Here is a 72,089-nt window from a genome sequence, read left to right as displayed (position 1 = left end):
TTTATTTCTGACACCCCGTAGCAGTTTTTTTTTTAATTTTTAACCCCCCCCCCCCCCCCCCACCCCCCCCCCCCTGACCAGTACCATTTTTTGTAGCTACGTTTATATATTACTTCAAAGGGAGTGAAATATTTTGTTGCGTCATGGGGGAAATATTTTAAAAGTAAAAGTTCATATTTCAAAATGGGAAAAAGTCCCAGGTCCCTTTTAAGCTTTTCCTTTTATCAATGATTGTAAGATTTCAGAATTGAACCGGTCAGTCGCTGTTTTAACGAATTGTTTTTCTGGAGCAAAATTATTTTTAAAAATGGCGTAGAAATTAATTTAAACTTATTCCAACCATTTACAACAATGACGCCGATGATAACTTGAATCCAGTCAGCATTTAATAAACACTGTTGAAAGGCTTCTCTATTAATTCTTTAATGAAGAAAGTTTCACTGTATTGTGTTTACCAAAAAATTTTTTAGAAACTTTTGTAGTAAAGAAAATCATCTGATGATCACTGATACACATGTCAACAACGTCATTCTGTGAAATTCTTTCAGTGTCTTACACAAATATGAAATCAATTGTTGAGCACACTGACGTTGAAATTCTAGTAAACCCATTTATCAACTGGGATAAATTGAATATTTCTATAAATGCATTGATTTTTTAAGAGCACAATATTCTAAGCTGGACTCAATTGTATTAAATTCTCCAAGTAAAATATGTTCAAACTCATTAAAGTGACTAGAAGAAGAATACACTGTTTCTAGAAATTTATAGAAATTTAACTGTTTCGAAGGTCTGTATACAACATCACAAATAATCGGTTTTGTCTTCGGCAGTAAAATTTCTACCCATGTCACCCCCAGCTCATCACGACTGAGATCTTCCTGTCCATTAAAGACATTGTCATTACGAATATATATGCATACACCTCCTCCTTGTCGATTCTGGTCTTTACGTCGAATGATACAATTATCAATATGCAATTCAGAATCAAATATTGTATAATCATGTTTCAGTTAAACAGATACAGGATGCACTGGTTCTTCTACATAATAAATGAATTTCTTTAAGTTTTGGAAGAAGATTTCTAATATACAGATACATAAAGTATAGACTTCTGTTCTTAAAACATTTTTATTTTTCATTATATTCTGACGAAGAATTCTGCCCTGTAGGACCTGGACATGTATATATGTCACCACACAATAATAAGCATACTGGTACAACGTTACTAGTACTACTGCTTTTCATTAACGTGCATAACAGCACTATCATCAAAGTTTGTGCGGGCTTCATTCTTGATGTTTAAAAAGTTAAAAGTCTAAAAACAGTTGTTAAAATCGTAAAATTATCTATTTTCTTCTAATTTTCTCCCGGAGATCAACATGCCTGTCTAGGTCTGACACCACCAAAAATGTTGAAAAAAGACTGGTGCCTTTAATACGTGCGCTCTAGGTATTGAAGTTCTACTATACATGCTATAACGAAAAACTAATAAAGTAACGGGATGCATTTGAATAGAATGGTTACTTTAATGAAAGTGTTAATTGTATTGAAGCTATATGCTTTTGATGTGATTAAAGACAAACAGAGAATATAATGAAATCCATTTTAAATGAATAGCTACAACAATGCACATGATGGAGGTATTGAAGGTATTAATGTATGTGTCACTAAGACAAATAAATAAATAAAGAGAGGTTATTTAAAAGGTTGGTTACTTTAATGCACGTTTTCGAAGCCTTGAAGTTTTATTATATATGTAATTATGGCAAACAAATGAAATAAGAAGAAGCAATTTTAAATAATGATTCCTTTACTGCTTGTGAGCGGTATTGAAGATATGCTATATATATAATGAAGAAAAAGAGGACAATAACAAGAAGTATTCAAAAGAACAGTTACTGTAATGCTCGTACTTATTTAGGTATTTAAGTCATACTTTATATATAATTATTAAAAGCAGACACGATAATGAGATGCAATTTAAAAGGTATGATTAAATTAATGCACGTGCTCGAAATATTGAAGTATGTTTTATGTTTTACTCAGATAAATTGATTATATAAATAGTGGAATTTTATATAAATAGTTCAAGTTATGCACATGCTTGAGGTATTGAAAATTAAACGAGGCATTTTAAAAGAATGGTTCCTCAAATGCACGTGCTCGAAGTTTGGGGTAGGTATACTAAATATGTAATAAATGCAATCCGATTAAATGATGTGAAAATTTTAAAAGAATGGTTCCCTTTATGCACGTGGTCGAGGTATGGAAGGTATATTGTACATGTTAAGACAAACGGAAAAAATAATTAGAGGTACTTTAAAAGAATGTTTACTTTTATACACGTGCTCGAGGTATTGAATGTATTCAATACATGTGATTAAGACAAACAGAGAAGATAATGAGAGGCATTTTAATAGAATGTTTACAGTGTAGCATGTGCTCCAGATAGATATTGAAGGTATAATATATATGTAATATGGATAAGCACATACATTAATAAAATGTATTTTAAGAGAACTGTTACTTTAATGCAGTTTTTCTAGGTATTGAAGTTATACTTTTATTATCAATACGGTTCTGTAAAATTACATGTATCAACCGGTTGCGCTTCTAGCAGATTCTGAGACCACTGGGCTTCATACGAAGGCAATTCTACTTTTTGTAAAACCTCGAATTGTCATGTGTTTTGTGCAGTTGACAACCTAGAATCAGGAAATATCAAATATCGTCGCTGCAGTGTCAACCGATTGCGCTTCCACCAGTATTTCGAATCCACTTGGCTATCAAATGACAACAAGTTTACTTTTCGTGAAAATAGTGTTAATATATAGAAAAGAAAATAGCAGATATTCTGAGAAATATGCGTGCTCACTATTCGACAGTGTAGCTCACAAAGCACCTTACTCGTGGGGCATCTTGAAAAGCTTTTGTTTTGTTACCTATTTATCTGAAAAATTGGCCAAACTTCAGCAGCAAGTTGTATGTCTGCTGTTTTTAAACGGCTTAGGTCTGGCAACAAGAGATCATCAAGGGGCATTTTTGCGGGTTATTCTCCTGCTGTGAGAAATACGTGGCCAAGATTTGTAAGAAAAGAGATATTACTATCGCTTCATGACTCAAATACTGGTACTCTCTTGGGAGTGGACAGGTGTAAGTCAGAGCTGAGATAGAAATTTACGAAGTACCAAACTCAGATACTACTGTCTTAAGTTACATTGTATAATACCTAGAAACCTTTCGTAATTAAATACTGGTTTTATATTATTGTAAAGATTTAACACAGAACTATTTTGCTTATCAGCATACCTAATCTTTGAATGAAACTTCCACTTTTAAATACCATAATAAACATTTCACTAGAAATACTTTGCGGATAATCCAAGACATAATTGAATCCATAATCAAATAAAAAGTTTTTAACATTTGTCATCCAATTACGTTTTCCATTCATACGATCAATGTATGCCTTTTTATACACTAGTTAAAATAATGTTTTCAGAATTCATTTTGAATTTTTGAATCAATACTTAATAATATTAACATATCTCGAAATGTACAAAATGTATCGAGTATGTTCCCCATAAACAGCTGCATTGGAAGTATTCATTCTGCTGTTAAATATTGTCTTACAAAATTTAAGATGAATTCTTTCTATTTCTTTAGATATACTACAACCCCAAATTTCTGATGCATAATTTAAAATAGACACTACAAAGGAATCAAACAGCTGACAAAGTAATTTTGATTTGAGTTTAAACTTAGAACAATTACAAAATAAAATATTTAATACTTTCAAGGCTTGTCAACTAAATATTCTTGTTTTAATGCAAACCGTTCCAAGATAATTGAAATCAATTACAATTTCAAGTTTGCTACCATTACAAAAATTCCTCAGTATTTAATAATCCACTCATTTTTGAAACACCATTATTTTAGTCCTTTCTACATTATCTTTTAGACACCATTCTTTACAATATACACTCAACAATTTTAACATTTCATTAATTTCTTTCACTGAAAATCCAAGAATAACCATATCATTTCAAAACGTATATAACAATATCGTTAATTTTAAGACCATAGTTTGTATCTTGTTGCAAAAAATGTTTTAAGTCATCAATGAAAAGGGAGAATAAAACAGATGAAATTACCTCCCCTTGACTCAGCCCTACAGCACATTCGAAAAAATCAGAACAACTATTACATGGCTTTACAAATGATTTAACTTTTCAGTACATAATAATCTGGAGTAATTTACCTCTTAAACCACATCTATACAATTTTAACCATAGAGCGTTTCTATAAATAGAATCAAAAGCCCTTTTCAGGTCAACAAAACACAATATAGACGCTTGTTTTCGTGTATATATTTTGAACTAATGTTAACAAAGTAACCAATGCGTCAATGGTAGTTTTTTCTTCTCTAAAACCAAACATAGCGTCTGACAATATGTTTTGTTCTTCAAAATTATCCATAATTCTTTATTTAAAACAGCTGTAAATAATGTTGACATACAGCTCACCTTTTATATGTATCGGCATAATAAAAACTTGACTCCACTGTTCTGGAAAATATCCATTATCAAGGATATAATTAAATATATAACAAAGGTGTCAGGCTGAAATATCAACTGATTCTATAAAATACTCATTTAAAAAAAAATCGTTTCCCGATGAATTATTTGTTTTACGGCATTCAAAATGTTATCAACAGTGATAGGTCGGTCTAAAATTCCATTGGCATTTTGAAACGAATTAAAATCATTATTGGATTCAAAATCCTCAGCTTCCTGGTTTACCATGGTAACAATATCTTTTACTAACTCGTAAAAATATTTGAAAATTCAATTTATATATTATTTGTGGTTTCATTCTGATCTTTAAAATATTTCCAGAACTCTCTAGGGTTTCGCTATGCGCGACAGAGTTTTCAATTGAAAACGTTTTCATTTTTTTCTTAAACATACTCTTATATTGACATGTTAACAAAAATAGCTCTTCTCTGTTAACTTCAGTTTTACTTCTATTAAAACATGTAGTGCATCAATATAACGTTGTCTTGTTTGAGTGCACTCATAATCTGACCATGCCTAATTTTTATTTAATAACCGCTTATCTGGAAAGACCATGCAGCATTCTTTTCAACAAATTTACAAAACAATGGATTTGCGACGCGCTGTATTATGGTCGTAAAATCTAGTTTTAAGCTATCAATCTATGTCTAGTCATTTCTCTGTACTTGAATGTCCTTTGGTGATATTATTGCAATATGAGTTAAAATAAACATGACATGACAATGGTCACTCCACTCTGTTAGTTCGTGCATGTTGAAATCACCCAGGCTTGAAAAAGAAAATTCTTTTGTTAATAAATAGTCTATTACAGAGCACCCTGTTCTTGAAAAAACGTGAATGCACCGTTATCATGATCCTTTTTTTTAATTTAGCTGGCCGACAAAGGTAAATTAATCAAAATATCCACTTGGTGGGTTAAAAAAAAATTAACACAACATAATCTATTTTTATTTTTAACAAGGAGCTGTGTTCAATAAACGCTTGATACCCCCGGTGGCATCCTTGTCGATACAAAGCAACCTAAGTCCAAAACGAGGTCAAGTTCAAGGTCAAGGTCAAACTGAGGTCAGGTGATGTCTGAATATGAGGAACGGTCACAGGTTACATCTGCATTAGTGTCAAGTCATTCTAGTAAGGGGTATTGATGCTAGACGAAACGGTCCCATTTGGTTAACTTCGTACGGATGGACGGACGGATGAACAAACGGACGGACGAACGAACGGACGGACATGACATTCACTGTATGCTTCCCGCATCAGTAGATGCCGGGGGCATAAAATCTTGAATTTCGAATTTCCGATCTTGTACGATTTTTATCTTTGAATCTTGAGCAGATCGCAGTTTCAGTATTATACTGAAATTCAGCTTTTCAAAATTTGAAGTACGATTTTCGAGATGGCTCGACACTAATTGCTTGCTCGATATTTGACTTTTTCATTTCAATATCAATCTTGGAACAGGCTGTTCATTCAATACGAGATCGAAATTTGGCTTTTGGAATATTATAAATTTCGATCATTGAGCTGGCCCGAAATTAAAAGCTATTTTGCAATTTGACGTTTTTCGATCTTCAGGTGTAGCTTAAGATCAAAATTCGATAAGTTATGAAGCTGAATTTCGATCTTCGAGCTGGCATAAAATTCTAAGCTAGTTGGACACCGCTCACGACATAATAATAAATGTGCAGTTATTTGATTACATAAAAACTACTTAAAATCTTTATTTCATAATCATGAACATCAAACAAAGTATTATAAAAGCGAGTTTCCATCTGATTGTAAGAAAGCAGAAATTACTTTTGGAAAGTCATTGTTTGGTTTTATAATAATGTGTTTGTTGAGAATACCGTTATAAATGGTACTCTGATTAAACCACCAACAGCCATTTAGGTTTCTATTTTCTAATCTGTCTTTGCAATCACTGTAAATTTGACTTAACAATATCCCTAAATCCATATGATCAAAAGTATTAATGTAACGGTACATTGGCGAAGAAGGGTTAGACATCGGCCTGAAATACGGAGTAGGCCGAAAACTAGCGAACAGTCTCGACAGCCGATTTACCTGTCAGAATGTATTATCGGCTTTTGTGGTGATTTTCACGATGGGTCTAATTTTCACATATGATAACTTGAGAACGCTTGGGCCTATGATCATATATTTTGGTACACAGGTGTAACATCATAAAATACAGGTCAAGTTTGACTTTGAGGTTAGTAGGTCAAAGGTCAAGGTCACAATAACACGAAACAGTTAAACGGTTTCCGGGTGATAACTTGAGAACGTTTGCGCCTAGGATCATGAAAATTGATAGCGAGGTTGGTTATGACCATCAGGTGACCCCTAATGATTTTGAGGTCAGCAGGTCATAGGTCAAGGTCACAGTGACCAGGAACACTTAAACGGTTTTCGGACAATAACTTCACAACGCTTGGGACTAGGATCACGAAATTTAATAGGGAGGTTGGTCATGACCCGTAATTATTTTGGGTTCCAAAGGTCAAAGGTCATTTAAACCTTTTCCGGACAATAACTCGAGAACGCTTGGGCCGAGGATCATGAAACTTCATATGAGGTTGATCATGACCAGCAGATGACCTCTATTGATTTTGAGGTCAGTAGGTCAAAGGTCAAGCAAGTTCAGCTTTGACATTGGCTTAGTTCTGTGACAAGGCCGCCCGCTTAGCTCAGTAGGTAGAGCGTCGGTCTACGGATCGCGGGGTCGTGAGTTCAGCAATTTTTTTCCTTCTTTATAAAGTACCCCTAAAAGGACTTTCTCCCAATTGAAAAATGCAATCTTTTTTCCCAGTTATCATCCAAAAATTCCCCAAATGACCAAATTAAGTTTGCATTTTGATGATTGCAGAAGGAAAACTTAGTTACGTTGACATTCACCATGATTTAACCATTTAAAAAGTTTGTTTGATGCTATTTACATGCAATTAAAGGAAGAAGCATTCTAAATGATGTTATTAATTAACTATAAAAATTCCCAATCTGAGTAAAAAAACTCGCTATTTTTCCCAATTTATCCGGTACCAGACCTTTTCCCAAAAGGACAAAAAAAATCACTGGAGTTCGATCCTCGGGCGGGGTGTATGTTCTCCGTGACTGTTAAATAAACGACATTGTGTCTGAAATCATTAGTCCTCCACCTCTGATTTATGTGGGAAAGTTGGCAGTTACTTTCGGAGAACAGGTTTATACTGGTACAGAATCCAGGAACACTGGTTAGGTTAACTGCCCGCCGTTACATGACTGAAATACTGTTGAATAAAGGCGTTTAAAACAAAACAAAGTGACAAGGCCATATTGTGGGGATATAATTCGTCACTCCTGTGACAACTCTAGTTCGTATTTATCTGAGAATCCCTTCTTTGCTCGCTTGTGAATACTTGCTGTAATGGGCACAGTTCAGTACGAACATTTTTTTTTTCATAAATATTAAGACATCACCGTTGAGTTCAGAAATATTCAGAAAGATATTCAGAAATTTTCAGAAATATATGAAAACTGAATTAAACTAAAGATAAAATTGACACTGTAATGATACCGAAGACAGTTGTGATGTTTGAAAGTTTTTATTGTGTTTAATAGTTTATAAGAAACCTAATTGCAAAGCAAAACTTGATTAAAATTTCTAACCTGGACATGCGCACTCGAATACTCTACCATAAATGAGGAAAGCATAATATGCTTTTCAAACAGATAATTGTTTCTTGTCCGCTCTAACTCTTTAACTGCTTGAAGGATTTCAAAGAAACTTGGCACAAATGTTCACCACACCGAGACGATGTGCAGAGCGCATGTTTTGGATGTCTCACTTCAAGGTCAAGGTCACAGGATTCAAAGGTCATATCAGTTTGTTTCGTGTCCGCTCTTTAACTCTTGAACTGCTTAAAGGATTTCAAAGAAAATTGGCAAAAATATTTACCTTACCGAAACGACGTGCAGAGCGCACGTTTCGGATGACTCACTTCAAGGTAAAGGTCACACTTAGGGGTCAAAGGTCATATATGACTGCTTTGTGTATATTGCTCTTGCTCTTGTTTTTATTTGGCAGATCCCTTTTTTGTTCACTTACAAAAAAAAAAAAAAAATAACTTTCCTTTTATGTTACTATAAATGGCTTGTTTTGATTTTTTTATTATTGGCCGTAGGGAAAAACCGAGACCACTTTTTTGTGGTACAACATTGATGGTACCTCTGATATTTAGGTGTATTTCGACATACCTTTACCTGGTAAGGCTTTTTATGCCCCCGGCATCTACTGATGCGGGAGGCATATAGTGATTGTCCTGTCCGTCCGTTCTTCTGCTCGTTCGTTCGTCCGTCCGTCCGTACGAGGTTAACCAAATGGGACCGTTTCGTCTAGCATCAATACCCCTTACTAGAATGACTTGATACTAATGCAGATGTAACCTGTGACCATTCCTCATCTTCAGACATCACCTGACCTCAGTTTGACCTTGATCTTGACCTCTTTTTGGACTTAGGTTGCTTTATATGGGCCATCTCTTGGTTAACCAAATGGGACCGTTTCGTCTAGCACCAATACCGCTTACAAGAATGAATTGATACTAATACAGATATAACCTGTGACCATTCCTCATCTTCAGACATCACCTGACCTCAGTTTGACCTTGACCTCATTTTGGACTTAGGTTGCTTTATATGGGCCATCTCTTGGTTAACCAAATGGGACCGTTTCGTCTAGCATCAATACCGCTTACAAGAATGAATTGATACTAATACAGATGTAACCTGTGACCATTCGTCATCTTCAAACATCACCTGACCTCAGTTTGACATTGACCTCGTTTTGGACTTAGGTTGCTTTGTATCGACAAGGATGCCACCGGGGGCATCAAGCGTTTATTGAATGCAGCTTCTTGTTTCTGGATTAGAATTTTATTTTTGAATTTCTTCCCTTTGTTGTTCCTGTCCTTTTGGTTTCAACAGTCAAGTTCTTTAAATTTTGCTCCCATCCTCTGATGTAAACCTTCAGGCGTTTATTGCCCCGCTTGGTTCATATGTGATAAATTACGATTCCGGTACATTTTTAATTACCATTCTATTGTTCTTGGAAACGGTAAACATGTATTAAATATCCATAACCAGGGCCCAGAAATCAACAATATTACTAAAAGCACATACTGAAGATTTTTAAACGATTTTTTATCTCTCGTTATTACAAACATGAAATTACCAAAAATGTTCGTATAACTTTAACATTTGGTAAACAGGAGCACAGTTTCAAGAATAATAACTTTACGTTCGGGTTATTTTGAGTACAGGTCCACACATTTGGAGTACGGATGAGTACGAACGTAGTGTCAAGATTTCAAGCTGTTTATATATATTCGTCCAGAAATTAGATAAGTTTTAAAACATAGCGGCTGATGCTTACCAAAATCATAAATATGATTCCTAAAAGCAAACAATCGCACAAGTTACACGCGATTCTTTAACATTCACGGCTGTCTACAAAACCTGAAACGACGCTGAGTTCTAAAGTGGAGTAAACAAGGGAAGAAGCGACGTTGGTAACTGATACAGAAAAACATTCTGATTTAGATTGCATCTTTTATCTATGCTACAAGAAGATGTTTTTATGAACAAGACGCAGAAACCAGATGTCAATCTGCGCAGAAATACATATACGTCCCTAGGAAAGTTTTAATAAAACGGGTATTAACAGCACGTAAATTGCCCTGTTTGCACACTATACTTCTCTCGTTAATACATGGGCGGATCCAGTGAAAAAAGTAGTTTTTATGCAAGAATGTTTTGAAATACGTTTTGCCATGACATGCACCACACAATATCCATATCCTTAATGACGAAATCGGGACTAATGTTCGAGGAATCGTCAGTCTGTTCGGCGTTATATGGCATACATGTATTTATTTTTTAAAGTCTAGATGCCCTTGACTGAAAATAATACTTCCAAAATTGTATTTTGTTGAATCATTGCTATATATTTTATCAACAATAACCACATTCCGCTTGTTAATATTAAGATCTACACATTTTCTGAATGTAACACGTATTTTGGCGGGAAAGTTGCACGTGCTTTCCATGATGCGGCATAGGTAGACTGCGTATACATGCATAATGAGCGTCCTTGGGCGCTTCGTTCTTCTTGTTTTTCTGTGTTCGGCCCAAGATAGAATCGTCTGAATGACATGTTCTCGATTCAAAATTTCACACCACCTTGAAACCGGGAGGACCGCGAACAATGCGAGAACAACATGGCGGAATGATAAGGTACAACGTCAGTTTCAAAGAAACATCGTAGAGAAATAAACATACGATAAAATTATGACCAAATAAAATATCACTTGAATGAAGAAATGACACTACTTTTGTAGAAACGTTGGTTTACCCCCGTCGATAATGTAAATAAGCGCCGTAAACAAGGCTGTAAAACTCCACCTCCGGTTCCCGGTGTTTAGTTTAATAATATTTTATTGCTTATCACTATTTACATTTATAATAAATACATGTATCAGAAAAATGTACATGTACAGCCAAGAAAATAAGCAAATGGGTCGGGCCACAATTTCTTACAAAATTAGTTAAAGGCCCTTCCTAATAGAAATAACATAAAGTAACTAGGCGGGGAAAACAAAAAAAAATATGAGAAGTTGTGTTATTAATTATTATTACTATTATTATTAAATCACACACAGTTCTAATTTTTATTGGCCAACACACTTGTCGTTGTAAGAGTAAACGACAGCTGGTGACAGTGACGTATATAATGCGGCGGTATATAATTATGTATATTTTTTTTGAAGTTGTTCAGTGCGTCAAACGGGAACGGGTAGTAAAATATTTTTTTCTCGTGAAAAAAAAAACAACACAAAAAGTAATGGCGTTATTAGGGTTGGATGAAAAGAAACATTGATTGAAACATTTTATAGCTAAAGTACATGGAATAAGACGGAGGTCCTTTTATTTGATTCTATAGTTGAAAAAAAGCAATATGGAGAATATACAGAATATGCTGGCAGTTTTGTTGCTATAGCAAAAATAACTACTCCAGCTGGGTTGTATGCGGCTCTAAAAGCCCGGCAATGTTTTGGTTCAATGATTATATTCGGTGCTTATGTTCATTTATAAAGGAATGGTGCAATTTAACAAATAGGTAGTCTAAATGATTCGCTGATTCTTGGTACATTTATACACTTATTTCATTCTTCAAAAATGAATTTTAAAAACATTATTTTATTTTGTCTTTTCAGGAAAATGTGGCCTTCGGTGTTGTTCAAGGACAGTTTCTAGAGGATGAAATAAAGGACTCGTGGTAATACTATACAGACCACCATTAAGATGAATGCCAAGACAGCAGTAACATCGGTCAAATAAATAAAACGTTGAGGAATTCCATAGGTGCTGTTTAACATGTCATTCAAATGATGTAACAATTTTCATGGATCATGGGAAATGAATACTGTATTCAGAAGGACAGTGCAGGTTGTTGTAATGCTAAAAAAACTGCTTGTTGGATTGTCATCGTTGGACTTCATTACTAACGTCAATCTTTTCACGCATTTGAGACTGAACACAATGTTTTCCAGTGAGAAATGTTTCGGCACGGAATTACGTACACTAATAATATGGAGAAAAAAAAGGATGAAAAACGTTTTCCACATGATCTATAATTTCAGTGTTGCATTAATTATTTCCGAATTGGAAACATTCAAGAAGTAACATTGCAGACTTGATGTTTATACGCGGTTCTTTTTATTTTCGTGCCACTGCATATTCGAAGTTTATAAAGGTCCATTTGATTTCAATATAATGTTTGTGATTGAATTGTGTATTAAACTTCAAATAAACTTCATAGTTGCATGTTTTGATTTAAGTTTATTCACAGAAAAATATCAATTATGCAAGTGTTTTATAAAACTGGGTATTCCAGCTTTAGGATGCGATGGAAACAGGCAGATTTAAAGAAAAATACTCAAAAAGAGTTGCAGTATATCATATATGTATTTACTTGGAAAATTTCTTTCAATAAGAACCCGCTTCCTAGTCTGATAAATAGAATAATGTATGTAATACATAAGTTTGATAATACACTAGTGTAGTAAAGCATTGACGTTGACGTCATTTATTTCTTGGAGACGTTGGGTGAATTTACTTGGTCTATAATAGGTAAAGATAGAAGAAATTTTGATGTTTCATCTGGAAAAATTTAAAAGGATAAAAAGAATACTTAAGTATTACATTAGTGTCTTTCCACATTGCGTTTATTAAACTCTGAATAGAATTGATAAAATGCTCGTCAGAGCCTCGCATTTTATTATTTTATTCAACTCGTTTAATAAATTCAATATGAAAAGACAACCGTGTAATATCCTCTATGTATTATTTTAATTTTGTTTTGAGACTTAATTGAAAATTAAATATGCACACGCCACACTGCACAATTAAATTTAACGTGATGATACGTGCATTTTAGCGTGAGAGATAATCATGAAACTCCCTTTAAAGGCAGAACTACTGATTGAGATTTAGACCAACTTGACTCATTTTAGCTGTCAAAGTGAGAAGTCAGTACATTTGCGCCAAAATTTGAAGGATTTTCTGTAAGATCATAAAATTGTATTGTAAGAATAAGGAGGGATCAATTGGTGGCGTTTGAAAGTTTCAAATATCATAAAGCTGAGATAAGTCACCATTCAACAAAGGGATACAGGCTTTTGTCGCGTAGATTGAGTTTTCTGTGAATGTCGACCTCGGAAATGAGTCATCCGTGGATGGCTCAGCTACATATCGTTGGATCTTGAAGTGGCATCCGTGGATGACTCAGTTAAATTACGATGAACTGAGGTGAGCCATCCAAGGATGGATCAACTATGAAAGTTAGTCATCCATGGATGTCTCATCTACATAGTAGTCGTTTGAAATGAGTCATCCGTGGATGTCTCAGTTATGTCTCTGAAAGTGAGTCATGCAGGCATGGCTCATCTCTAAAAGTGAGTAATGCAGGCATGGCACATCTATGAACGTGAGTCATGCAGGCATGGCTCATCATGTACCTTGTTGATGAAAAACAAATGAGAACATACTGTGTGAGAATGTCTCGCAGGAAAACGGAAACAAATACAGTGGTAGGTATATTTTTCCTTTTTATGACAAGCGTAGATAAAATATATACATGACGTCGCAGAAAAAAGGCATATATGAAAACGCCCGTTTTCTTATTTAAAAACCATATTCTGACTTCAGATAATTCCCTGTTATATGCTTGAGGTATTGAATTCATACTATATAGATAATTAAAAAACAGATATAATGATAAGAACATTAAAAACAGTTCCTTTACTACACGTGCTTGAGGTATGGTAGGTGTGATATATATGTAAATAAGACAAAAAAAAAAAAAGAAAAAGAATAAGGAGCATTTTAAAAGAATGATTACTTTGATGCACTTGCTAGAAGTATTTTCAAAACATTGACCAGATGCATTAAAATAACCTTGTTTTGGAATAACTGATCACCCTATCATTTTATTCTGTTTTTCATTATTACATATTTTATTATAAATTCAAAGTGTCGAGAACATACATTAACGTAATGATTCTTTCAAAGTACTTCTCATTAATTTATTTGATTGTCTTAATTATATCAATTGTATGGGTTAGGGGTAGGGTTTTGGGTAAGGGTTATGGTTAATGGTTAATGGTTAGGGTTGGGAGTAAGAATTAGGGTTATGGTCAGATTCATTTTATACTTTATATGTAATAAAAAAACTGATATTGAGAACTTTTAAAGGAAACAAATTCCTGTAATGCGAGATATTGAACGTAATAAACACAAACTGACAGAGGTAGGTTAACTATGACAAACAGATGTAATAATGAGAGGTCTTTTAAAAGAAGTATTATTTTAAAGCACATTCTAGAAACAACGAAGTAATGAATACAAATAGACAAAGAAATAAGTTTTCTTGTTTCAAAAATGGTCACTTTTATGTAGCTTCAGGAGGTATACTACATTTGTAATTGAGACAATTAGGGAAAATGAGATGTATTGCTAAAGATTGGATACATTAATGCACGTGCTCGAGGTATTGAAGTCATACTGTATATATCTATATAAAATTAAGATAAACAAATAAAAGATGGGAGCCAATTTAAAAGATTGGTTAGTTCATTGCATGTGCTCGAGGTATGGAAGTTATGCTACATAAATTATTTAGACAAACAGATGAAATAATGAGAGGTATTCTAAATGAATTGTTACATTAATGCGCTTAGTCGAGGTAAAGAATTTAAAGTGATATACACTTATTTATAAATAAGACTAACAGGCAAAATGATGAGAGGAATCTTAAAAGATTTGTTACTTTAATGCACGTGTTCGAGGTTTATTATTGAAGGTATAATGTATATGTAATTCAGACAAATAGAGCAAATAATGAGATGTGGCGATATTTGATTTATTTATTTTTGTTCATTTTTGTTTTCTTTGATGGTAGTGGCGTAGTCCATCTCTGTCGGGCTCTGCACTGATGCACTCGGTGTACATACTCCGGACGGAGCTGCGCTCTCTCCGTTGGAGCACTCCGGACTCCGCTCAGTGTCATTCAAGTCTATATATACCATGCAATTTGTCATAATTCTCCGTTGTTGAGATAGTGCTACAGTGGATAGACACATCAAAAGTTGGAAACTGGATTTACTTGTGACTTGTATTTTATTTAACACAGGTGGCAACGTCATTGGGTATCTTATCAGATGAGATATAGAAATCCCGTTTTAAATTAAACTTTAAGTACAATCAAACTGAATGTATAGTATGAGGAGATTTCCATATGTCAAGTACTCACATGTTTTTGTCCCTCCAGACTTTTCCACAACGACAGATTCAACGTGCAGGTAAAGCCTTCCACTCCTGACTACCAAAGGTCAACTGTAAAACCAACAAATTTAGAATTCATAAATGAATAAATTCTTAATAAATTCATTGAAGGTCTTAATATGACTACACATTCTAGATTAACTAATTGATTAATACCTTTATGCCAAATGATATATTGCACGGGACATTTCTTTCTTCGTTATTGTCAACGATGAAATTTTAATTAGGAAAAAAAGTAGCAGGGATATGTTTCTGTTTTTGACTTTCGAATAGACAGTTATAAAATACCGAACGTTAAACTTTAATGTTATTGTCTGGCTTTATATAGTGATTTTAGGCAATAAAACACTTCTAATATAAAAGCTTGTATTGATCGATTTTGAACATATGTTGTATATCATATAGATAGAAATTATAAACATACCATTGCAATCGATATTGTTATTTTAACAAGCTTTTCAAAATATTTCTTTTCTTCGGTAGCTTGTGTGGATAAAGTGACAGTATATAAAATTTCTGGATAAACTGAGATGAATCAGAAGGGTTGTACACATTATATGTGCACCATGCACATAGTTTTATTTGCTTTGAAAACGGATATACATAAACACATGCAGTATTTAAAGGTATTTTGATTCAAAATATGTATTTGGATATATTAAAAATAACAATTAAATGGATCATACTGAAATAAATGCAGATATCTAGAGCTATAGGTGAGTAATAATGATTAAAACAAAGGTGTATATTATTTTGTAGGATGTCGCATAAAGTAGTGTAGACAAGTCGTCCAATAGTCACACGAGTATGCATAATTATTTTCACGAACAACCCTGATAAGTTGAACGTAGCCGGAACTATTCGTGCAACTGGTTCTTGACAACCATACTTAGTCTAAAGTGATCATACAACAAATCCCACGAGCCACGAATCTTGCGACCAGTCGTCCAATAGCCACGATCAGTTGCACGACCAGTTTTGACTAGTCGGGACTATTCGTGCAATTGGTTCAAGACAATCATCCTAAGTCTTGGGTGATCCTGCGAGAGATACCGTCAGGGCTTGCAAGAAGTCTTCCAATAATGGCACAACTATGCCCGACTATTTGCACGACAAGCCGCTATCAGTTGCCCACCCCTTCCCGACTTGTCTAACGATTAGTCATGAGACTAGTTGTTGACACTGATACTAAGTGTTGGGTGATCGTAGGAAAAAACTGCGAACTCTCGCGACCAGTTATCCAATTATGACACGAATATGCGCGACTATTCAAATGATCAGTCGGGACTATTCGTGCGGCTGTTCTTGATAATTCGTCCCCTTAATACATAAAGGTACCATGAACATATGAATAAAGAAGGCACTTGGTACCTTTTTGCATTAAAGGGACGAATTGTACTTGCAACCAGCCATCAAATAATCGCAATACTTTGCAAGACTATTTGCACGACCAGCCACGATCAGTTGCACAACAAGTCATGATAAGTCTTAAGACCAGATTTATGCGACTGGTTATTGACAACCATACTTAGTATGTGGTGATCATACAAAAAGTCCCACGAGGTCTTGGGACCAGCCGTCCAGTAATCACTATGCATGAATATTTACACGACCAGACAATAACAGTTGGACTTCCAATCACCACCAGTCCTAACCAGACTCACGACCAGTCGGGACTTGTCGTGCGACTGGTCTAACGCAATCGTAGTTTCATTTTCAGGATGACTGTTACATTATTGCTCGTGCTCTTCGGAGTTTTGGAGATGCATAACATGAAAAATTAGGGCGAACAGATCAGATAATGTAAGGCATCAAAAATATATTACTTTTATTCACGTTATACACGAGGTAATCAGGAATGCAAATTACAGATAAATATCTCAAAGTGATAAAATATTCGGATTAATTTGAAAAATAATTGCGAGATGCTAAAGATGCTAAAAATAAATAAATAAAATAAATAAATAATTAGCACAAACAGATAAAATAATGTAAGGCATTTTCAATAAAACTGTTTTAATGCACGTGCTGCACGAGGTATTGGAGATGCAGAATATGTATAGTACGGAAAAACAGTTTTAAAATGTGAGGCATTTTGAAAAATATCTTTAGTTGTATTTGGTTTTATTTCTCAGGCTCTACAAGATAAAATGGTAACCCCGTGCTCTACGATATATACCAGACGCACACTATAATAAAAACGTACAGATGAATAAAACGCGGCATGAAAATGGACATTTTAATGCACGTTCTCTTTAACATTTTGAAGATGCACAATATATGTAACAAAGACAAAAAGATAATGTGAGGCTTATCTAAGACTTTTAGTTACTTTTATGCACGGGCTCTACGAGTAGATAAATAAATATATATATATATTTATATCTGAGACGTAAATGTAAAATACATAAGAATGTGTGAGGCATTTTCAAGAAATCACTTACCTTATTGCACATGCTCTACGAGATATTAAAGATGCCCAATATGTAAACAGGACAAAGGTAAAATACTATGAGGCATCAAAAATATATGACATTGTTAATCTAATTCACGTGATATACGAGCTAATCAGGAATGCAAAATATAGAAAATTAGCTCAGAAAGATAAACTTATTTGAAACAATTTGAAATAAGGATGTTTACTTAAATGCACATGTACTAAGAGGTATCAACTATGCACAAAATATATAATCCGCACAAATAGAAAAAAAAAACGTTTTCAAGAGAAAATGGTTATTTTATTGTTCGTGCTCTATGAGGTTTTCCCGATGCAGAATATATATTGTGTAAGGAATGTTTTTAAAAGAATGTTTTCTTTGAAGCACGAGATTTACGAGGTTGTTAGAAATACAAAATAAAGATATTTAGCTCAATAGTTATTTCAAAAGAATGGTTAACGAAGTGCTCGTGAACGAGGTGAGGTATTGAAAGTATACTTTATATGTAATTAAGAGAAGCAGATAAAATGACAAGAGGTATTTAAAAAGAATGATTATATTAATACACGGGCACGATGTATTGTAGGTATTTTTCAAATGTAATTAAGATACACGATATATAATAATGAGAGGTATTTCAAAAGAATTGTTCTTTTTATGCACGTGCTCGAGGTATTGGAGTTATTTATGTTATGAATTAGACAAAATAACACGAAATATTTTCAAGGAATGGTAAATCATTAAACCTGCACGAGATATTGAAGATATACTATATTTATAATTAAGAGAACTAGATAAATTAATCAGAATATTAAAAACTCGGTTCCTTAAATGGAGGTGTTCATGGTATTGAATGTATACCATATTTATAATTGAATGAAAGTATAATTGAGAGAAACAGATAAAATAATGAGAGGCAAAAAAGGTGTTACTTTAATTCACGTCCTTGGAGTATTGAAGTAATATTATACATGTAACTTAAACCAACAGATAAAGTAATAAGAGGTATTTTCAAAGAATGTTTATTTTATGAACCTGCACGAAGTATTTAAGATAGACTCTATTTTTTATTAAAACGACCAGAAAAAATAATGATCAGTAGTTTATAAAAATGGTTGCATTTCTTTTTTTTTTAATATACCTCATACTATTTCATCTGTTTCTCCTTATTGCACATATACAGTTTAACTTCAATGCCTCGAGCATTTGCATTAAAGAAACCATGCTTTTGAAATGCCTGCATTTATTGTATTTCCAATAACTGAACTTAGGTAGTTTTGCAATTCCTATGAACTTGTTATTCTTTTTTTGTTTGTTTATAAATAAAGGAAAAGGCAACTTTATTCGTATGATAATTCCGTCTGCTATAATTACTTAAATCATTTAATGAAGTGAAAACACTTTCAAAATCGGCTTAGAAATGAGAAAGTTATGAGCATTTATACATTTCATAAAAATTGCGGCCGTTTTGTTTCCTTGGCATACAAAACAAAATGGCGGATTTATTCAGTTTATATATAGAACAACTTAAAAACCTCGAGCTCGTGCATGAAATTAAGAAGTCTTTAAAATTCTCTCCTTTTATCTGTTTATCTTATTTACACATCAAAAAACAGCAATCCATCGAGCATATGCCAAAGGTTAACCATTTTTTAAGAATATCTAACGTTAGTTCATATGTTTGTTTTATATTTATAGATAATATAATGTAAATATCTCACGAGATAATTAGCTTAAAAATACTGAATTATTTGAGACATTTTGAAAATAGAATGGTTACTTAAATGCACATGTACTAAGAGGTATCAAATATGCACAAAAATATATAATCAGCACAAACAGATCAAAATGTTAATGTTTACTTTGATTTACATGATATACGTGGATGTTAGAAGTGCAAAAATAGATATTTACCTAAATAGTTACTTCAAAATAATGGTAAATAAAATGTATGTGCACGAGTTATTGAATGTGTACTGTTTATGTGATAAAGACAGCAGGAAAAAAATAATGAAAAGTATTTGACAAAAGTGTTTAATTTAATGAACGTTTCTTGAGGTATTGAAGTTATGTATCTTATGTTATATATATAATTATGACAAATGGATAAAATAGCAAAGATTATTTTAAAAGATTTTATACTTTAATGCTCGTGCTCGAGGTACTGGAATTATGTTATATATGTTATAAAACAAAAAGATAAAATAAAACGAAGTATTTTAAAAGAATCGTTACTTTATCTAACCTGCAGGAGGTATTGAATGTATACTATATATATAAAAATAGGGGAAAAAATAAAATAATGAGAAGATTAAAGGAAAATGGCTCCTTAAATGGAGGTGCTCGAGGTATCGAATGCATGCTCTGTAGATAAAAAGTGGGGGAATGGTTACATTTACGCAGGTATTGAATTTATGCTATTGATGTGATTTAGATACAGATATAAAATAAGAAGATATATTTGAAAGAATGATTACAATAATACACGTTCTCGAGGTATTTAAGTTATACAATGTCACTGAGACAAACAGAATAAAGAAGGGTATTTTAAAAGACCGGTTCGGGGTATTAAACTGATACTATATATGTATTCAGGACAAAAATATGAAAGACAATAAAAATTAAAGATTTTAAAGGATTGTTCCTTCAGAGCACGTTGTCGAAGAAGTCAAACACATATAATATTAAGACGTATTTTAAAAATATGGCTAGTTTAATGCACGTGCTTAAGGCTTTAATGCAGGCGCTCTTTGTTTTGAAGGTAAGCTTTATATGTAATCAAGAGAGACATATGATGAGAGGTGTTTTTAATGGATCGTTACTTAAATGTATGTGCTCGTGGAATTTAATATATAACAAAATATGTAATAAGGACAAACCTATAAAAATAACAGGTATTTAAAAAAAAACAAAAACAAAAAAAAAAAGCGTTATTTAAATTCATCTGCTCAAACTATTGATGTTGTAATTTTGATGTGAGTTAGACAAAAAAAGTAATGAGTAAAGATGTGACAGGAAAGGCCGTACCGGCGACAGTAACCATCAGAACAAATCAACACCCTTTACAATATTTACAAATTTATTTACATAAGATGATTATTAACAATGAATAGATGATATGAAAAAAACAAAACAACTGATTATAAGAAAGAAAGAAAAAAAATCAAAGTTCAGTATCACCAGATACAAAGTTCTTACAGTTCCATTTTAAAGTGACGTGACACAGTTCTTTAATTTAATTGCGAACTTTAAGTAGCACAAACAATATATGACGTATCTTTAAATCAAGTCCCTTTAAACCGTGAATACGTTGATTCCGTATTGGCTCCCTATGGTGGTAGGTGATTGCATCCCTGAGCTGACTTCAGATGATAACAAAAATCAGCGTCTTTGCGGTTTACGGCACAACCATGGGACGAAAGCTCTGCGCTGGGAATATCACATCCAGGCGAGTGAAGACAAGTGAACCTCGGGCATTGTACTTCCGGGTTATGACATCACCAGGTAAAATCGTCCGGCGGAAGAAGCTAAAATATATAACATATGGTAAGCACCATAGCAAAACAAATAAGTCAGGGCATAAAACTGCTCCTTTGGGTACACCATACCTCCGTAGGCTCCCATTAATAATACGTGCTACTTATACAAAATATATGTGCTACTAAGTTCAGACGTCACGTGATTAAAATACGTCACTAATTACTTCCATTATTACAAAAATTACTTATTTAAAAGACTAAAGTCGAAGTAAGAAAAGGATATGAAAAGTTTATGATGAAAAATATAGTAATGGAAATGATAAACTGCAGCTATTATTTACAACTACAAATTAACAAAATTAAATGCAATTCACACGTTATATCATAGTAGGCATCCATATAATACCTAATGCCATACAACAAAACGGAAATTGTATGTATATGCAATAGACTGGCACACAATTTCATATTACAATAATATATTACATACATGGTACTAGACTTGCCATATAGATTTAATCATTACAATGCAATGCAGTAATGGCGTTCGATAACAACGAAATGTTTGACATATGTTTTTGAAACAGTGCTTTACAAATATCATGTTACAAATTTCAGTACAAATTTTACATCTTATATAAACGAAACATTTTAGATTCCTCTTTCGAAATAATTTAAAAAAGTCTGAAAAATTTAATAAATTATCCTGACATACCGAAACTAGCTAAAATCATATGCCGAAAAGTAAATGTTACAGAATTCTGTAGAATGCACAAAAGTTTACCAAATAAAAATCGTAATGCAAAAATCATACAAAAATCTAACAAATAAATTTCTTACCTCGATCGAGCATAAATTTCTAACAAGAAAAATTAATCAGACATAGGCATATCTAGTCCAGTCTATTTAAAGGGTAATGTCCCGCCAAATACTAAATTTCATGGGATTCATGGCTAAGCCGTGGACTCCGACTATTTGTATTTCCACGGGATTCACGGTATAGCCGGGGAATCTAACTACATTGGCGCGGATTGAAATTGACAATTTGAGGCCCATTATAGTGGTTTTTGGGATAAAAACATAAATTACTGAAGTTTATAAAATATCAACTTTCTTATTACTGAACCGAATTTAATGAAATTTACATGGCAATTTAAGTTATGAAATACAGGAAAACATTAGAGGTATTTTATGCGTGAAATCTGACATTTACCTCAATAACTAAAAAATTTACAAAAAGATGATGCAATACCTGCATTTACACTACAGATACAATAAGGCCCGTATGTCAATTTGTGACAAAAGAAAGTTACATTAAAGCACGTGCTCGAGATGTTGAAGTATAACTTATATGTAAGTAAGGCAAATGGATAAATGTTGAGAAGCATTAAGAGTACGTTTCCTTTAATGCACGTGCTCCAGGTATTGAAAGGCTGCTTAATATGTAATTCTGACAAAGAGATAATATAAAGTTGAATATTTGTAGAAAAAGACCTTTAATACACGTGCTCGATGTATTTATTATTATTATTATTATTTTATTATTATAATACTAATAATAATAGGTATTTAGGTCATGCTATATATGTAATAAAAGCAAATAGATAAAGTAGTAAGGGGTATTTTCAAAGAAATATCTTTATGAACCTGCACCAGGTATTAATGATATACTATATATGTTATTAAAATGACCAGAAAAAAGACAAAGAGTGATAAGTAAAATAGATAGAATAAATGAAAGCATTTCAGAAAGACAGTTTTAGTGCAATTAAGAGAAACAGATGCTATAGCGTGAATTATTTCAAAGAATGGAAATTCCTTTAATGCACGTGCTAGATACGTCGCGGATGTAGTATGCATGTTTTAAAAACATACTGATAAAACATTGAGAAATAAATTATTCCTATAACGCACGTGCTCGGGTGTAAGATTTATGAGGGGTTGAAAAAGATATTTCCTTAAAATAAATAATAAGTAAATTGAAGTTTTTAAAACAAACGGATGAAGTAATGAGAGGAACTTTAAAGGAATCTTTATTTTAATGGACATATCCGAAGAATTGGATGTATACTGTACATGCATATGAAATGAACACAACAAAATATGTAGATTATTCTAAAAGACAGTTACCTTTAATGCACGTGCTGTAGATATTGCATGTGTGATATATATGTTTTCAAGACAGTCGGTTACAATAATGCGAGGTGTTTTAAAAGAATTGTTCCTTTGAAGCACGTGCTCGAGGTATTGAACGTATGCTATATATGTAATGAGAACAAAAGGACAAAATATTGAGAGGTATTTAAAAAAGTTACAACTTCAATGCACGTTCTCGATGAACTGAAGTTATAAGAAATATTTTAGTCAGACTAATATATACAATCAAGTGCTATAAATTAAAAATATAACTTTAATGGACGTGCTCGAGGTATAAATTTATAAAATATAGACAAAATAGTGAGAAGTGTTTTCAACTTACGGTTCCTTAAATGCAGGTGGTCGAGGTATTAGAGGTATGCTATATAGTTTTGTATTCAATACAAACAAATAGAATATTTTTTTACTTAAATGCTCGAGCTCGAGGTACTGACAGTGCGATATTTTTATAATTAAGAAATATGAAGTAATAAGAGGCATAACTTTCATGCACGTGCTCGTGATTTTGTACGTATGCTATATATATAATGAAAACAAAAGGACAAAATATTGAAAAGTATTTCAAAACGATCGTTACTTTAATGCTCGTGCTCGAGGTACGGAAGGAATGATATCTATATTTAATGAAGAAAGATTAATTAATAAAAGGCATAATAATAGAATGATTCCTTTGATGTAAGGGGCTCGAGGAATTGAACGCATACTATATTATTAAATCAAAGCAAAATGACAAAATATTAAAAGGTATTTAAAAAGAAATTTAACTTTAATTTACGTGCTTTAGGAACAGAAGTTATAAGATATATCTAATTAATGCCTTTATATAAAATTAAATGTGGCATATTGAAAATATATCTTTTATGCACGTGCTTGAGGTATTGAAGTCATTCTAGATCTGCATGAAATAAAGACAAACATATGAAATAATGAGAAGATCTTTCAACTTACGGTTACGGTAATGCACGTGTTCAAGGTATTGGAGGTAAGCGATATAATTTTGTATTCAAGACAAACTAATAAAATAATAAGAATGGCTGCTTTAATGCACGTGCCCGAGGCACTGAATGTGTGATATATATGTAATGAAAAATATAAAGTAATAAGAGGCATAATAAAAGAATGGTTTCTTTGATGCACGTGCTCGAGGTGTTGAACGTATGCTATATATGTAATGACAAGAAGAGATCAAATTATTGAGAAGTAGTTTAGAAGGATCGTTACTTTATTGCAAATGCTCGAGGATATTAAGTTATAAGTTACGGGGTATTGGAGGTGTGCTATATATTTTTGTACTGAAGGCACACTAATAAAATGGCTCATTTGATGGACGTGCTCGAGGACTTGGAAGTCATACTACATATTTATAAAATTAAGACAAAAAGATAAAATAATGAGAACATGTTTCAACATTAAAGCTCGTAATCGAGGTCTTGGAGGTATGATATATAATTTTGTTTTGAGGACAAATAAATAAAGTAATAAAAGACATTGTAAAAGAATGGTTACTGTATAGTACGTGATCGTGTTACTGAAGTTGTGATACATATGTAATTAAGAAAAATAAAGTAATAAGAGTCATAATAAGAGAATGGTTACTTTAAGGCATGTGCTCGAGATATTAAACGTATGCTATAAATGTAACAAGTAATAAAAGAAATAGATGAGAGAGCATGAGGTATTTAAAAGAATAGTTCCTTCAAGTTACGTGCTGGATACATTACAGGTGTAGTATGCATGTTTTCAAAATATACTAACAAAACAGTGAGAGGTATTTCAAAAAAATAGTTCCTTTAATGCACGTGCTCGAGTATTGCATTCATATTATTGAAGTGATAAAGAAAAACATAAAATAATGGGTAAAACATGGGAATGGTCTCTATAAAGCACGTGCTCGATTGAATTTATACTACTATATGATTACAAAAACAGGTAAAATTATGAGAACTTTAAAAAGATATTTCCTTAAATGCACGTGCTCGAGATATTTAAGTTTTAAAAGCAAACGAAATAATGAGATGCATTTGAAAGGAATCATTATTTTAATAGACGCACTCAAATAATTGCATGATACTATATATGTAATGAAGACAAACGAATGAAATAGTGTAAGTGTTTCCTTTTATACAAACAACAAACTTTATTAAAACGTGCTGGAGGTATTGCAGGTGAGATCTATATGTCTTCAAGACAATCGTTTACAATATTGAGAGGTATTTATTGTAAAAGAATGCTTCCTTTGATGCGATTTAAAATAATGGGTGAATTCACGTGCTCGAGGCTTGAAATTATGCGACTGATGTGATTAAGACGAACAGATAAAATAATAATGGGCAACTGTGAAAAATGGTTAACTTAGTGCATGTGCTCAAGGTATTAAATTTAACAATATATCAATTAAAATAAACAGATACAATAATGTAAATATTACAAACAGTTATTTTTTTTCATTATTCTATATTTTATTACACATTCAAAGTGTCAAGCACCTACATTAACGTAACGATTCTTTTAAAGTACCTCTCATTAATTTATCTGATTGTCTTTATTATATTAATTGTATTAGGGCTAGGGTTTAGGGTTAAGGTTAGGGTTAGATGTAATTAACTTTATATGAAACTAGATAAAAAAAGACAGATTAAATAATGAGAATGTTTAAAGAAATATTGAGAGATATTGAACGTTTTCTCTATATGTAATTAACTTAAACTGATAGAACTATAGGCCAGGGGCCGTATTCATAAAGCATCTTAAGTATAAGTTTTGACTTAAGTTTAAGATTGTACTTAAGTTTGTGGTGATTTCAACTTAAGTCTAAGTAAAAACTTAAGTTCTATTCATAAAACAGCTAAAACTTAAGGTACGTAAGAAATGACTTAAGTCAGAATATAAAATATCGTGGTGAGTACGATTAAAGAGTTGTTTTCAGACAAAGCACTTTAAACATAATTGTGCATGTTGTATCTATCTGAAAATAATGTTGTTTTCTTAATGTTTTCGTCCACAATAGAAAACAAGAATTAATTATTAAGTTGTTTTATGAATAACAAATATACTTAAGTAAAATAAATTTCTAACCTAAGTAATACTTAAGTAAATAATCAATTTCTTATAATTATACTTAAGATGCTTTATGAATACGGCCCCAGAGGTATTTAAAAAGATACATTAATGCGCTGGTTCAATGCATTGAAGTTATGATGTATATGTAACAAGCCCCATGTGGTTCTGTGACGATCTATGTATGAAAATAATTGGAACCACTACCTTACCCTTGCATGATCTTAAGAGGCGACTAATAGGGTCTTAACACTTGGTTTTGCTGTAACTCCAGCAGGTATGCAAATTTTGATTCCCTACCTCATGCTTTTATTTCGATGTAAATGAATGTGAAACCAAAATTTGTAGTCCTGTTTGGCGCCATATAACCTATACTGTTATACTGCGCCGTAAAACCCAAATAAGTAAATAAATAAATATGTAACAAACACAAACATATATAATAATGCGAGATATTTTAAAAGAATTGCTATTTTAGGCACGTGCTCGCGATATTGACGCTATATATGTAAGGGATACAAATAGGGAAAGAATAAGAGGCTTTTGTTAAAAAAATGGTTACTTCTATGAACGTTTACGAGGTGTACTAAATTTGTAATTAAGACAATTAGGGAAATAATTAGAAGTATTTCTAAAGATATGTTATATTAATGCAGGTGCGCGAGGTGTTGAATATATACTATGTAAATAATACAAACATGAAAGAATGCGAGGTATTTCGAAAAAAATGGTTACTTTAATGCATGTGCTAGATGTATTGAAGTTATACTATCTAATTAAGATAAATATATAAAAACAGGGGTATTTCAAGAGAATTTATTTTCGTTCCATACATATATAGAGGTCGAGGTTTTGAAGATATACTATCTAATTAAGATATACAGATAAAAGGGAGGTATTTTAAGGGACGTTTTTCGTTTAATGCCCTCGGTCGAGTTATACTATACATGTGATGAAGAGAAACATACATATAGAGGCATTTCAAAAGAATGGTTCTTTATTGATGTTAAATGGATCGTTACTACAATACAGTTGCTCGAGTAACTAACTTCAGTTATAAGACATATTTCTAACTAAGACCAATATATAATATTTAAAAGTATTGAAATAGAGAAAAGTGGAAACTTCGCAGGTCGCTCAACACAACAAAAACGAAAATGTTGCAGGCTCGGTTTGATTGAGCCTGTTCATGGACGGTAGTGGAAATGCATGCTACCGTCCCCGCCCTCTAGCCCCGGGTTGAGCAGAACTCAACATTTACACATGCTAAAAGTACAAAAAGCAATTTAGAGACATCCGCAGATGTATTCAAACGGCGGTGAACATGGAACCTTCAATGATACACGTGTTGAGGCGTGTAATTCTATGCAGAGCGGCGTTTGGTCCTCAGATAAAGTAAAGGGTTTGCGCCAAACGAGAAAACAACGGGCAGAACTAAACAAACTGGAATTTAGGAAGGGGATCTAAGGTTATGGAGCCTGCGTATCACGGGAACTGTCAAAAGACAAAATTAAAATGCAGGCACCATATCCAAGGGGTGATTATACAATACCCAAGACTATGAAAGCGAGAGTATTGGAACCACCCAGGCCGAAATGGTCATGTTGAGAAACTAAACAGTACCAATAACATGACATAAAGGTCGTGCTTAACGATCTGAGAAGATCGAAATATATCAGCCCTGATTGAATGTACGGGAAATGTACGGGAAGACATACTACGTATTGAAGGCATACTAATTAAGCAAAAAGAGATATTTTCATAAAATGGTTACTTTAATGCACGTGCTTAAAATATTGCATTTATACTATATAACTTTATATTGAAAACAAAGTAATTAAATAATAACATACAATTTAAATAAATGGTTCCTTTTGACGCACGTGCTCGAGGTATGGAACGTATGCTATATATGCAATGAAAACAAGAGAGCAAAATATTGAGAGGTATTTTGATGGATTGAAGCTTTAATACACGTGCTTGAGGAACTGAAATTATAAGATTTATCTAATTAAGACCAATATATAAAATTAAGAGTGGTATACAGAAAGAAATATTATTTTAATGCTCGTACTCGAGATAGATATAGAAGTATTGAATATATATGCATATATTAAAGACTGATAAAATAATAAGAGACATTTTAAAAGAATGGTTCCTTTGATGGAATTTCTCGAAGTATTAACCGTATGCTATATATATGAAATAAAAACAAAACGACAAAATATGGACGTATTTTAAAAGAATCGTTACTTAAATGCGCCTGATCGAGGAACTGAAGTTAAAAGATATATCAAATTAAGACAAATATATAAAATTAAGAGTGATATATTAGAAGAATTATAACTTGAAGTTACGTGCTTGAGGTATTGAAACTAATTAAATGATAAGAGTCATTTTCAAAGTATGGTTATTTAATTACATGTGTTCGGGGTACTGAGGTGTGATATATATGTTAGAAACACAAAAAAGATGAAATAGAACGAGAAATTTTAAAATAATATATTCTTTAATGCACGTGTTCAAGTTATTGAAGTCATAAGATCGATGTGACTAAGACAAACAAATAACATAATAAAGAGTAATTCAAAAGAATGGTTACCCTAATGCAAATGCTCGAGGTAATGGATTTATATTACATATGTAAATAAAAAACAAAACAGATATGCTTATAAGAACATTTAAAAAATGTTCCTGTATGGCACATGCTTGAGGTATTGAAGTTAGCGATTAACTGTAGATGGTTCAATAAAAAATAAACATGCACTGTGCTTCACGATTTTCGCATCGTATCCTCTTTTGATAAACTTTGAACACATTTTACAAATATTTGATTAAAATAAGGACTATGTTTGATTTTCCGATTTTTATAAACTACATCTCCATAGTATTCCGGGTGTGTAAGACCAAGTTTTAAAAATGTTTTAAGGTTAGTATTGTATTTCTTTAACAGTTCGGGCGATCTTTAGTAAAATTTACTGAAAGCTTTCTGTAGCTTATGGTCGCGGTCACCCTGTTGTAATAATTTTTTGATGATATAAAGTTTTTTATCATTAAAATCCTCTAACTTTGAGCTAGCTCTTGCCAAACGAATAAGTTGTCAAATATACAGTATGATGTTACCCGAGGGACATCTCCATCAAGATGGGGGAAGTTTACAATTTCAAAATTGAAATCGTCAAAAAGTGACGCTTCTAAATCTGAGGTATTAGCATTGTTAAGCTGTTACTCTTTTGGGTAAATGTCTTTCACCATTTCTAAAAAATATAGGATGTCCATATTTAACATATCATCAAGATACTTCGAGGTTCCACTAAAAGCTTCAATCAATTCAAATTGTGTCTCAGTGGACAAACTAAGCATGAAATCTCGTTCATAACAGTATAGGAATAAATCAGTAATGAGTGGGGCGAAGGTAGTTCCCATTGAGATACCAATTACTTGTCTGTAAGATTTGTTTGCCAAATTTGATATATATGCTATCTAATAGAATAGAGAAAAGTGGAAACTTCACAGGTCGCTCAACACGACAAAAACAAAAATGTTGCAGGCTCGGTTTGATTGTGCCTGTTCATGGACGGTAGTGGAAATGCATGCTACCGTCCCCGCCCTCTAGCCCCGGGTTGAGCAGAACTCAACATTTGCACATGCTAAAAGTACAAAAAGCAATTTAGAGACATCCGCAGATGTATTCAAACGGCGGTGAACATGGAACCTTCAATGATACACGTGTTGAGGCGTGTAATTCCATGAAGAGCGGCGTTTGGTCCCCAGATAAAGTAAAGGGTTTGCCCCAGACGAGAAAACAACGGGCAGAACTAAACAAACTGGAATTTAGGAAGGGGATCTGAGGTTATAGAGCCTGCGTATCACAGGAGCTGTCAAAAGACAAAATTAAAATGCAGGCACCATATCCAAGGGGTGATTAAACAATACCCAAGGCTATGAAAGCGAGAGTATTGGAACCACCCAGGCCGAAATGGTCATGTAGAGAAACTAAACAGTACCAATAACACGACATGAAAGTCGTGCTGAACGATCTGAGAAGATCGAAATATAACAGCCCTGAGAACCTTAGGGAATCATAAACCTGATCACAACTCCATAGGGTGTATCTTTCTAACCATTCTTTTTAAATGCCTCTCATTTTATAGGTTTCCCTTAATTACATATACAGAATTCCTTCTATACTTTAAGAACCTGCATTAAATTACCATTTTGATGCCTGTCATTATTCCATCTGTTTGTTTTATTTACGTCGATACATAGAACAGGTGCATACATTAACCATTCATTTCAAAGGCCTCTCATAATTTAATCTGTTTTTCTTAATTACGTATACAGTATACCTTCTTTTCCTCGGAGATGTGCATCAAAGTAGCCATTCATTTTAAATACCTCTCATTATTTTATCTGTTCGTCTTAACCGCTTATATAGTTTACCGTCAATACCTCGAGTAGGTGTATTTCTATAAAAATGCCCCTTATTATTCTATGTTATTATTGTACTAATATAAATAGTATACCTTCAATTGCCGAGGACGCGCATTAAAGTAATAGTTCTTTTAAAATACCTCTCATTATTTCATCCGTTTGTTTTGAAAACTTCAATGTCTGTATTAAAGATCTCATTCTCTGTTGTTTAATTACATATATAATATGAATTCAATACAAGCACGTGCATTATACTGACAATTCCCTTGTATAACCTTTCATTACTTTTTCTGTTTTTTTTTTTCTAAATCGCATGCATTACTAAAGCACGTACATTCGTACATTAAAGGAACTATTTTCTCATTATTTTATCAGTTTGTTTTGAAAACATATATATTACACCTGCAACACATCCAGCACACTATTTTTTTTATTTGTTTCTCTAAATTGCAAATACAGTTTAACTTCAATACATCGAGAATGTGCATGTAAAGAACCTCTCATTTAAAATTGCGCCATCTATTCTATCTGTTTGTTAATATCTCAAATATAGTAAAACTCTAATACCTCGAGCTCACGTATTCAAGTAAAACGTCTTTTAAAATAACTCTCATTTTCTTGACGAAAATGAAAGGGTATTTACGTATGTAAGGACATATGGGTATTGTAGTAGTCATACATGTGTAATTATCAATTATATGTTTATTAAATGTTGACCTACTCATGAAGACGAATTGACCTCATGACCGATATTGCAGAAAATCGATATCAGGGGAGACAACAGCTATATGGTATTGGTAACAGGTGACCGGTATTGCGATGTTGATATTTATTGCCTCCGGGTATTGTCAACTGGATGTTTATTTCAATATCAAGTGTTATAAAAGAGAAGGTTTTCCATAAGATAATTAAACAAGCTTAATTGAAATGTCACTTTAGTTACAAACTTTTCATTAGAAATAAAACAAGCAATTTTTACCAGAAGAACATTTAATATGTAATTGTCTGAATCATAGCATTATAAACATGTTATTTTATAATAATTAAATTAAATTTTAATACTCCATATAACACATCTATCAGCAATAAAAACCATATTTTCATTTAAAAATCATATTTTCATACATATTCTTATATAAGAACAAAGCGCTATAAAAATGTATTTTATACTTCTTTGATAAGAAGAATGTATAATTCAACACTTAAATTGTAGGAAATCTAAAATAGGGCTTTGCCCTATTGCTCATTTTAACATAAGCTGCATACTTAGTATAAAGTTACTGCAAGTCTGCAACTATTCATATATCTAACATACTTACATTGTGTAAACTTTGACAAATATCATTGTTAAAAATTGACATTTTCTACCTATGAAACGTCATTGCAATATCAGTGCATACACATATTGTGTATTTCTTGACTATTACTGTTTTGACATCTATACTGTTTCAGTAATTCTTACAGTTTTTCCCTTTTTCTAAGTTTTGTTTATATATTTATTTCATTCCAATGTCTGTTTGATGTCATTTACTGACAATTCATTAGCATCACACATAACAAGAGCTGTCACAGGAGACAGCGTGCTCGGCTATTTCGATGCTGGATAGTGAAACTGGGCACATCTGAGAAAACTGGAGCTGTCACTGGCGTGTTTATTAACTCCAATGTCGGGTGAAGATATTGCACAATAGCCTGAGTCTATGTCAGAAATATTAAGTGATAAGAGAAGTACAGATAAAGTGTATCAAAACACTATACAAGTACAGCCTAAGCAAAAAGGGGGCATAATTAATTAAATATTGTTGCAAGAGTTATGCATCTTGTATCATATGATGTGGGTGATGATGTGGAACAACTACTTCAAGTTTAAAACAAATACATTTCATAATAACTGAGAACTGAGATATAGTGAAAATGCATCAAAATTAACTTTTAATTCTAAGTAAAAGGGGGCATAATTCATGAAAAATTGGTGCCAGAGTTATGCACCTTGTGTTAAATGGTGTGGGTGATGATGTTGAACAACTATTTTAAGTTTGAATCAAATCCATTCAAAAGTAATAACAGTGATAGCGTGAAAATGCATCAAAACTTTAACCTGAAATTCTAAGTAAAAGAGGGGATAATTCATGAAAAATTGATGCCAGAGTTATGCACCTTGTGTCATGTGGCGTGGGTGATGTTGTTGAACAACGATTTTAAGTTTTAATCAAATCCATCCAGTAATAACTGAGATAGAGTGAAAGTGCATCAAAACTTTAACCTGAAATTCTAAGTAAAAAGGGGGAATAATTCATAAAAAATTTGTGCCAGAGTTATGCATCTTGTGTCATATGATGTGGGTGATGATGTTAAACAAGTATTTTAAGTTTGAATCAAATCCATTCAGTAATAACAGAGATAGAGTGAAAATGCATCAAAACTTTAACCTTAAAAACTAAGTAAAAAGGGGAGATAAATCATGAAATATTGGTGCCAGAATTATGGCTCTTATATCAGATGATGTGGGTGATGATGAGGAATAATTATTTCAAGATTGAATCAAATCCATCAAGTAATTACAGAGATAAGTTAAAAAAAGAGAAAGTGTAAAAAAACTTTAACCAAGGTGGGGACGCGGAAAGACGCCGACGTCGACGCCGCCGCCGGGTCGAGTAGGATAGCTCTCCTTATACTTGGTATAGTCGAGCTAAAAATGACCGTTTTCTGGTACGAACAGTCTGCTTCTTTAATGTCACATCCATTTTTAAGTCACAAAAATACATATATAAGTTTTTTTTTCTTTTTCTTTTTTTTTTGTAGCAATTCTTAACATATTGGCAAAATAGGAAATTTAATGAATCGGAAATTATGGTATGTCTGTAAAATTAAAAAAAAAAAAAGATAGTGGCAATCAGCGTGGTACTGGTATTTTGCAAAAAAAAAAAATACCCGTAATTAATAAGGCAATTATAGCCTTATCAGTGTTGTAAACGTCTGTGTTGTTTTAACGCTCCTTATTTAGAGGTGATTGGCACATTTTATTACAGGTCCGATAAAAAAGGATTTACGCGTGTTGTATGTTTTATTACTTCTATAAACTATCATTCAATAAGATTACAGTATACAAATGGTTTCTTGTAAAATTATCTTGAATTGAACATGTACAATAAATTATGAAAGTAAGTAAATCACGAAGACTTTTATGATAAGTGAAAAGATCTTGAAACCAGGTGAAATTTTCACGAAAACAAAATAATTATAAAGTTACTGAAGTAAAAATCAATTCCGTTTTAAATGCAGATACTTTATATACATTGCAAAAACATACTCAGTATAAGAATGTGGTCACAACGAAGACGCCATTTCACATAGGCATGTGCTATTTGATGACACAACTGAAGCACTTCTGTCTGTTTTACCTTTTTGTACTGTAACCGAGTAGAAAAAATACCGACAGTTTGCATTTGTGATCCAAGGGCCGATAGAAAAGCTTTCTCTTTTAATGTTTAATTGGCAAAATTTGCATAATTGACACTGATATTTAAATGTATATGAAATAAGATGAGAACAACAACATAAGAAGAAATGGACATCTCTTTCTTTTCAGAATTGCAATATTTAATCGATTTTCATATGTTGTTAATTTGTGATATTAACACAAAATGAATTACTCGCGAAGAAAAACTACATTACATAAAATCTACACGAATAAAACATTCAAACACAAATTGACTTAACTGATTAAATCATTACTTTAACCTTTTGATCACAATACCGCATGTTCACGCGGCATAATAATATCGTCTGCTTATGACAGTACAACAACAACTTCGCGCTGAAGTTAATTTTTCTTCCAAATTAGTGGAAATAAACCGTCTGAGAACGAATCAAATGTTTATTTCACAAAAATGAAATAAATATCATTCAAAAGATAAATTCAATGAGAGTAGGAAATTACTTGCACCTAAGCTTTCATATCAGTGGTGTTATACAAACAATTGCTTTTAAGAAACGCATGTATGAGATTTTTACACATTTTATATGGAAAATAGAAGGCAGAAATTGACGAAATGATGGCATTAAATATCATGTCGGGAACGAATCAAAAATAAAGATAAAATTTTATTTAAAAATACCATGTGATGAATCAAATGTTGAACTTTGGTAATATTTTTGCACCTAAGGTTTCTTTTATTTAGTAATATTGTTATTCAGTAAAATGTGTACATGCCCTTCTTATTTCTATATAGAAAATCTGACCGCTATCGATTATTGGCCGGAGGAATATTCTTCGGTATGTGTGGTTGTTTATATTAATATACCACGTAATATGTATCAGTCAATCAGACTATTTCATGGTTGCCATTATTGAAAAAGAATTGTTTGAGAATCAGGGGCAATTTATGAATGTAAGTGTGTTTAAATATGTCTGTTTGATTTCTGTATTGTTTTTGTTATGAATGTTAGCCGGAAGAAAGAAGGAATTGATTTATGATGAAGCTTGAAAAATGGTCTGTATCCCAGGTTTTGCACGTTAGAACAAATTGTTGTATTTGCATAGATTCTTCTGTGGTCGTCAGTAAAATGATTCATAGTTATTGGCTTATGACTTTTTATACCATTTGGTTAATATGATACTGAACATGTGTAAGGTTCTTTTAGTTGTTTCGTAAAATTGGACAGAATTGCAGCGTCAGTCAGACGGAGGAAATGTACGTGTAGATTTCTGAAAATTATTTTTATTTGTGGTTTACATGTTTGCTAGAAAAAGTAGTTGTAGTATTAGCGTATGAAAGAATGCCTATAATTGTGTTTGGCTCGGTATTGTGTATTTAAAAGGCAGTATTGTGTTTGACCTAGTTATGCTGGTACCCAGCTGATGGCGATGCTATCTCGACGAATAGTCGTTCATGCATATCTATATACGAGATAATTTACTGATATAATTCTATTAATATGTCCAATTGTTTCGAAAGTTTTGATGTGAATGTGATGTGAATCTAGTTGTTCTCAATAAAATTAAATATTGTATAATGACATGAAGAGGAACCAGCGTTCATACGTCACTGCGTCTGATCACCGCTTCGGAATTAGATTTGATTACTTTTCTGTTGTTACTGAAAACGAGCTATAAAGATAAATAGACTGGCCACTTTAAAGGCGACTTATAGGCAACTTTCTAGATCAAATCTCGCCAACATCACGTGGCAACTGAATGAGATCTCGGTTACCGGTGTATGAAACAGACAGCAGAAGGATAAAAAATTTTGTCGTGAAAAACTTTCTATCAAGTCGTTTGTTTATAACAAAAAGGATGTTTTTTTTTAATGTTATTAGAATTTTCTATACGGGGAAGGAATGAATTTATGATTGGAAGTCTGAGAAATCAACAGTTGTCGTTTATAAAAATTCGTTATCTTATTGAAGCGTTTGTTGACTTGATCACTCGTGATTAAATCAACAGACGCTTATTAAAGTATTACACTGGTGATATGTTATAAACCGAATCGGGTCCAGATTATCTCTTGTTGCTATTCTGTGTATTTTATACTTCTGTGCTGAAGGCTAGTATGTGAAATGATAGTATCTATTATGAAAACAGTGTTCCTTTATATTTTGATATCATGGGCCGTGAGAAGGGAAACGACTATTTTTAGGCTTGCCTTTGTTATGTTGTGTAATCATGTTAGACATTAAGACAAAAACAAACTGTAAAACCTCCAATTTTAAGCCCAACCACGGTCTTTCCAGCTAGGGCTAGGGACTGTCTCTATTTACATGTGAGTTTTACAGATAAAACCCCTTCCATAAAATGCCATATAAGTTTTTATGGACAGTTCAACCATCCTTCAAAAAAGGAAAATATACAGTTAAAGGCACCCATGTGCATATACGATTATTGTAATGATCAGATGATAGAAGAGTTTGATTTATTTCTTATTTATCAGGCAATGGCCTTCTTGTTCAGGTCTTAAAAGATCAAAACTACACAAGGTTTAGGCTGAAGATTTCATCCATAACCAAGTAAATCTCCTTAAGTTCATTAATATTCAGATTTGCTTTTTAGAATACCAGTAGTTAATTTTAAGTGTCACCAGTCAACTGGTGTTTCTGTTTCCATTTGATCAACCATGTTAATGGTTATCACTGCTGGTAGTTGTTTGAGAAATTTTACATTATAAACAGTGAAGAATAATATTTGATTTTCAATTTATCTAAGAAGTTTCAAAGTATTTTGCTCTCTTCTTATAGAATTTTTTTAGTATTTTAATAGACTGCAGCTAACAGCTGTTTCATTTTGTTCCTTATTGCCAAAAAAAAAAAAAAATAATTTTTTTTTGGATTAATTTCAAGATCCTCAAGACCTTGAGAAAATATTTGAAGGAAAAGAGACATTAACATACATTTTTACTTTGTCATTATAATGTAAATAAATTAATTTTGACTACAGATAAATGTGCATTAATATTGTATTTTCCAGTTTTACAACATTTAGCTTTTCTCTCCATAGTTCAATGTAAGAATGTTTCTTACAGCATGTAGGAAGAGATCTGGGTTCAAGTCCCAGTGGAGGGTATCTTACTATAAAAAAGTTGTGGACTGGATAAAAAGATACTTCTGCATCAAAATAATTTCCTAAAATGAAATGTGAGATTGATAGTCTAATCCAGATGTAGCTAAAGCTTTTCACTTAAATAGATTTACTAAAATAACTAAACAACTGTTCAAAAATTACTGGCCAATATCACATTAAACTTGGTTTGTTTGTAGAATCCTTATATCATTACTGATTAGAGATATAGAAGTTAACCAAGAAAGTACAATGTTCACTTAATGATTTATTCATTTAATTGCAAATACACGAAGTCTTTATACAAATATAATATAGTGCATTACAATTGCTGTTAAGTTACCAGAAAAATATAGCAGTTCTGACGGTCATGCTTAGGTATCGACCAACATAACAGAACTTGATGCTCTGTTGTTTTTTCTTGTATAAATGGTGATTTTTTGTGAAAATCGCTGATGATATTAGAGTGAGTTCATTAGATGAAAGTATCATTATCTACAGCTGCTTCCATTGTATTGCTTTCGAGTACGGAACTCTGCAAGTGTTATTCGAGTACGGAACTCAGCCAGTGTTATATTTCTATATACTGTATGGTGGCAAAAATGTTTATAGTAGTGACCTGTTTAGTCATTATTCATTGCTGCATCACACGCTGTTCTCCTATGGAGGAGGTGAAGAAAACAATAACAGCAGCAAGACCGTCTATGTAAATTCACAAACGTAATAGTCAACATGTATTACGTGTATTATATTTTTCTTGTTATCTGTTTATCTTAATTACATAGTATAACATTATACATCGAGCATGTGTGTTAAGATAACCATTATTTTAAAATATCTCACATTATTGCATCTTTTAGTCTTTCGTCCATAGTATACATTCAACACCTCGCGCACGTGCATTAATGTAATCTCAAAAATACCGCTAATTGTTTTCTCTGATTGTCTTAACTACATATACAGTATGCCTTAAATGCCTCGTGCAGCTTCGTAAAAGTAACCATTCTTTAAATACATCTTATCACATTATCTATTTGTCTTAATTACATATATAGCAGATCTTAATATATAAAGCACTTACATTAAATTAACCATTCTTTCTAAAAGATATCATTACCGCTATATGTGATCTGTTTGTCTCAATTACATATAGTGTTTACCATCAATATCTCGAACACCTCCATTAAGATAAACAGTTGTTTTAAATACATCGCATCTGATTAATACTCTGAGAGTATTAATTATATACATGCATATATGACTTCAATTTCATGTTCTCATTATTGTTTCTTTTTTTTAATTACATATTTAGTATGAATTCAATACATCAAGCACTTTCAATATACTGACCTTTCCCTTGTATTACCTATCATTATTTTATCTGTTTTTCTTAATCACATCAATAGTATGAATTCAATACTCGAGCACATGCAATAACGTAACTATATTTTAAAATACTTTCATTTGTTTTATCAGTTTGTTTTGAAACATGTATATTACACCCGCAACGCATTCAGCACGAGCATGTGCATTTAAGGAACCATACTTTTAAAATGCCTCCGTTTATTCTATCTGTTTGTATTCATCACATATATGTGTTTTATGTCCCATAAAATGATTTAGTGCCAAACTGGGCTCCCTTTTTCGTTTAAGTTAGTAACGCAAAAATGTTTGCAATAAGCCGGAAAGTAACCCACTGCATAATTAATGAGAAATTTAGTCATCTCTAACCTATTTTCATCAAACAAAGAAAAACGTAGTTTTGTTAAAACAATTTCGATAAATAAAAGAAGAATATCAATTAGATTAACAGACAAATGGTACTATATGTTTTCTTATATGCATATGCATTAGACTACTTTGTAAATTCAGTGAAATTGGACTTTCTATAGCCGTCGTGGCTATTTTCAATTTTCGAACAAGTCAATGACCACGCTTTGTGGACAAAGGATTTTCCTTGTTTTCAATGATGGCTGTGAAAGTGCTTCTCCACGGACATTCTCTTGTAAAAATATCAAAACGTTTATAAAAAGGCGAGGAACCTTCCTTTTTGTTTAATTTGTACCCGTCATGTTACATGGTGCAGCTTTCTGCTTTCCCAGGAGCGAGGACATGCACCTTCAAATGAATGCTTGGAAACATACGTGATTTTCAGTCTGATACTCATTGGGAGTAGCTGTTGTTCGTCTCTCAAAAACTTCATAAACTTTACCCGTAGTAGCTTCTAGTAGTGAAATACAGGATGGCTATATTACTTCATTGATTTTGGCTGCTAATTTCCGTGTTCCTCTTTATCAGGCTGTATGTAAACTATGTAGCACTGTGACTTAAAATTATAAAGTATTATTTAACATTGCAGCTGCAATGGATAGGTCAATATGTAGCGGGGGCTCCACTAGAATATTACTATGAAGCATTGTGGATGCAATAAATAAACATTATTATGAAACATTGTGGCTGCAATAAATATAAATTACTATGTAGCATGGTGGCTGCAATAGATATGCTTTACTATGTAGTAGAATTGTGGCCACACAAGACACATTATTATGAAGCATTGTGACTGCTAAAGATAACCTTTTATGATATTAAATACATTGCAGCTGTGAAAAAACTTTATAGCATTGTGTCTGCTTTAGATATGAATTTTTTATTATCTAGCACTGTGGCCGAAATGAATCTGTCTACCGTATACATGTACCACTTTAGATGCAACAATCCGTTTCGTTCTGTAACACTGTGGCTAATACATTTATGTTTGTACAAACTTTGAAACCGGTATTTGCTTCAGAAATAAGGTTGTTATCGCACATCTGTCACAGTTGTAGCATTTCTGTCTTCAATACCTCGTGCAGTTACATCAAAGAAATCTACTTTATCTATTAGTTTTAATTACATATATCTATATATCTATCTATTATATATAGCATAACTTCAATACCTCGAGCACGTGCATTACATTAAAGACTCTTTTAAAATCCCTCTTATTATTTTATTTTTTGTGTCAATTACATTTATAAAGCATATCTTTAATATCTCGAGCACGTGCATTAAAGGAAGAAGTTTTTTAAAAGTTTAGTATTTTTTTCTGTTTCTTTTTTAGTTATATATATGGAAAAAATCCAATACCTCGAGTACCTGCAATAAAGTTGCCATTCTTTCGAATGACCCATCATTATTTCATGTGCTTGTCTTGATCACATCAATTGTATGAATTTAATACCTCGAACACTTGCATAAAAGTAACTATGCTTTTACAATGTATGTTATTTTTTATCTTATATTACTTTGTTATAAATATATATATATATATATCACACCTTCAATACCTTGAGCATGTACATTGAAGTAACCATTCTTACAAAATATGCGTCATTTTATAATCCTTTTTTCAGAATTACATATTAAGCAATCCTTCAATACCTCGAGCACGTCCATTAAAGGAGTCGTTCTCTTAAAACACCTCTAAATACTTCATCCATTTGTCTTACTCACATGTAAATATAACGTCAATACCTCAAGCACGTACATTAATGTAATCTTCCATTTAATATTTATCTCATTGTTCTATCAGTTTGAGTTAATTTAATATAGAATACGTTTGATATATCGAGCACGTGGATTTACAGGAAATGTTTTTTTCTTTAAAAGTTCTTTTTATTTTATTTGTATTTTTTTTGAAATTTTAGATAAAGTATAATTAACCCTTACCATAACCTCAACCCTAACACTAACCCCAAATTCTAAATCTACCCATAATACAATTGAAATAATTAAGACAATCATATATATTAATGAGAAGTACTTTGACAGAATCGTTATGTTAGTGTACGTGCTCGACACTTCCAATGTATAATAAACTATGTAGTAATAAAACACCGAAAATTATAATTAATGATAATTGAAAAAAATGTTTCTTTAATGCATGTGTCCGATGTTTTGAAAATACCTCGAGTACGTGCATTAATATAGCCGTTCTTTTAAAATACAACTTATTATCTTATTTTATGTCTTAATTACATATATATAACACCTCCAATACCTCGAGCACGTGCAGTAAAGTAACTGTTTCTTAATGTTCTTATTATTGCATCAGTTTTTTTTTTCAAATAGATATATACTATAAATTCAATAGCTCGAGCACATGCATTTAGGCAACCATTCTTTTGAATTACCCATTACTATTTTATCTGTTTGCCTTTATCATATCAATCGTATGAATTCAATACGTCAACCATTATTTTTAACCGTATCAAAGGAACTATTGTTTTTAAATACAGTGCAACTTCTGTAGAGCAACACACTTTGGGAGATACAAATATTGACTGTTATATATAGGTTGTTGTTCTGGAGAGGTAAATTTGATACTATATTTCAGCTTTGGGAAATTTTGATGATATTGTTATAGATAGGTTTTTGCTTAAGAGAGGGTCGCTCTGGAGAGGTTGTACTGTACCTCTCATTATAATGAGCGATTGCCTTGAAAACATATATATAATACCTGCAATACCTCCAGCACTAGTCTGTGTTCAGACCGTTTGTTTTGTTCATAGGAGATAACTCCTGAGGCTATTCAAATTTTGTATAATTATGTCCCTTTTCTTCTCAAAACATACGGTCTGTGCAAATGCGGATTGAGCATCTCCTGGATCCTGGAGATCGACCTTTATCTCAGGTCAAGCTATTACAGCTTCGAATTGACGTGTTACATGGCCTGGCGGTTCTGGGATATTTCTTGCCATTCACACATGTTTATAAACAACTCCTTGGTCTGTTGATTATAGGGAGCACCTTGATAAAAAATATTGAACGAGGAAAATACCTAATGAATAATTGATACATAGTGGATTAATGGTGTTGTTTATACTTTTTATAGATTATGTATTCTGTGTTTTAATTTCATTGATTTATTAAAAAAATGTTGTACAGATGATTGATTCTATATAATAATTCATGTTTTAATTGCTAAAATAAGGAAATGCAGATTGTAATCTACAATGGTTCAGAATACCGGCAGAAGGATTTTTAGAACTAACACCTTCTACAAAACAGAAATCATGTATGAAGAAGAGAAACGGCTCCTAAGGGACATGAAAAAACTGACATGCTTTTTCAACCAAAACAATGATTTGGGTGTTTTATGAAACAACTGAACTATATATCTGCCTATCACTGATCTGTTTCAGAGCCATTATTCTAAAATGAGTTTTCTTTATTTTGAAATAAAAAGCATGATCTGTGAATACATTTGTAGTTTGCTTTGAATTTCTCTTTCTCGGTTCTCTTTGCTTTATTATGTACACTTCTCATGAATCATGTGGGTCAAACTTTTGTTTCTGAAAGGGTAATTGACTTCTGTCCTTATTATGCATTTTGCTATTAGATAAGACTTACTGGTATAAAATAGCATAATGCACTTCTGAATATTTTATACATATTTATTAATCTAACCAATAAGAAGACTTCTTATGTTTTCATTTAGGAATTGTTGTTTTAACATGATTATGATTAAAGACCAAGGTCAATTCAGACCTTTCTGATTTTTTGGTGTATGATTAAAACTAGCCAGATTAAAATGAAATACAAAATTAAACCTCAGCTCATGTGCTGACCACCTGTTAGCTAAATGCTGATTAGGATCTCTATCCACAGGAAAATATTACTGCAGTGTGCCATACTTGTGATCGGTCAGCTAACGGTTTATCATAAGATATCGGTCACAAGCTCTGACCCGAGTTTACAATATAGATAATCAGAGCCAAGACTGATGAAGTAAGAATATAAAAAGACTTATTTTTTCTTAAAAAAAAGAGAAAAGATCATCTAGTCGGTAGCCAGACTACTCCAGCACGCACATTAAAGGAAAAAGTCGTTTAAAATACCTTACACTATCTCATCTGTTTGTCTTAATTACAAACTTAGTATACATGCAATTCCTTGAGTTTGTCCACTAAAATAAAGATTCCTTTAAAATACCTGTCATTTTTCCATCCGTGTTTTTTGAAAACTTTAATATCTCGAGCACATGCATTCAATGAATTTGCATTTTACAGCTCTCATTACTTTATCTGTTTTTATTTTTTAATTATATATATACTGTGAATTCAATACATCGAGCACGTGCACATTCCCTTGTATTATCTATCATTTTTATTATTTTTCTGTACCATTTCAATAGTCTGAATCCTATACTCGGGCACTGCATAAAAGGAACTATTCTTTCAATATGACTCTCATTGTTTTATCAGTATATTTTGAAAACATGCGTTCTACACCTGCAACGTATCCAGCAAGTGCATTAAATGAACCACTCTTTGAAATACCTCACATTTTTTCATCTGTTTCTATTATTACATATTGCATATATAGCATACGTTTAATACATTGAGAATGAAAGGAACCATTTTCATTATGCCTCTTATTACTTTATCTTTCCTAATTACATACATATCACATCTTTAGTACCTCGAACAAGTGCATTACAGTAATAATTCATTTAAAGCGACCCTTATTATTTAATTACATTGTATTAAATACAAAATTATATAGTATACCTCCCATACCTTGAGCATGTGCATTAAAGGAACCGTCTGTTGGAAAATATTCTCATTATTTCATCTGTTGATTTCGTATGTTTTATAAATTTATAGTATGACTTCAATACCTCGAGCACCTACATTAAAATTAAAATATTTTAATATACTATTCTTAATTTTATAAATTGTACTTAATTTGATATATCCTATTACTTAATTTACTCGAGCACGTGCATTAAAGTAACGATCCATTTAAATACCTTTCAAAATTGTAATCTTCTGATTTCATTACATATATAGCATACGTTCAATACCTCGAGCAAGTGCATCAAAGGAACCATTCTTTTATTATGCTTCTTACTACTTTATCTGCCTTAATTACAAATATTTTGCACCTTCAGTACCTCAAGCACTTGCATTAAAGAAAGGATCCTATTGAAAGTCTCTCAATATTTTGTCTTTTTGTTTTCGTTATAAACATAGCATACGTTCAATACCTCGAGCACGTGCATCAAAGGAACCATTCTTTTTATTATGACCCTCATTACTATATCTTTCTAAATTACATATTTATCACACCTTCAGTACTTCGAGCACGTGCATTAAAGTATCCATTCATTTAAAATGTATCTAAATATTTTATAAGTCGAATTTTCATGTGAGGAAGCCATCCAGCTGGCTTACGGAAGGTCGGTTGTTCTAACTAGCTTCCCGCTCGTGATGAAATAATATAAGGACGGGCACCTGGGATCTTCCTCCACAATCAAAAGCTGGAAAGTCGCCATATGATCTATGATTGTGTCGGTGCCCCCCCAAACATAAAAAATAAAATTGTCTTCCATAAAAATTTATAAAGCATACCTCCAATATCTCGAGCACGTGCATTAAGAGAACCGTCATTTGAAATATCATCTCATTATTTCATTTGTTTGTCTTAATTTGATAAATATATTGTACGTCTTCAATACCTCGAGCACGTGCATTTAGCTTATAATATTTTAAATATACCACAATTAATTCTATATATTGGTCTTAATTATATATATATCTTATAACTCCTGTTCTTTTAGCAAGTGCATTAAATTTTCGAGCCTTTTAAAATATCTCTCAATATGTTATCCCTTTTTTTCATTACATATAAAGCATACGTTCAATACGTCGAGCACGTGCATCAAAGGAATCATTTTATTAGTTTGTCTTGAATACAGACCTTTATATCAAACCATCAGTACCTCGAGCACGTGCATTAAAGTACCCATTCATTTAAAATGTCTCTTATCATGTTATCAGTTTGTCTTCATTACAAAATTATAAAGCATACATCCAATACATCGAGCACGTGCATTATAAGAACCGTCAGTTGAAAATCGTCTCATTATTTCATATATTTGTCTTAATTATATATATATATAATATGACTTCAATACTCGAACACGTGTATTAAATTTATAGTTTAAAGAAAATACCACTCTTAATTTTATATATTAGTCTTTAATAGATAATTATATCTTATAACTTCAGTTCTTCGAGCATGTGCATTAAAGTAACGAACCTTTTAAAATACCTCTCAATATTTTGTCCATTTCTTTTCATTACATATATAGCATACGTTCAATACCTCGAGCACTTGCTTCGAAGGAACCATTTTGTTATTATGCCTCTCACTAATTTATCTGTCTTAATTAAATATATAGCTCACATTCTGTACCTCAAGCACGTACATTAAGTAAAGACCCTTTTGAAGTATTTCTTATTATTTTATCCTTTTGCTTTCAGGTATGACGGGAGTAATGCGCCGGTATTCCTCCATAGTCTACTCGAATGTAGTCCCTGACACTATATAGTTCTTTTTCTTTTCTTTTTTTGCGAGGAAGGGGTGGGGGAGGGGGTGTAAAAAGGGCATTTTCATGCTAGGTATTGCTTTTATTTACAATTTGATCAATAATCAGATACTTATAGAATATTTTAGAAGAGGTCAGACATATCGAAGTTGGTAATATGTAGTTTAAGGATGCTGCTTAGTGGCAGCTGAAGATGCTGGGAAAGTTTGCGGAAGAATAAATTGTTTACAATAGTGATGTCATTCATAGTTAGCCGGTGCTCTTGCATTATGGTCGACATATTGTTTTTTTCCCTGTGTTTTCAATAGCATTTGAATTATTTTATACAAGAAATATGGTCTGGCAACAAGACATGGTGAAAGAATGGAAAAGTAAAATAAAACACTGTAGGCTTTGACAATTTAATATGACTCAAAGAAGAAATGTTTGTAACACCGTAATACCTGTATAACATACCTCTAATACCTCGAGCACATGCATTAAAGGGACCGTCAGTTGATAAAATTAATCTTCTCATTATTCAATCTGTTTGTCTTAATTATATAAATATATAGTATGACTTCAATACCTCGAGCACATGCGTTAAAGTTATAATTATTTTCATATAGCTCTCTTAATTTTACATATTGGTCTTAATTAGATATATCTTATAACTTAAGTTCCTCGAGCTCGCACATTGAAGAAACGATCCTTTCAAAATACCTCTCAACATTCAAACCTCGAGCACGTGCATCAAATGAACCATTCTTTTATTATACCTCTTATTATTCTATCAGAATGCATGCATAAGCATTGATATACCACATAATGTATTTTTGCTTTATATCCAAATGAATAATACTATGCTAATAATATACAAGAAAAACATTTGCCTTATCACATATCAAAAGGAAAAACAATCATATTACATTTGAATGCATGCATAAGCATTGATATACCACATAATGTATTTTTCCATATAACTAGTACCATATTACATTTGATTTAAAAAAAATCACACAAAACATGAAAGTATAGGACAAGTCTTGACATCACACGTGTGTCAATAATACATTATGCGTTTAAAGATAATATAGATCAGTTATATAGCATTATCCCAACCCGAAACCTAACACTGGAACCCTAACCATATCCCTAACTCTAACCACTAAAAGGTCTGCGACAAGCCGTCGGCAAGTCGTGAACTACAGGCTTATCACTATCCATCTTTAATACTGGACGCGTGTTTCTGTTGATAGGAGCACTAATATTCCTGGGACTAATGCTTCCATCAGATAAGCCTGTATGAAGTATTGGATACAACAATCCGGTCGGAACGACTACTAGAGCAAGCATAAAGTACACCTAACATAATTAATCCCAACAAAATGAAAACTGCATTTACTATCCATATGTCAAACATGTAGTAGGCTGAAAGCAATTCTCATTTTCTCTAATAAAAATGGTACAATTTTCACTTACTTTCTTCACAAAAACTTGACAAAGGAGTATCAGAGTAATGGCAGCAATCTAGAATAAAAGAAACCAGTTCCATTTTTGGCTAAGGCACTACGTACACGTGGCATTGTAGCCATTTCAGCACTGACTATTTCCGAAACAGGAATCAATGGCGTGCTTACTATCGCATCTTTCGCTGTGAAAAAGTCTGGAGGGGAAAATACTTGTGAGTTTACAATGCTCATTCTCAGCAACCGGGGTACATGTATTCTTATTCAAGCATCTCTCTTATTTGTGAGTACTTGACACATGTAAATCTCCCTTAATTATAACTTGAGTTTGATAAGAAACGTGTACTTACAATTTACTTTAAAATCGCGATTCGACTATCTCATTAAATAAGTTAATATCCCGCCGGCGCTGTCCCCAGTGTCAGGTAAAATACAAGTCACAAAAAAATCTAGTTTTCAACTTTTAATTTGTCTATTCACAGCACTATCTCAACAGCAGAGAATTATTACAAATTGCGTGGTATATACAGACTTAGATGACAATGGGCGGATTCCGGATTGCTCCAGTGAAGGGAGCGCAGCTCTGTCCGGAGTACGTACACCGTATGGAGCAGAGCTGCCGCCGAAAGAGAGGAGGGACTCTGCCGACTACCATCATTTAAAATACCTCTCATAAATTTGTCTGTTAATCTTAATTATATATGTATATATGACTTCAACTTCATTACCGCGAGCACGTACATTAATGCAACCATTCATTTAGAAAATATCTCATTATCTATATAAACGTGCACGAGGTGTTAAAGGTATACTATATATATATGATTAGGAGAAAAAATAATGGTAAGATTTTATAAAGAACAGTTTCTTAAATGGTGTTTGTCGAGGGTATTTAATGTATGCTATAAATGTAATTAAGATAAAAAGTTAAATGATGAGAAATATTATAAAGAAATGGTTAAATTTAATGAACGGGTTCGAAGTATTGACGGTATGCTTTAATGAAGACAAAAATATAATAATGAGTATTTTAAAAGAATTGTTACTTTAATGCGCGTGTTCGTGATTTAGAAGTTATGCTTTATATATGTGATTAAGACTAACGGAAAAACAAAAATAAAAAAACCCCATACTTTAATGGACGTGCTCAATGTATTGAAGTTATGCTATATATGTAATTATGACGAATACATAAAATAATAAGTGGTATTAAAAAAAAGTTTCCTTTAATGAACGTGTTCGAGGTATTGAACTGATACTATACATATATTAAGACAAAATATTAAAGAATGTGAAAGGAGTCATTTTAAAAGAATGGTTCCTTTAAAGCACGTGCTCAAATTATTCAAGCTATACTATATCTGTAATGAAGACAAACACATATAATAATGAGAGGTATTTTAATATATGGTTACTTTATAGCACGTGCTAGAGCATTGAAGTTATACAATCTATATAATTTAGACCAACAGATCAATTAATGAGAAGATTTTTAAAAGACCGGTCCATTATTGCACATGCTCTAGGTATTTAATGTATGCTTTATATGTTATTATGGCAGATATATAAAACAGTGTGAGGTATTTTTAAGAATGTTTCCTTTAATGCACGTGCTAGCGGCCTCGAGGGTAACTGTTTCGGTGGTAACGGGGCTCTGCCTCTTTTTCATCTCTTTGTCTATATATATATATATATATATAGTGTACCTTCAATATCCAGAGCACGTGCATTAAAGCAACCATTTTTAAAAATACTTTTATCACAAATATAGTATACAAATAATGCACCGAGCACACGTGCATTAAAGAAGCCATTCTTTTGAATTACCTATCATTATTATATATGTTTGTTTTAATCACATAAATGGTGTATTTGTCATAATTAAATTTATATGATCATCTCAATACCTCGAGCACGTGAATTCGATATACCGCCCATTATTTTTTCTGTTTGTCTTAATAACATATACAGCATGCCTTCAATACCTCGCGCACCTTCTTTAAAGGATCTGTATTATAGAAATACCATACACTATTCCATCTGTTTCTCTTATTAAAATAGATAATACAAATTCCTATCACATGCATTCATGTAACCATTTTTATTAAATACCTAATATTATTACATCTGTTTGTATTATCTACATAGACGGTATACTTTTAATACCACGCGCACGTGCATTAAAACTTACATTTTTGAGAAATAAGACAAGGATATCTATTATTATTCGATATTTTAGGTCTTTTTATCCTAAATGGACCTTACATTTTTCGCTCCTATTTTTCTGGTAAGGAACAAAAACAAGGATAGAAGAGAAAAGGAAAAGAACATTACAGTAGTTTATTTTGAAACATGAAAATACTGCAATATTATAAGATATTGAAAAACATTGAAAAACAAAGTCATATCATAAAATAACCAAGAACAAACAAAAATATATTGATTAACTACCTAAACGAACAAAAACCTTGGTACATCTTGGTCAAACATGAATAATTTAGCTTATAATATATTTTTATCATAATTAGCATTACGTTTTCTGTAACAAAAGTAAAAGTCACGATTGCGCATGTACTCGTATATGTATATATATGTATATGCATGTTTGTATATAATTTTCTGTGTATGTATGTATGTATATATGTATAGTGTGTGCGTTCCTGTGTAACTATTGCATATGATTGTCTTCATTACATATTTAGTATACATGCAACCATTGAAATAAAGATTTCTTTATAATACCTCTCAATATTTCATTCGTTTCTTCTGAAAACTTCAATTTCTAGAGCACGTGCATTTAGGGACAGATATCTTTAAAAGTTCTAATAATTTTATCTGTTTTTTTTTTTAAAAATATATAATATTATATAGTACGAGTTCGATACACCGCGCACGTGCATTAAAGTGACCATTGCCTTGTATTTTCTATCAATACTTGATATGCTTCTCTTTATCTCTTCAATAATATGATTTCAGTACTCGAGCACGTGCATTAAAGGAACTATTCTTTTAAATAACCTCTCATTATTTCATCCGTTTGTTTTGAAAACTTTATTATTTCGAGCACGTACATTTAAGGAACTATCTTTTTAAAGTTCTATCCCTACTGAGCTAAGCGGGTGGACTAAATTCACATACAGTACGAATTTAATATATCGAGCATGTGCATCATTGCGACCATTCCCTTGTAATACCTATCATTATTTTATCTGTGTTTCTTTAACATCAATAGCATCAATTCAATACTTGAGCACGTGCATTTAAAGAAATATTCTTTTATTCTTTTAAAATACCTCTTATTATTTTATCAGTTTGTTCACTTTTTTCATCAGTTTGTTTTGAAAACGTGTTCATTATACCCGTAACGCATCCAGCACGTGCATTAAATGAACCATCCTTTAAACTACCTCAAACTATATCATCTGTTTCCATTAACTGCATATTCAGTTTTACTTTAATGCCTCTACATCTACATTTAAGATACCATTCTTTTGAAATGCCTCCATTTATTCATCTCCATTTATTCTATTTGTTTGTCTTCATCACATATATAGTATAACTGCAATACCTCGATCTCGTGCATTAAAGTAACCAGTCTTTTAAAATACCTCTCTTTTGTATCGGTCTATCTTAATTATTATTATTATTATTATAAGTATTATATCAGATTTTTATAGCGCCCTTTTCATGATCAATTTCACGTTCAAAGGCGCTTTACATAGTTCAAATGCAGCAACAGGGCGCATAAATCATCCTCTACTAGTACAGACACAGAGCGATCTGACCAGAGGGACAGAGTGAGACAAAGCCCCCACGACAGAGAGATCAGAAATCAGATACAGGCTTGTCCGGCTAACTTAGCCTAGCTCGTTGCGAATAGACAGCCTGGTTCTTTAACGTGCCTAGTGTATAGCACTGATACACGCAAGGACTGCCTGGGTTCCTGGCAAGTACATCTTTAGTTGGGTGGGAAACACTGAAAACCGTTTCTGAACATTCCCGAGTAACTGCCTGGGATCGAACCCCCGATCTCAGGATTGGAAGGCCAGTGTGCAGACCACTGAGCTATCCGTCCACCCGTATTACACAGTAACATCGAGCATGTGCATTAAAGATACAATTGTTTTAGAATGCATCACACTATTTCATCTGTTTCTCTTTATTCCATATACAGTTTAACTTCAATACCTCGAGCATATGCATTTAGGGAAACATTCTTTTGAAATGCCTAAATTTATTCTGTTTGTCTTCGTCACATATATATAGTATAACTTCAATATCTCGAGCTCGTGCATTAAAACATCAAGTCATTTACAAAACCTCTCTTTTTCCTCTGTAGATCTTATTTAGATAGTATAACTTTAATACATTTAGCACGTGCATTAAGTTATCCATTCCTTTAAAATGCCTCACAATATTTTATCTGTTTGCATTATTTACATAATACAAATTCAACACCTCGCGCACGTGCAGTGCGTTAATGTAACCTTTCTTAACAAATACCTCTCATTATTTCCCTAATTGTCTTAATTACAAATATAGTATACCTCGTAAAGGTTCATAAAAGCAAATATGTTGACTTAAATGTCTTATTTCTTTATCTATTTGTCTTCATTACATATATAAGCAGTATATTTGGCATCAAGACTGCACATGTTTGAGAATGACGTCATAGCAGGTGCGTGGCGTCCATTTGGAATTCTTTTATTAAAATGACATGATCTTTCTCTTCTTAACAATGAATTCATAATGTTATAAATAAAATCATTTATGAGGACTCTGTTTTCTAGACTGACATACTTTATAATGACTTCATGTACTATAAATAGATAATGCCTCTCAAAAGTATACGGAGCTGACTTGTGTACCTATCTAGGGCGTGATCGCGCAGATTGAGGGTCAGGTGCTCAGCCCTAACCGGGAGATAACATGAAAACGAAAACAAGATATTACAAGGAAAGCGAATAAAACTACATTAATTATAGAACTGTAAATGAATTATATTTAATCATCAATACTAATCATATAGATTTATCCATAAACTTAATGAATAAATACATTGTATGGTAAACAAAGATAAAATTAATAATAGTCTTAATCAAAATATTTATCATACTTTTAATAAAAACAACATCATTAACCCTAACCCTAATCCTTAAGGATCAATTGGGAATAAGCTTTCTATCTTTCAAGGGCCATCCTAGGTTATTACACACTGCTATAATATATACATGTTGCTTCCATTTTGAACTATCGTAGACTAATTAACATTTGTTTCTATAATATAAAGGTACACATAGTATTAAAAAGTCTAGCTGTGATACATATTGCATTGTGATCTTAGTTAACTAGTTAATATGTGTTTATTTATGTGAAACTATAATTTTTTAGTTACCCAACTACGGGATTTTTTAGCTTAAATTTGTTTAAATTGTTTAAATGTGTGATAAATGTCATTTGTAACTTGTATATGTATATGTGTGTTTTAACCTGAATAAACATCTGTCTATATATCTATTAAGTATTACTTAAGATAGATACAAAAAATGCAAAGATAACTGAAAATAAAAGATTACTTTTGTCGACGATGTTTTCTCATTGGCGTCCGGTGATAAAATGACTCCAATCCTAAGTGTATTATCCCTAAATGCGCATGCTCGGACCTATTTCTAAAATGACTTCATAAGCTATATTTAGATTTATTTGTTTATTTTGAAAACATGTTTATTACACCCGTAACGTATGCAGCACGTGCATTCAAGGAACCATTTTTTTTATAATATCTCTCACTATATCATCTGTTTCCATTAATTGCATATTCAGTTTTACTTCAATGCTTCGACATTTGCATTTAAGGGACCATTCTTTTGAAATTCCTCCATTTATTCTATCTGTTTGTCTTCATCACATATATAGTATATCTTCAATATCTCGAGCTCGTGCATTAAACTAACCAGTCTTTTAAAATACCTCTATTTTGTATCTGTATATATTAATTACAAAGTAAAACTTCAAAACATCGACCATGTGCATTAAAGTAACCATTGTATTAGAATACATCACGCTATTTAATATGTTTCTCTTAATTGCATATACAGTTTAACTTTAATACCTAGAGCATAAGCATTTAGGGAACCAATCTTTTGAAATGCCTCAATTTATACAGTATAGCTTCAATATCTCGAGCTCGTGCATTTCTGTATCCAGTCTTTTACAATACCTCTCTTTTTCTCTATGTTTGTCAAACCGAGCCTGCAACATTTCCGTTTTTGCTGTGTTGAGCGACCTGTGGAGTTTCCACTTTTTCTATTTAATTAGATAGTATAACTTTTATTCTCTGAGCACTTGCGTTAAGCTAACCACAATATTTTATGTGTTTGAATTATTTATATAGTATAACTCCAACACTTCTCGCACGTGCAGTGCATAAATGTAACGTTTCATAAGAAATACCTCTCATTTTTTTCCATAATTGGCTTAACTATAAATATAGTATACCTCGTGAAGGCTCATAAAAGTAACTTTTTTTAAAAATGTCTTATTTCTTTATCTTTTGTCTTCATTACATATATAAGTAGTATAGTGATCTGTTTGTAATCAAGACTGCGCATGCATGAGAATGACGTAATATTAGGTGCGAGGCGGCAATTTTGAATTCTATTTTTAGAATGACATTTTCTTTTTATTCTTAACAATGACTTCATAATGTTATGAATAAAATCGATCATGAGGAATCTTATTTTTAGACTGTCATACTTTATAATGACTTCATGTCCTATTTATAGATAATGGCTCCCAAAAGTACACAGAGCTGACTCGTATACCTATCTAGGGCATGATCTCGCAGATTGAGGGTCAGGTGTTCAGCCCTAGACCAGGAGACAACATGAAAACAAAAACAAAATATTACAGGGAAATTGAATAAAACTATACATCAATTATATAGATTTATCCATGACCTTAATAAAGAACAAATAAATAACAATTTAAAACCAAATATTTGTAACATTTCTAATTAAATTACAGGGAAATCAAATAGAACTATAAATGATTTATATTTAATCATCAATACTAATCATATAGATTTATCCATAAACTAAATGAATAAATACATTTTATGATAAACAAAGAACAAATTAATACCAGTCTAAAACAATATATTTATCTTATTTTTAATAAAATAACATTGAGCATTACTTACGATAAATACAAAAGAAGCAAAGTTAACTGAAAATAAAATATTACTTTTTTGTCGACGATGTTTCCTCCTTGGCGTCCGTTGATAAAATGACTCCAATCATAAGTATGTTATCCCTAAATGCGCATGCTCTGACCTATTTTAACAACGACTTCATATGCCATATTCAGATAAGGTCATGAGTGCAATACACGTGATCATGGTCACAATGTCTAGCAGGTGATGATTTAAGGCCAGATGGACGGAAAATAAAAAGCAAACATGTGAAAGTTAATCTCTTAAAGTCACCGCAATATACGGCGTGTATATTTTTAAGACCAGATACTTTAACAATTGCCTATTTAACTGTCAAGGTTAATCCCTTTAGAGTCGCCCTTGCGTCTGGCTTATGTAGATTTGAGGCCCGACGCAGTATAATGAAAATTGATTTTATCAATAGAAGTATTGACATAAAGATTTAATTCTCTAACAAAGGGAATTGTACTTTTTCAACTTGTCCATTCTGTAACTGTTCAGGTCTGACTAGTCTAAACCTGTATTACTATTTTTAATTGACCAATCAGAATTAAGATAAATGACGTTCTTTCTCAAAATTCAAACCTCGTTTTGAAAGCGAAACTTTGTGGAAATAATATAAGAACGCGTTCGAGTCCGTTAAATCATTCTAACTTTAGAATTCATACCAGCAACATGGAAAACATAGCAGCAACGTTTGAGATGACGGTGAAAACTTTCACCGACGCAGACGAGCTGATGAATTTTATGGCCACATGGGGGATAAAAGATTCCCCGTCGGTGCGGTTTCGTTTGTTTTAGTTAAGAAACCACAAGTACGAAGATGCGTTTCTTAAGGAAGAATTAGATACGATACTTCAACATTTGGGAGAGCCGCTAAACAAAAGCGAAAATGTGAACATTAACGAGGACGATCTATATATGGCCCTGTAATACGTAAGAGAGCAACAAGAGATTGATGTTACTTTTTGGTGACAAGATGGGAGAAACGGTGGCTGCTTGTATTGAAGATGTAGAATGGAATTCCCAGTCACCAGACATGGGGCGGTGAAGAGCCCTAGCTGGATCCGTTTAGTAGGCCCAACTGCCAAGGATTCCAATATACCATCAGAAAAAAAATCAACGTATTAAAAATGCGGCGGTGGACCGGACTTACCAAGTTAAAGTTGATGAACAGTATAAAGGATAGAATTTATTAAATGTGAAACAAGGTCTTAACCAGATATTTGACGATGTTTTAGTGGAAGCCCGGGGCGATCTGGTGGGGAACGATTTAGGTCGTGTTCTTATACATCACCAAGGACTGCATGACCCCATTATTGTTCACCTCTAGCCCTTGGATCATTGAATGCAGGTAAGGTAATTGGAATTATAGTGAAAATACTTAACAGTAATAAAGATCTTTGTATTGATGAAAGTTTTGACATTTCAATATGTTCCATTGATTTACCTAAAGAAAGCGGTGGACAGAGACGTAGAATCACTAAATTGAAAGGGAAAAACAATTGGTTATAGTTGAAAAAATCTATAGTCACCATAGAAAATGACGACCAGATGTGTATGGCCAGAGAGAATGGAATAAACAATTAAGGGCAAAGAAGAAAAGAAACGATCAACGACAGTTGGCGGCTGCAATAAGTCAATTAGCTCAAGTATCCATGGATAGACCAGCGAGTTTAGAAGATATAACGGCCTTTGAAAAAATCCTGGGAGTGCGCGTGTTGGTGATTAGCGCCATGCTGGGCAATAAATTCATTACAAATCCCATTTCAAAGGAGCGCCCCTGTATCTTCATATATTTAGTGGACGACGATCACTTTCACGCTATTACCAGTATTACGGGCTTCTTTAGCGCCATGTATTATTGCGAAAAATGCCTCAAACATTACAATAACAAAAAAGACACTAGCGCGAAACACATTGTACCATCTGCAAAAAAGATCAATGTCCCAAAACGGAAAATGAAGTGACTTGCAGAGATTGTAATATCGACTGTAGATTAGAAGAGTGCCATTAAAAACATAAATAAATACCGATACCACAATAAAAAAAGAAAAATAAGAACCTCACAATGCGACAAATGGTGGAAGTACCCTTTATGCTACAAAGTTTTAAGATTAGATCAACGAAAAAAAGAAGAACACCAGTGCGAAGAGTATATGTGTAGTGCGTGTAACAATTATGTATTTAAAAGACATGTGTGCTACTTAAGAGCCACCCAGGTGAAAGAAGATCACATTCCAAAGTTTATATTATTTTTTTTTTATTTTGAGTGTAGCAAGGATGAAACGTCAGTGTGAAAATGGATATGTGTCTAACAGAAAAAAAAATTGTAAAGACTACCAATGGCAACAGGTATGTAAATCTTGCTCCAAATGTCAAAATTATGAAACTCCATGGTGCAGTAAAACCACGCATCTTCCAAACGTTGTAGTGGCCCGTACTGTGTGTCACGAATGCATTGATAAAAAATTAACGCCCGAGTCTGTATGTAAGAAATGTTGTACCCGTTGCGACGAATGTAACAACTCAGACTTGCCTCCTGACAAAGATGAAAGACCATGCCCCGGAACATGTGGGTTTGGGTTAGGTTTGAAGGAATGGATACCGTGGAAAAAAATGGCAAATAGTTGTTTTCTGCTAAACATCAATATTTTAAAGTTGATGCCAACAATATGAAATGGACGGTTATTTCCTTTAAAAATATGTTATAGACCAATCCCTTAGACCCGACAAAATCATTTATAGCGGATGCCAAATTATGTATAAAATGTTGGAGCAAGATTTGCATATTAAAGTAATTGACAGTCTCAAATTTTACCCATGAAATTATCTGCGTTACCGAAAGCGTTTGGATTAGATGAACTGAAAAATAGGCGGTTCCTTCATTATTTAAATACAAAAGAAAACCAAAATTACATAGCACTTACCCAGAGGCTAAATATTACGCACATGATTTTATGAATGAGAAAGGGATATCTAATTTAATAACATGGCTGAGAGAGAGAAAGAATGATGAGGTTGATTTTAGAAAAGAAATGTTGGAATATTGTGGAAGTGATGTTGATATTTTGAGACAATCGTGTTTAAAATTTAGAGAATTACTTATGGGTGCTACGGGTGAAAGACAGTTTGAAATGAATGAGATAGGGCAGGTAGAAGAAAAGTTAGTCGTGGTCGTGAATCCATTGAATTCCGTGACTATAGCTTCTGCATGAACGTATTTGGGACCAAATGTTTAGAAGAAGAATGGAAAGTGAAATTAGAGGGTGAAAATGATTGGGTACCCGAAAAAATTAGTAGATGGAAAGCTGTATGTATTACACGAAAACGAATGGATACATGAAACCAAACTGACCGGTTTGGAAGTGAGTAAAAACAAACTGTACGTACTTTAATAATAGCAAAAAATCCTCCTAGAGGTTATAATGATTAATATAGTAAAGTCTCTATCGAATGGTTAGGATGGTTGGCGCATACTAAAATATCAAAATTCAACACGCAATTAGCTAAACATCTTTACCAGGTTCAAGATATAAATAAGATGGGTATTGCGAAGAAATGAACATGGCCTGTGAGTATCATGGTTGTGTTTTCCCAGGTTGCCGTGATTGTTTCAGCGACAATCGCAAAAATATGTGTCAATCGCTAACCAATCAATCTTTAGACGAACTATTCGCGTTGACATTAAAAAAGAAACCCAAATTGAATAATAAGGAAAGATATATGTTTCTATTTGGGACAAAGAATGCATCAAACAAAGGAATCAAGATTTTGAGATGAAGCATTTCATTGACAATTTAGATTTAACATGCATTAGATCTTAGGAATAGTTTCTTTTGGGGACGCATCAATGCCTGTAAACTGTAGTACAAATTTGATGAAAGTGAGCAGATCAAATATGTTGATTTCACCAGATAATATCCTGGGATCAACAAGTATTGCCAGTATCCTGTAGGTCACTCCGTCATAATAACAAAAGATATCAGTGACATAAAAAGTACTTTGGACTTGCCAAAGTAAAAATAGTACCACAAAGCGGTCTATACCATCCCGTCTATCCTTAAAGGTCAAACGGTAAACTGAAATTCCCTTTATGTAGGACCTGCGCAGTTACTGAAAATCTAAACCATTGTGATTGCCCGGATGATGATAAAACGTTAACTGGCATGTGGTGCACTCCGGAGATTCAGACTGCTTTAAGACTAGGTTATTTCATTAGGAAAATATACGAATTATATCACTGGGAGGAAACTACTAAATAAGATTCAAAAACCAGTGAAGGGGAACTGTTTGCCAATCACATCAAAACATTCTTTAAGTTTAAGCAAAAGACAAGTGGCTCCCCTGACTGGATACAAACTGAACAAGCATGATGAATTACATAACTCAATATATGGAAAAAGAGGGTGTTTCATTGGATCGGTCAAATATTAGGAAGAATCCGGGTTAGAAAGCATTGGCTAAACTATGTCTCAGTAGCTTTTGGGGTAAGTTTGGTCAATGCCAAAATAAGCGTCAGACAGAATTCTTTCAAGAAATGCAGGCAACTTCCAACCGTTTTCTGACCCTAGGAAACAATCTGTCATTTTTCATATACTTACTAATGACATGTTACAAGTAGAATGGCAATTTAAACAAGACTGTCAACCTCAAGATAATAGAACATATATCTATTTAGCTACTTTAATTACTTGTTTGGCCCGACTTCATCTTTACTGTGTGCTCGAAAAGTTTAATAGGAGGGTACTGTATTACGATGCAGACAGTGTAATATATGCAAATCGCCCGGAACATTATGATCATCCATTACGTGATTACTTGGGGGAACTTACGGATGAGCTGGATGGAGAGAGTACATTGTAAAGTTTGTGTCTGATGGCCCTAGAAATTATGCTTACAAAACCAATAAGGTTAGGGTATTAAATTAAATTAAAAAATTAGTCAGTTGATCAATTTTGAAAGAGTAAAACACATTTATACCGATCAAAATTGTTGTTCAAGCATTAAGTGACAACTACGCATAACAATTTGTAGAGATAAAAGAAATAGAACAATAGTCAAATGGAAAGAAATCAAAAATATTAAAAGGTGATATTACAAAACGTAGGAGAATTGAACATTTTAATACTTATTATACGGATATTAGGTAAGATACAATGTATTGATATAAATGTGTTTTAAAATTTACGTTATTCACGTTAGATGTTTTGTCATTAGCGTTTCAGTTTTTGTCATTAGCGTTTCAGTTTTTGTAATCTGCGTTTCAGCTTTTGTCATTTGCGTTTCAGTTTTTGTCTTCAGCGTTTCAGTTTTGGCATTAGCTTTTCAGGTTTTGCTCTTAAACCTGTTACTTCCCTTTGGTCCATTTCAGTTTTTGTCACTAGCGTTTCCGTTTTTGTCACTAGCGTTTCCTTTTTTGTCAATATCTTTTCAGTTTTTGTCAATAAAGTTTCAGGTTTTGTCAATAGCGTTTTAAGTTTTGTTTACAATCGTTTATATTTTTTCTATGATGATTCAAGGAATTTAATTACTTTGTTATTGTCTTATATCATGAATAAAATATGCAAGAACAAGATGTCTTCTTAATTGTATCATTCCCATTTGTACGTAGGAACATGAATCCTACCGAGATCACGAAACCTATCCCTTCAAAACGGCACTAGAGAATTGTGGATAAGTTTATTCAGCAGTTGTATTGGGTACGCCTTGCGAAGTTCTAAACTAAAGAAATGATATCAACTCTACCTTTCGAAATTTGTTCACGTATATGTTTTAATGGTCCAACTGTGAGTGGAAAAACGCAATGTGTGTATAATGTTTTGAAACATTTGAGATATGTATTCGAGAGATCCACTTTCGCACGTATTACACTGTTATGGTATAGATCAAGACTTGTTTGATGACATGGAGAGGTCTATTCAAAACTTTTATAGTAAACAAGGACTGCCAACGGGTGAAGAAGTGGATGACTTTACCCGCGAAAAGAGGCTAAAGTTGATTATTGTTGACGATCTCATGCGCAAAGTAATGCAAAACAAAGACATGGAATTGCTTTTCACGCAAAGTTTTCACCATAGGAAGGTATCTGACATACTGATCACCCAGAACCTATACCCTGGATGTAAAGGCGGCAGAACTATTGCTTTGAATACATGGTATATGCTGCTTATGAAAATATTGAGAGATATATCACATGTGGGAATTGTTGCACGTCAACCCTACCCTGGTAACGCAAAGGGTTTCATGAAAGCCTATGAAGATGCGTTAAGCACAAAACACAGTTAAGTTTTGGTGGTGTTAACGACCACGCTCAGGTTAAATATCGCCTAAGGCCCCATATATTTCCAAGGTAATACCTTACCGGTTACAAATTAACGTAAGAAGAAGGACTAAAGCAGCGTAAGAGTAACCATGGTTGAACTAATCAAACAGAAACGTTATTTCTTAACTACAGCATTGCAGAGGAAAACATTGTTGAGTAAGATTACTAGACATCAACTAAAAGCTCTCACTCAGATTGCCTATGATATTCTCAGGTTCCAAATACGTCTGACACCTTTTGAAAAAAACTCGTCTTAAACGTTAAAGACGGTTCCTTCATCTTTAAATTGGATTAAAAAAAAAAGAATAATTCATCTAACATAAGGTACGAACGGTCAGTATTTTGGTAAAAAGTGCTTCCGTCTATTTAAAATCTGTGTTACAGTAATGCAGCAGTTCATGTATACAGAATTTGGAGAAAGAAAGGATGACGAGCCCATACCTTCTAAAGTGGCCAGAGTCTCATAAACTCCATCGGGGGAATGTGTGACTAAGAAAAAGAAAAAAATCTAGAAATACCGATGCGATTTATAAAGCAAATATAGATTGGATCTCCTTTCAAAATAAAGGTGTTTTTTTGTTTCGATTTCTATTGTATTGCTCTATACATTGGCACCTTTACATACAAAACAAACGAATATAAATATATTCTATGCCTTGTTAATATTAACAATTCTGTGAATACAGATATCACTCAATTTCTATTATACACATTAAAAATTTTGACCCTTCAATTTCATTCCTGTACATCTAGTCGTGACGTAATACACCAAATAAAGTCCGCAGTCAGTCACAAATTGACATACGGGCCTTTTTGTATCTGTAGTGTAAAGGCAGGTATTGCATCATCTTTTTGTAAATTTTTGAGTTATTGAGGTAAATGTCGATTTCACGCATAAAATACCTCTCATGTTTTTCTGTATTTCATAACTTAAATTTTCATGTAAATTTCGTTAAATTCGGTTCAGTAATAAGAAAGTTGATATTTTATAAATTTCAGTAATTTATGTTTTTATCCCCAAAACTACTATAATGGACCTCAAATTGTCAATTTCAATCCGCGCCAAAGTAGTCAGATTTCCCGGCTATATCGTGAATCCCGTGTAAATAAAAATAGTCAGACCTCACGGATAAGCCGTGCCTCTCATGAAATTTAGTATTTGGCGGGACATTACCCTTCAAATAGACTGGACTAGATATGCCTTGCGCACACCACCTTCCGACATTATAGACGAATCTATGTCTGATTAATTTTTCTTGCTAGAAATTTATGCTCGATCGAGGTAAGAAATTTATTTGTTAGATTTTTGTATGATTTTTGCATTACGATTTTTTTTTGGGTAAATTTTGGTGCATTCTACAGAATTCTGTAACATTTACTTTTCGGCATGTGATTTTATCTAGTTTCGGTATGTCAGGATAATTTATTAATTTTTTCAGACTTTTGTAAATTATTTCGAAAGAGGAGTCTAAAATGTTTCGTTTATAGAAGATGTAAAATTTGTACTGAAATTTGTAACATGATATTTATAAAGTACTGTTTTAAAAACTTATGTCAAACATTTCGTTGTTATGGAACGCCGATATTGTATTGCACTGTAATGTATAAATCTATATGGCAAGTGTAGTACTGTGTATGTAATATATTATTGTAATTTGAAATATTATGCCAGTCTATAGCATATACATACAATGTCCGTTTTGTTGTATGGCATTTGATGCTATATGGATGCCAACTATGATATAACGTTTGTTTTACATTGAATTTTGTTGATTTGTAGTTGTAAATAATAGCTGCTGTTAATCATTTCCGTATCTATATTTTTCATCATAAACCTTTCATATCTTTTTCATACTTTAACTTTAGTCTTTTAAGTAAGTAATTTTTGTAATAATGGAAGTAATAAGTAACGTATTTTAATCACGTGACGTATGAACTTAGTAGCACATATATTTTGTATAAGTAGCACGTATTATTTATGGGAGCCTACGTAGGTATGGTGTACCCAAAGGAGCAGTTTTATGCCCTGTCTTATTTGTTTTGCTATGGTGCTTACCATATGTTATATATTTTAGCAACTTCCGCCAGACGATTTTACCTGGTGATGTCATAACCCGGAAGTACAATGCCCGAGGTTCTCTTGTCTTCACTCGCCTGGATGTTATTTTCCCAGCGCAGAGCTTTCGTCCCATGGTTGTGCCGTAAACCGCAAAGACGCTGATTTTTGTTATCCTCTGAAGTCAGCACAGGAATGCAATCACCTACCACCATAGGGAGCCAAACGGAATCAACGTATTCACGGTTTAAAGGGACTTTATTTAGAGATACGTTTATATTTTGTTTGTGCTACTTAAAGTTCGCAATTAAAAGAAAGAACTGTGCCACGTCACTTTAAAATGGAACTGTAAGAACTTTTGTATCTGGAGATACTGAACTTTGATTTTTTTCTCTTTTTTCTTTCTTATAATCAGTTTTTTTTTCATATCATCTATTCATTGTTAATAATCATATAATGTAAATAAATTTGTAAATATTGTAAAGGGTGTTGATTTGTTCTGATGGTTACTGTCGCCGGTACGGCCTTTCCTGCCACACAGTCATCTGATTTAGAGTCTTGAATGAATCATCCAGTACTTGTTTGTCAATATGGTTTCAAAGCCGACATTGTAGTCGCGGAGCATTTTCCCTTGAGAATCAAAGAACTCATAAGGTCATTGTATCAAAAAGTAAAACGTCACCCAGTGCATTCCTGTTCCATCATTTGTATCCGTGTTAGAAATAATAAACAGTCCCTCTCGAATTTTAATTTGATCAGAGGCGCATACTGTTACTGGATATCCTACGAGTAAACGTTAAAATTTTGAATTATTCATTTGAAATATACTCCCCTGGCACTGTGATATTGAGTGTTTCTGGAAAGGTGTCATACATAATCAGTGTCACACTCTCTGGTAAAGCCTCTGCAAATTTGAGTTCTAGTCGTCATCAATGTCCCTTCCTTTTAGTGTTAAACGAGTAGTAAGGATCTACATCAACAGCGTATAGTCAGTATCCCTTCTTATAATCTTGGTTTGAAATGTTAAAGTACGCACCTCATATACAACACGTTTTTACTTCCTTTATCATCATTAGTACAAATGTCCCCAGTATCTTTAAGTATAAAGTTGAATTCTCAACAGATTCTGCTGCGTTCCTTTGTTTGACTACAAAATCGTGTCTATGTAAGCTTTATAGGGATAATTGATACCTGTATGCGACAAATGGGTTTGCTGTAAAGATACATCAACCTGGCTAAAAACGGTGTGAAATGGTAGATTGATTGGACCAACTACGTGATCAGCGTCCATAGCGCCTCCATCGCCTTTCACAATTTGCAGTTTAAGGTTCAACACGCTTATTTTCAGATCCAAATACGCTGAGGACTGACCAGGTATGTTAAATTCGAATGCCGATGAGGTGGTGACTTGATTAACTGGACGGTAAGTGATCCATTCACTCGATTGTAATGACATGCCTGCTGGGGGTGAAATGCTGAAGCCAACTCTTCTTTATGAAGATCGTTCATATTTCTTTACAACTGAAAGTCAGGATTACTAAAGTTTGGTTTGTTTTGTTTAGTATTCGCTAGTGGTGACGTATTCTTACCTTTTTTCGTGTTCCCACTGCCCTTCTTACGACTTTTACTCTCTTCTTCCTTCTTAAGTTTTATTTCTGACTTTGCAATTTCGGTCGCTTGTGCTACGGGAGCTACCAGTTGTACTGCTGGCTGCTGTTTCATTTCGGCCATTTTTCTAAGATGAGCACCGCTACCGACAACGTAGCGGCACATATGATCAGGGCGTACGTATCCGTCCCTCAAGTTTTGAAGTATTGATACCACTTTTCTGGGTCCGGAATATGCGATATCCATTTTTATTGTTTATGATCGTACACCTCTATGAAATCCATACCTTTAAAAATGCAGTACGCAATGAAGATCGTCGTTTGCTTTAAATGCAACAGGTTGTAAATCTTCGTCTTTCAAATGGAGTCTCGCCGAGTTAAAGAAATTTACAGTCACTGGCAGGTGCACATCTCGTTTCTATTTCTCTGTTTCTTAGTACGGATAACAAAATGTCTCTAACGTAAGACTCTTGCACAAAATCACAGCACAAATACAGTCTTTTACTTCTGGGTGTAAAATCGCAAATGAAAGAAATATCAGTCACAGCACAGATCCAACGATCCTCTAACGTGTACGACTTTGGAAACTGTAAAAATCAGAGGGGTTGTTGATTTGCGAGTCCTTAGATAAAGGCAAAAGTCGGTCATGTTTTCATTTGTAATCGTTTAATCTTTGGCTTCTTACACTTCTTCGTCCAGAGTAGTGTCAAAAAGATGAGGTGGTGGGTCGGGGGTGGGGGTGGGGGGTCTTAACAGTACAGGTATCCAAGTGAGTGATTGCGTCTTTACACTGTTTTCTTTCTAGTTAATGACAACTTTCTAGAAGCCAGAGACTTTAACAAAAATTTCTTCGTTTCAAGTAGATGGATATATCTTCTTGCTGGATTATTCGTTCCATTGACCACACAGCCCACCCGCTTAGCTCAGTAGGTAAGAGCGTTGGTCTACGGATCGCGGGGTCGTGAGTTCGATCCTCGGGCGGGCGTATGTTCTCCGGTACTATTTGATAAACGACATTGTGTCTGACATCATTAGTCCTCCACCTCTGATTCATGTGGGAAGTTGGCAGTTACTTGCGGAGAACAGGTTTGTACTGGTACAGAATCCAGGAAAACCGGTTAGGTTAACTGCTCCCCGATACATAACTGAAATACTGTTAAAAATGGTGTTAAACCAAAAACAAACAAACAATCCATTGACCACACGTTTGGCCACTTGAGCTACAGCATGCATTTGACTCGATGCCATATTGATGATGATGTTTTTGTTTCTGACTACTGTAGTAGCATCTTCAACTGGAGAAGATAACTGAGTTTAAGGTACACTTTAGACAGATTCATGTTTGTTTATTGGTTTGGTTACTCTCACTCTTTCTTACATGTGTAGAGTTCCAATTCAATCAAGACCGGATAGACTACACCATCTATTTGAGTGTGAACTTTGATACCAGTTATGACCACTTAACTACAGCGGAATAAAGAAAAATTGACTCCATCAGTTTTTGAAATTGACAGCTGAAAATAGTTCAGGTTCATACACGATCTGTCTTTCTTATCAACTGATTTAAGTCTAGGGCGGTACTTAAGATGTGACTGGATGACACGGTTAGACATTTGATATCTTTCATACACCCTGGATACCCTAAACGATGTATACGCCTGGCATAACGTCGTAGTCTTTTGCGTCCCTCCTGAATACAGGTCGCTTTTCTATTACAGTTGAAAACACCGTTGGAAAAGACTAAGCAATTCCCCCCTATGGTCTTGTGTTGCCATATCAGACCGAGGAATGTTCTAAGATCGTAACGAGCGTTTAATATACGATAATACAAGCGCCCAAAGTCAACAGCACGGTCCTACTGGGCACTGTACACAACGTTGGTGATAATCATGGTGTGGACTTCCCAATCGCTTGACTATAAATGGAGATATATTGACTCATATCTATTATAAATACAAGTCAGATCACGTGGTCTAGGAGTACTGCGTCACGTCTCTTTCGGGAATCCAACTATCGCATTTCGTTCGCTAGTTCAACCACCTTACAAGCAGTTATCTTTGTTTGTTTCAAACTCTTTTCTTTAGTATCTTTTTTTTTCAATATGTACGCTGTGGTCTCCTCCACATTGACCGCTTGTAATTCCTGTTCATAAAATCCTTTCTACCTGATACACAGTTACAACTTCTCTATTCGCCCTTCTACTTTCGAGAGTATTCTCTATCAAATACGTTTTTAACATGGGATACGCGCACCGTTTGACTTATCTTGGACATGTATTTTTTTCCTGATTAATTTGGGTAGACTCCCTTCGGTCCCTAGTAAATATTGCTGAAGCCTACTCTATCCTTCATACTCTAAATGAACTGTACGGTTTAATATATTTTCGAGGACATTAATGTATCCTTGTAATATATTTTCGAGGACATTAATGTATCGTTGTGTTTTCTTTTTTAACATTTACAGCGTAGCTAGCCTTTGTCTCAGTCTAGAAATGATTAATTCCCTCGTTTTCGAGATATTCATTTACCTCCTTACTACTAAACTCCATACCCCTATCGGTTCTCATTGTATTCGGTTTTCGTGGATCTGATAGTATTTGCGCTAACTACTTTAGTTCCTGTTTTGTTACTTTTGATCGGGTGACAATGAGCAAAACGGGAAAAAATGTCTATGGACAACAACACGTATTTGTAGCCGTCATTTAAGTCAACCACGTCAATCAGATCCATATTCCATAGGCTGTCTACCCCATGGACAATTAAACGAGATCGATGAAATTTAAGTCTGGCCCCTGTAGTCAGGGAATAGGACTGTTGACTTTGAAGCCATTTCCTTATTCTATGTCTACCAATTTTATATTTGCCCTCCGACTTTATATACTGGTACGCTTTTTCAATTCCCGAAAATAAGCGGGATGGTTGGGGTAAAAGTACAGAGAAGACAAATACTGCCTCCATTAGACATTTTTATTGACAATATATACAAAGCATTTTCATGTACAGTTACCATAAAATATAGCATACTCTTACAAGGTTACCATATTTATCCACAGAGGGACAAGTCCAAACATGTCATAAAACAAATCCGTCTATTTATTGATCAAACTAATCTATATTGTACCGTGTTCGGCCTTAAATCGACATCTCAAAAGGCTATTGTTAAAATATCCGGTCCCTAATAAACACACGCCAGACATTGTGTCTACATAAATTAGGGATTAACTTTGACACTAAGAAGCTATTGTCTGCCTAACCAGTCTTAAATCAATACGCCTATTCATTGATTGCTAAAATAGAGTAAAACACAAAGGGTCTTTGAATTTGAATGGACATCTTTGTTGGACATGGTGTGGTACAGGTGAATGGATGTAATTTAAAAATAGACGATCACCAGTGACACACGCGTGATGCTTCCTAAAAATAGAGTTGAGCATGCGAATTTAGGACTAGTATACTTATCACTGAAGTCATTTTGTCACTGGACGCCAATAAGGAAACATCGTAAGTAAGAAAGTAATCTTTTATTTGCATTAAATTTTGCTTCTTTACTATTTATCTTAAACAGTATTAATGTTTTAGTTTTTGTTAAGAAACGTGATCAATATTTCGTTTAAAATTATTATTAATTTGTTCTTTGTTTACAAAAATAGTTCGTTTTATTATAAAATGTATTTTTTCATTTAGTTTATAGATAAATCTATATGATTAGTATTGATAATTAAATATGATTTATATATAGTTTTATTTTATTTCCTTGTAATTCAATTAGAAATGTTATTAATATTTTCTTTTAAATTATTATTTATTTGTTCTTTATTAAGGTTAAGTATCAATCTATATAATTAATGTATAGTTTTATTCGATTTCCTGTAATATCTTACATTTTTATGTCATCTCCCCGTCTAGGGCTGAGCACCTCACCCTGAGCGCGACCACTTTTTATTCTAAAACGTAGATTCCTCATGATTGATTTTATTTTAAGATGATGTCAATCTAAATTAGAATTCAAAATGGCCGCCGCACAACTTTGCTATGACGTCATGCTCACGCCTTGAAGCCAAACCAAATCTTATACTTGTTCAAAAAATGTGGTTTCTTAAAACATGTGCTCGATGTTTTGAAAAAATCTCGAGCACGAGCATCAAAGTAACCATTCTTTTAAAATACCTGTTATTATTTTGTCTTAATTACAGATGCTGTAACGGAACTGTCTTTTTTTTAATGTTCTTGTTATAGTATCTGTTTGTTTAGATATATATTATCCTATGTATGTAAATAAAAAAAGACAGTTTCAACACCTAATTTTCGTGCCTTAAAGTTCTACTTCTTTGAATATACCACTCTAAATTTTATACAATGGTCTTAATTAGATATATCTTACAATTTCAGCTTATCGAGCACGTGTATTAAATTAACGATCCTTTTAAAATATCGAAATATTTTGTCATTTTGTTTTCAATACATATATATTATTTTATCTGTCCTAATTACATATATAGCATACCTTCAGTACCTCCAGCTCGTGCATTAAAGTAACGGTTCTTTTAAAATGCCTCTCATTATTTAATTAGTTTGTCTTCCATACATAGTATGACTCCAATACCACGATCACATGCATTAAATTTATAATTCTTTTAATATACCATTTTTAATTTTATATAATGGTCTTAAATCGATATATCTTACAATATCAGTTCCTAAATCAAGTGCATTAAAGTAACGATCCTTTTAAAATGCCTCACAATATTTTGTCCTTTCGTTTTCATTACAGATATAGCATACGTTCAATACTTCGGGCAGTTGCATCAAAGAAATTCTTTTATAATGCTTCTTATTATTTATCTCTCTTAATTACATACATATCTCATCTTCAGGACCCAAAGCTCGTGAATTAGAGTAAATATTCTATTAAAGTGTTACTTTTTGTTTTATCAATTTGTCCTCCATACAAAATTTTAAAGTATACCTCCAACACATCAAGCACGTGCATTAAAAGAATAGTCAGTTGATACAACTTCCATTAATCCATGTTACTGTCTTAATTATCAATATATATAAAGTATGACTTCAATATCTCGAGCACGTGCACGAAAATATAATTTTTAAAAATATACAACTTTTAACTTTATATACTGGTCTTAAAAATATATATCAGATAATTTCAGGTCCTTGAGCACCTATGCTTTACAAATACAATAATTTGATCTTTTGTTTTCATTTCATATATACTTTCAATATGTCGAGGACGTGCTTCAAAGAAATCATTCTTTTAAATATGCCTCTTACTACTTTATCTCTTTTAATTACATTTATATCACAGCTTCAGTACCTCGAAGTAACGGTCCTTCTGCAATACCTCTCAATATTTTGTATTTTTCTTTTCCAGACATACATAGCATAAGTTCAATACCTCGAGTACGTGCATCAAAGCACCCGTTCTGAAAAAATACCTCTTATTATTCTATCTCTTAATTACATATATATCACAACCTCAGTACCACGAGCACTTGCATTAAAGTAACTTTTCATTTTAAATGTCTCTTATTTTTTATTAGTTTGTCTTCAATATACAAATATATAGCATACTTTTCCTACCACGAGCATGTCCATTTTAGGAACCGTCGGTTGGAAAATCTTCTCATTATTTCATCTGCTTGTCTTAATTTTACAAGTATATAGTATGACTTCAACACCTCGAGCACGTGCATTAAAGTTATAATTCTTTTAATATACCACTTTTGATTTTATATATTGGTCGTAATTAGATATCTCTTATGACATCAGTTCTTCGACCACGTGCATTAAAGTAACGAACATTTTAAAATGTCTCTAGATATTTTGTCCTTTTCTTTTCATTACACATATAGAATACGTTCAATACCTCCAGCACGTGCATCAAGGGAAGCATTATTTTATTATGCCTCTTATAACTTTATCTTTCTTAATTACACATATAGCACAACTGCAGTACCTCGAGTACGTGCATTAAAGTAAAAATTCTTTTAAAATGTCACTTACAATCTTTTTAGTTTACCTTCAACACAAAATTATATAGTATGACTTCAATACCTCGAACACATGCATTAAAGGTATATATTTTTTTAATACATCAAGGTCAATTTTATAAAAATGGTCTTAATTAGACATATATGATAGTTTATGTTCCTCGAGCACGTGCATTAAAATTACGATCCTTTTAAAATACCTGTTAATATTTTTTCCTTTTGTTTTTTATTTTGTACAAATACAGCATACGTTCTATACATCGAACGCGTGCATGAAAGGAACCATTTTTATTAGTTTGCCTTCAATACAAAATTACATAACATACTTCGTATACCTCGAGCATTTGCATCAAAGGAACCTTAAGTTGATAAATCCTCTCATTATTATTATTTTTTTAATAACATATATGGTATGCATTCAATACATCGAACACGTGCATTATAGTCACCATTTCTTTGTATTACCTATCATAATTTTATCTGTTATTCTTTATCTCATAAATAGTTTGAATTCAATACTCGAGCGCGTGCATAGAAGGAAATTTTATTTTAAAATACTTCTCACTATTATATCAGTTTGATTTGAAATCATTTATATTACACCCGCAATTCATCTATCATGTTCAATAAAGGAACCATTTTTTTAATACGTCACACTATGACATCATTTTCTCCTAATTGCATATATACAGTTTAAATTCAATGCCTCGAGCATGAGCAGATAAGGAACCATTCTTTTAATATGCCTCCATTTGTTCTATATGTTTTTTCTTCCTCAGATATATAAGATAACTACAATGCATCGAGCTCTTTTAAAATGCCTCTCTTTATTTAATTAGTTTTTCTTCAATACAAAATTATATAGCATAACTCCAATATCTCGAGCACCTACATTAAAGGAACAGTCAGTTGATAAATCTTCTCATTATTTCATCTGTTTGTCGTAATTATATAAATATATAGGTTTACTTTTAAACCTCGAGCATGTGCAATAAAGTTATAATTCTTCTCATATATCACTCTTAATTTTATATACTGGTCTTAATTACATATATGTTGTAACTTCAGTTCCTCAAGCACGTGCATTAAAGTAACGATCCTTTTACGATCCCTCTAAATATTTTGCCCTTTAATTTTCATTAATACATATATGGCATACGTTCAAGACATTGAGTACCTGCATCAAAGAAATCCTTCTTTTAAAATGCCTGTTATTTTTTATCTGTCTTGATTACATATATATCACACATTCATTATATCGAGCACGTGCAGTACAGTAATCATTCTTTTAAAATACCTCATATTATTTAACTTCAATACAAAAGTATATAGCATACCTCCAATACTTCGAGCACTTGCATCAAATGAAGCGTCAGTTGATAAATCTCATTAGTCCTTATGTTTGTCTTATTTATAAAAATGTATTATGCCTTCAATACATCAAGCTCGTGTATTAAAGTTATAGTTCCTGAAATATACAACA

This window comes from Mercenaria mercenaria, chromosome 5 (assembly GCF_021730395.1).
Source record: "Mercenaria mercenaria strain notata chromosome 5, MADL_Memer_1, whole genome shotgun sequence".
NCBI lineage: Eukaryota > Metazoa > Mollusca > Bivalvia > Venerida > Veneridae > Mercenaria > Mercenaria mercenaria.
Note: the sequence above shows the minus strand (reverse complement) of the source record.